Raw genomic sequence first — 72,089 nt, 5'->3', positions numbered from 1 at the left:
AAAAGTTTACAGAAAATAGTGTACCCAATTAGCACGAGTTGTTACGAAAAGTTAATCGCTGTCAGTTTTGTAACGACGATTAAGCATATAAATTCTTTATGTAAATGATCTTTTTGCCTTTTTTACGTTGTAATATTGCTAAACGTTTAAGATTTGAATACCAAAACCAAGTTTTTTATTGAAATGTAATGCTTAATTATACTTACAAAACTGACAGCAATTAACTTTTCTTAACAACTCACACTAATTGGGTATTCTGAAGACTCCCTACTACAGTTTTTGAGATTAATGCAACATTCAGTAATGACCTAAGTAGCAATTATGATTAGTTACCTATTCTGTGCACAGTGCACACTAGTTGTTAAAAACGGTTCTGGTTTAGATTCTTAATGTGTAATGTCTACAATCCACGCAATGACGTTGGCATTACGCCTACCTTTATGTCCAAGAGTATTGTAAAACCATGATTAAGAAACTTGTTTTGTAGAATCAATTTTCTTCTTTGACTACGACAAGCTAAATATTATATTTTTAAAATAGCTGTTTTCTTTGTATTTTTATCCATCGACGGGTATCTACTTTGAAAAACGAGGTTTTGTTTTACGAAAAACCGAAGTTAGGTTTAAGTTTTTCAAAAGTTTTGCTTGTTGACACTAAAATAAGAAACATTTTACTTATAAAATCTCCAGCTTTTCAACAAACCGCTTTAATTAAGGCCCTAAGATCTCATTATTTGAAGTTAGCCCGCCTGAAATAATACCGGAACTGAACAAGCATGCCGAGGATTTTTATTAAATTTAATTAAAGCGCTCTTGTCCTTTACATATGAATTTTATTAAAAAAATCTACTTATGTGTATATAATTAATAATGAATTACGTAACATTATAATAACATTTTACTTAGTAACAATTAAATAAAGTCAAAATAAAGGACAGAAAATCTTATTTATAAAGGAGGTATACTGCGCTTGATTTAAGAATATTCTTAAACACGTCTTGTTTAATAATACTTCCCCATTATTGCCACAAAACGTAGCTGGGAACTATCTCACCATCTTTGAGTCCAGTTCGCCATTACATGTGCGAATAAGTACGAGCAAAATGCAAACACGAATGTGTGATGTGTGAAGTTGGCTACATTCTAAAAACCGCAATCAAATCGATTAATCTGTTTGGGAGCTACGCAGCCACAGACAAACACTCACATAAGACTTAAACTTAAACTCTGGCTCTGAATCTGCGGCAAGCATCTTATCCACCTTAGGTTTGCAGATGACATTGTTCTCTTCACCGAATCAGCCAAGAAGCTCGAAGAAATGATGCAAACCCTGGCCAATACGAGCAAACAAGTGGGTTTATACATGAACATAAGTAAAACTAAAATCATGACTAATGCCCACACTCATCCAATAATAATAGATGGGAAGCAAGTTGAATATGTAGCAAACTATGTCTAATGTCTATCTTGAAAAACAAGTGTCCTTCAGTTTAAAAAAACAACGAAGAAGAAGTAGACCGAAGAATTAACTGCACATGGGAAAAATACTGGACACAAAAAGAGATAGGTACTTAAAGGAAATTACCACCCAAAACTAAAAAAAGTTATCATGGACACCTGCATCTTACCTAGCTTAACTTACATATGCCAAACATGGAACTTCACGACTAAAAAAAAATAAAAAACAAAATTTCCTCATGTCAACATGCTATGGAACGGAGCACGCTGCTGAAGTTAAGAAAGATCCAGAAAGTAAGAAATGAGAAAATTAGGAAGAAAACCATGATTGTCGACGCCCTGCAACAAGCCATGCGCCTAAAATGGCAGTGGTCTGGCCACATATCTAGATATAATGACAAAAGATGGACCATGCAAACAACAAAATGGAAGGGACCAGAAGGGAAAAGAACAAGGAGAAGACCTTATAAAAGGTGGGCTGATAATGTCACCAAAATAGCTGGAAAAGATTGGATGGAGAAAGCTAAAGATAGAAAGAAGTGGAAGGGAATCGAGGAGGCTTTTAACCTAACGGAATCAGTGTAATAAAAAAATACCTAACTAATACCTATATATGTACATAAATAAATATTAAGAATTATAATAATCACTAACAAACTAACACCACATTTGCAATGTAAAATTACTTAAACCACTGAATAAATTAGCTTTAATAAATAAATAGAGACTACTTTTTGCGTACTAAATCGTAAGTACTACTTTTTGCGTACAAAATCGTTAAAAAAAGGCTATTGCCTAAATCGCAGCATCAATTTTAAATGTGGAATAGAGCCCCTGACGCCCCCGCTCCCCGCCTAATGTGACGCGCGGAGTTTAGATAACAAAACATATTTCCTGAAAGAATCACAGCCTCCCAAGTCCGCTCATGGTGATCACATCTCCAGAGTATACGGTTGAGTCACTTTACGAAAAATAATATTAGGGCAGATTCGAGCTAGACCAGGGGGGCAAGGACAACACGTCGAACAAGATGAATCGTACTCGCCAATATACATGTATGGCCTCTACAAGGTCTCAAAAGTATCTACCATTCTGTAATAGTTTAACAAAAAGTGATTAAGACGGTAAAAAATATACTTTTGAACGTAAATTTTTGAGATTTATCTATATTTGGAAAGTTATCCGGAATATCAGATATTTTTGGCGCGTTGTTTCATCCGCCACTATTGATGCTGACTGTACTTACCTACGAGTACTAGTTATTATTAAGAGATTTCTCTAAATAATAACTAGTTAAAATCCTAATAAGCTATTTGTTCTTGGATCGTGGCACCTAGTGAATAATCTAAAGTAGCTCATGTGTTGCAATTTGGATTTGAGACCATGTCACGCGTAAGCACACCCGGCCGCAAAATTGCAAGGCTCCTTTATGAATTCATTCAATCATAACGCAATTTCGGAGATAGCTGTACAGCTAGCATCAAAAATTTAGTTGTAAAGATCACTTAAGTTGTTAAAACTTATTTGACGCGGACCGTGTTTTTAGAGCCAGCTGAAGCAGCTGCACTACAGTAGCTGTGTAAGGGCCGATCTGGTCATTTACGTGCGATCGGAATCTCGTGGCCGGGCCATTACCGCCAGACTGAATAGCCACGAATCTCCCCGAATGTCCTCGAATGTTCCCGAACATATCCAAATCGGCCCGATCTTCACGTTTAGCCTTTGACTATACTTATATTTCCCGTTTTGTGGCGCCACCCGAGCAGCTATAGGACACATTAGTTATCTGGCAAATGACAGTTTTCAAATAATATGAATATGTCGTCAAATAAAAATTCACATTTTAGGAATAACACAACATAATAGAAATATCTAAACCAAACGAGATGGATGTATGCAATTTTTAATAAGAGTGACAGAGAGTAAGTTGTTTTTGTCATAGACACAATTTCCTACGGCTTATACGGCTAACGTAAATCAAAGTCAGAAAAAGCGGCCAAGTGCGAGTCGGACTCGCCCATGAAGGGTTCCGTACCATTTATGACGTATTAAAAAAAACTACTTACTAGATCTCGTTCAAACCAAGTTCAGTGGAAGTTTGCATGGTAATGTATACCATCTATTTTTTTTAGTTTTATCATTCTGTTATTTCAGAAGTTACAGGGGGGGGGGGGGGGGGGGCCACACATTTTACCACTTTGGAAGTGTCTCTCGCGCAAACTATTCAGTCTAGAAAAAAAATATATTAGAAACCTCAATATCATTTTTAAAGACCTATCCATAGATACCCCACATGTATGCATGGGTTTGATGAGAAAATTTTTTTTGAGTTTCAGTTCTAAGTATGGGGAACCCCTAAAATTTATTGTTATTTTTCTATTTTTGTATAAAAATTTTACCCAAAGAACCCAAAGAATGCAGCATTCGAATACTCGAATGCTGCCCCTTGTTTTCAGCGATATTTTCAAACAACGTTCGGGAATCGGTCATTTTGTATACATAAATTAATAACGCTATCAATACCTTGAATTTTCATTGTCAAACGCCAAATTCCACTCATGTTCATGACAGTCTAAACTAATAATTATGTACTAGTATTACGTTAGGTACATGAAGAGCTGCAACATTGACCCGTTTCTGTAGGAGAAGCAGGCGGCCGACCACCCTGTATGGAGATCTTTCGTAGCTAAGCAAACAAATGATTTTGAATCCCGTCGACTTGTGGAACTCGATATTAGACGGGATGAGCTGAAGGCCCGCCCACCAGCGGCTATTACGTACAATTACGTGAATGGTGTGCTTTCTTGCCCGTCGTGTGCAAATAAAATCGGCCACGCGAGCCACTTGCGAGCACACGAACGTATTCAACAACGGAGCTGAAACAGTCGCCGTGGTCGAAACCGACCGGGAGTGTACTACTGTACAGTCAGCATCAAAAGTAGCGGATCAAATAACGTTTCATAAGTATCCACATAGTACCATTTTGTAATAGCTTGACAAACAGTGATGTATTTAATATACAATACAACAACTAAGACTGTAAAAGTTATACTTTTGAGCGCGAATTTTAGAAATTTTTCTATATTTGGAAAAGTTATCCAGAATATCAGATACTTTCGGCGCGTTGTTTCATCCGCTACTTTTGATGCTGACTGTACGTAAGTTAAGCAATATACAAAACTATTTCAAATGGAAAAATAAGAAAATAAAAGTATATAAATAAGATAATTCTGGAGCAGAGACTATATTATTAGTAAAAATAACATTACTTTTAACTCTTAAAATATGAACTATAGGGTAGTGATCGGGATGAAATGCAATAATATGAAAAATGGAAATTAGAATGGCACCTTTTATACACTTCAACAAAAGGAATCACTTACGCCTGGCTGGCCCGCCTCGCCGTAGCACGAGCTCGCGAACGGCAAGTCGGAGGTTAGCCTACCGTGACCGAGATCACCGTGGGTCGGCGCTGGCGGCGGCACGGACCCTGGGATATCATTCCAATTGCTTATAAAATAGAAACTTATTTAATTACGTATATTCGTCCGACCAGTCGTTATCTGCCGAAAAATTAGATAATGGCGGAAATCAAACAGTGGAAAAGCATCAATGAAGATCGAAATATGAAAAAATGGTGCCAATTACTACGGATACATACAATTTTGGTTCTCCCACATAAAACATCGACATGACTGTAATCATTAATCAACCAAAGCAAAATCGCAACACAAACTGTATTAAACAGCTGGGTTTTGCGAATTTGGTGTTGTTCTTGTAGTAAATTTGCTCGGTACCTTCACGTTCAAAAATGGCTGAGGGTTGAATAAACATCCTGTTTAAAAAATCGAACGTTGATTTTGTATTCACGCTATTGAGGATGCTTGTTGCATCAAGTAATCCATCTATGATCCGTTGATATGTCTCTAGGTCATGTTATACTAGTGCGTTGAGTCGACCCGTCCAAAATCCCGTGGTTGATAGGAATGCCCTGCCTGATTTACTGCTCACACCTCCGGCTTCGGGCTATACGTTGTCTTGACAATTTATTGTACTCGTATTTCACAGATAGCTTTAACACATAGAAATGGGTGCTATAGATTTAACAGTATTGATGTGTACACTAAAAAATCAAATGCTGATTATTTTATCATACACATCACGTTTAATAATCTTTAAAATGTATTTATTTACTTCAACTTTATTGCACAAAACAAGAACATAACGTAAAAAAGGCGAACTTAATGCCATAAGGCTTCTCTACCAGTCAACCTTAAGGCAAAGCTTCGTACGTATACGTATTTACGTCGATCAAAATGAAAATTATATTTGTATTGTTACTACTTGCTGTTAATTAGTTTCAAAAACAAGTCGAGTGTAAGTCAGTCTCGCAGAAAAATTATTTTGTACCATCCTACGAAATATATTACATCTTTTATGTAAAACGTACTACAATCCGGCGTCTGGACTGCAGAGCCTGCGAAAAAATAGACAAACTTATTCACTCAGATGTTGGATTACCTATTGTCATTTTTATGTCAATCCCTATGGGTCGAAGTGTATCTGCAAGGGCCCCCGAAAACTATAAGATGTCAATCAGCGGTGACAGCATGGGACCATTTTTATCACTTGTCATTATGCTCGTCACGTTCGCGCTTACATACTTGTTAGAACGTGACAGGTATGGGGACAAATGATAAAGAACCGACCATCTTAGCCCTACAGGTAAAACAGTCGTCAACCAGATAATATTTTTACCGAACAAATTGACTAAGGGAGCAAATAACATCAATGTTTGTGTTCCATAATCGAAAATTGATTATGATTATGAGATTGTATTGAAAAAAAAATTACCTAATTGAATTGTTGTGCTCGACAATTTTTCATTCCGTTTTGTTTACGTTAGAATGAAATTCACTGCCTTGTCATCAACTCGCATCAGTTAACGTAAACACGAACGTAACATAAAAACGTCAACAAACTCGTCACCCTGTCCGTGTTCGCGACACGCGCGAACCTAACGACCAACTTATCCGCAACCAACTTCTCATAGTATGTTCTAGAAATGAGAGCTCTGGTTATGATGGCCACTTAGAAGCCAATTTACTGAGACCTCAAATTTCATGTTAACTCTAAGTGTTTGAGGCCAGGATAAAATTTAAACATGAATGAGCCATCATAATTTATATAACGTGTTTACTGTGTAATGGCGTAAATTGTTAAACGGGCAGTCGGGCAGAAAAAATATATTGCCCTCAACAACACGATTACCTATCTAATTTCATTTAATTTAGAACAAATTTACTAATGTTATTGCTCTGATAGTTCAGTCTAAATGCCGGAATGTGGCCCTAGCCAGCCGTATGTTCCAATTTGAATGTAAGAATTTCGTTTCGCTTCTCTTCACTTCGCTCGCTCGTTCAACTACAAAAACTACAAGTGCATCTCGTATTTATTTCCCGTGCGAATGGCTAATATGTGCATTTTTTTGCCAACATCCATTAAAAAACTGTACTGTTAAGCAAACCCAGCGAACTGCGAATAAAAACTGAGCTGAAATCAGGTTTGTATCTCTTTAGCATTTTAATTCCAAAATTCATCCAATGCCTCAGTGGTTCTGTGTACCCGAAAATATACACAGCGCCGACATGACCTTTTTGTAAAAAAAGGCGCGTGGTGAAGCGCGCAAATCTAGAAAAAATGTATGTTCACGCCGAAAAGTTACGAGCTCTGTTGAAATCCTTTTAAAATTTACACGTACTAAGTTTTGTTAGCGTTTTGTGTTACTAGAATACTAATGAGACAACGATTTTAGTAAAACAATTTAATTTTGGTTCGTTTTAAACCCACGTGTAAAGAAAAGTTTGTTCTAGTACATGTTGTTAAAATAGCATGTGGTCTAATAAACTGCCTCTAACTAACATGCCATTAAAAGTCAAAATTCAAACATGGTTACCACATATATTCGTTTTATACTAATAGACAAGGAACATTTGTCATTTGTAAGTTTTAGGTCCCACATAATAGTAATCGCCGTTATCGATGCGTCGCGAATACCATTTTCCTTCCATATCCTGTTTTTCCGCTCAGCTGCCCAAATGCCCATCGGCTCATGTTTAAACTGTTAAATTTTATTCAGTTGTAATACTTACGTCTGAACGTATAGGTTTTGAGAATGCTCTGGAGCTTCCTCAATATTATTGATAAGTATAGATATAGGATAAAGGAGATGTTTGGATGGCCTGCATTACTGTTTTTTTTTTTTATTTCAAAAAATACATATCTGATATACTTATGTGATAACGTAATCATGCTACGGTCTAAACGCGAGCGCTGTACACGTATCAGTGATATTAATAACAAAACTTCCGTGAGACGCGGACATATGGAATATGTTTAAACGGGTCTCTCACGTATTTTAAGTCGAAAACGCTCGACATGTTTCACTCCTTACCGAGGAGTGTCGTCAGGGGCTTCCGTAGACGAGTCGAATGTTTTCGATGAAAACCATAACAAATTGTTAAAACAGAATCGGCCTAAATGACTCAATAACTACCTATATAATTAGCTAAGAAACCAGTTGAGCGCGGCCTACCGATTCGCAATAAACTCGGAAACTTGAAAAATGTATTCAATAAAAAAACATGGCCACCATAAAACACGATGACCGACAAAGCCGGCGAAGTTCCCCAACTCCGTTTGTTTTCTGTATGGATTACCTCCCACTAGATTTTGTATATTCACGCTAAACACTTATTTACCTGCTCTATTTTTTGTCTATTTGGTGCATCAATATGAATAAGTACCAAAATTAGTACAAATCTTTACATTTTATAGAATGTATCCACAAAAATACACGATTCCATTAATACTTAGTGAAAATAAAAATATGAAAAAAGAATAACTGATATTAAGAAGTAAGCGTGCCTTATCTGTCGGTATGTATGTTTTAAGGAATGCGAAATTGCCTTTGTTGTTGTTGAATGTTGAATTTTTAAAGTAAGATAGAATATATCAGTGAGTCATTTAATCTTATCATGTTCCTCCCTTGTTCTGACAAGATTTAATAATCTCTTATGGCAGCCTTTATGTTACGTTAGTGCTAGCAATAGGTGCGTATTACATTTAATAACATACCATCTGTGGACCTTTTTCTTGTTGCATGCTACAATATCGTTTTATCGGTTACTTGTGTTGACTATATGTACAGTCAGCGTCAAATACTTTGTAGCAGTCAAAGTGGCCAAAATAGTTCGGTACACCATACTAAATATATGGTGTACCGAACTATTTGGCTACTTTGGTTGCTATAAAGTATTTGACGCTGACTGTACCTACTTCTAAGATCGTACTAAAAATCCATATCTAAATTATTCCCATGAAAAATAACGAAAGCTCACTTTCAGAAGGAACAATACAATTAAACTTTTTTTTTACTATGGTTAGCTAGTTACGCTGGGTATTTTTCACAAATCTATTGTAGTGTCTATTTTGCGTTTATTATGCTAATACAAATGGTAAGAGAGATTGTACATTAGTTGTCGTCCATGCTACATCTAGTGTTTAATAGTGATCTGTATTTGGCCGTAATGATATACAAGACATCTGTTGATCTACAAATTGCCCTCGTTACGAGAACAAAGAAACTCAGTAAAGGTTTATTGGATTGGGCCAACATTAGGCCCAGTACCTGCTACTAACTCCAATAGATTAGCTTAACCATTGGCTTCGTTCATGGGCCGTACATGATATACGTACAGCTTATACCAATTCAAATTATGATTAAATATATGTATAATGCATATAATGCATGTAGGAAATATAATTTGACTTTTATCTCTTTGTTGTTTTTCGGTATAGGTACGGGAGGGTACGAGTAAACCTTCTCACGAAGGTATGTGAAGAAATTCAATAGTGTGTGCCAAGGTTATGGTTAGTATATCGGGATTAAGCTTTTGAAGAAACTAACCTAAATCTTTTTGCACAGTTAGAGACAAGTATCCAGCTCTTACTGTGGGGCATACAATGACATCGGGATAAATTAACCATGTTCTGTAGGGCTAAGATGGTCGGCTCTTTATCATTTCTCACCATGCCTGTCGCGTTCTAATAAGTATGTAATCGTGAACGTGACGGGCGTAGTGACAAGTGATAAATATGAAACCGTGCTGCCACCGCTGATTTTGCTAGTTGTTAAAGTTTTGATACACCGTGCATCTCACGCGCACCGATACGAGTAAATGCGAGAAATCGTATCAAAACAAGAGCTATGTATGATTTTAAAATCTGAATATGAACCGCTTATTGATGATGTACGTAGTATAAACAACAAAGCGACAGCTGCTTAAGCGCTTTGCTTTGTCACTGTCGCGTCAGTTAAGATAATTGATTGCCTTTTTTAACCACTAAATTGTTCATTAATGGCTCTTTGTTCCAGTGCCTGTCAACGGCCTGAAAATTGTTTCATATTATTTTGCATTTAAGTTAACAGTGAAAAACTACAGATAAAACAATTGGAGTTTACCTACGCCGGTTTTCCGGTTTCGGAGAATGTTTTATTTTGTCATACAAAACTAGTTTAATATTGATCGTTTCTTCCAGTAAAATCTTTTAAAGGATAAGATAAACGACCAAACTTATAAACTTTGACAGCAATATTTTAATCTACATGCAGGTAAAAGAGACCGTCTAAAGGGCGCGGTTGTTTTATGCGATAGGCGCATCGTTGCATGCATGCGATCACGGAATGTAGTGAAACTAACAATACGCTTACCGCATCGCGTTTGACGCTACGTTTATCGCATAATACAACCGCGCATTTAAACTATGTTTGCACCCATTTGAAGAAATAAAAAGTTAAGGAGTGTCATTATAGACATCATATTTTCATAGAAATTTGACACTAAAGATAACTTTGTCATACTTTATCATTGAAAATGCCATGCAGAGTTAGCTTGGTCCAGTTCCACGTTTGTGTATAGTACGAAAAGCTCCACTATTGTTTTTTTTTTTTGTATTGGTGCTCTTTGTGACGTCGGCGTGAAATAGAATGGACAACATGATGAAATACTATAGTATACATATACCTATGATGCCTGCATTCGGTCACAGGGGCATGCAATATAAAGTGGCTGATAGACGGGCGAGAAAGTTCGCGAACTTATGGCTCGATGACTTTTTTCGCTTGTAAAGTACGCGTACTTAGGCTGACACACGAGCGAAAAAGGTCGTTGAGCGGTAAGTTCGCGAACTTACTCGCACGTCTATCCGGGACTTTAGAGTGATTTACCATTGTAGGTATAACTCGGCCAATCAGACTGGCTCCAGAAAAAAGATTTAAGTAATATGGGTTTTTGCAAACTAACGCCTGATTCTATTAATTATTTAAATAAGCTAGTCTGATTTTAAAGTGAAAAGCTTAATATACTGGGTGCCACTGAAATTTAAATTACACGCTTTTGTTGAAAATCCTTTGTATATGTCGTTATTTAGGAGTTGTTTGAAATATAAAATACTCCATGCTACCCGTACGTGCGTGTCGCACTTGTTTAATGTAGAAAGTCGGTACAAATGCACGAAAATTTCAGTTTGTCTAAAAGTTAATAATTGCTGACTGAAATGGTTCGGATGGTGACATTATAAAAAGGCCGTTCTAAAAATAAACCAGAAATAAGCTTGATAAGCTATGCTTCACCGTGTCGTGATGGCTTAAAATTTGATCAGCAGCTGCGTAATACTTTGGTATAATAATATGTATATATTACGTTTGTATTTAATCACTAGTGCACATGGTATTGCAGCGTTTCTCAAACATTATAGTTCTGTGTATGTTAGTATTTAAATTTATTCTGTTCTGGTATGTATGGTATATTCATTCCACTGACTTGTCCAACAAAAGAGATGACGAAATGTACCAAAGAGCTTCGTAAGATAAGATCGAGTCGACCCTTCCGTTTGCAGGCACTGATTATCTTTAGCGCTTCTCTGGCCAGCCAATACGGCCAATACGACGCGTAGGTAGTAAATCAGAGCTAGCTCTACCCCAAGGTCAGTTTTTGCCGACAAGTCGATAAATCTGCCAAACGTCAAATACAGCGACCAGAAGTTACTATGCCTATAACTTCACTAAACTCAGACGTCAAGGAAAGGTCACGATAATTTAAAGTGAACTTAAAAGAAATTAATGATTTTAGGGCAAAATATCTAATAATGATAGTTAAAAATAGATGAAGGATTAAACATTTCTTCTATGAATCGTTATATCTGATAAAGCTGTAAGCGGGTAGCTAGACAGATAAAGTGCGCCCACAGTCGTTACATCAAAACTTTGAGTATCATAATAACATCAAACAGCCACCTGACCTCTTCAGGCAACATGAAATCACCCTATTTCTTTTCATACCCGGCTACCAGCACGCTTTGCTGTACAAGTTACAAAGTTATGACATATTCACATCAATTGCCGAGCTGAGGTGAATCGGAGTATGCTATCAAGCTTAGCTTATGCTATTCGCTTTTTTTATGCCACGACGGTGGCAAGCGTACGGCCGATCAGTCAGTGGACAGTTTGGACACCGCTTGCAACTCCAGCAGTGGTATGAGTGCATTAAAAATAATATGTGGCTTTCCATCAGAGAATAGTCCTTATGCTCCATGTGCAAACGGAACCTTTCCATCGGAGAAGGGTCATCAGGGATAGGTTCCTACTAATCGTTTCATGGATTAGAGTAGATTCGGGAGCTTTTGGAACCTACCGCACTATAAAGAAAATAACACAAAACAACATACAAACTAACAGTGTCAGTAAAACTGTGTTTTATGTTAGGTTACTACTTCCCCAATTTGGGCTGCTCCGGTTCCGAATAAGAGGCCAGTTTGCTATTACTATGGATCTGATTATATGGAAGAGGGAAGAATAGCTTTTCGAATGTAACGAAATAACGGTAATTTTTTCTATGAAATTCCATTTCGGGAGAAAACGTTTTCCACCAACTAAATATTAACAAATCACTTTTTGTCTTTTTTTGCAAATTTTGAAAAAAAGGAAAACCTCTAGTTTTTCGTTGCGTCAATGGAGAATGGAAAATATTTAGAAGTGGAAAAACGTTTTCTCTTTTTGTATGGACTGGATGGTATACTTCCCTCTTAAGGCGCAGGGTAGGGCAAGGCATTCTCCATACAAACCTTGTGCAAGTTTTATTCGTTAGTTTTGGCACTATAGCATTTAATTTCATTTTTTGCTTGTATATATTGGATATACGCAGAACTTGATGTAGACATTTTTCTTTATTTAAAAAAAATAAAAATACAAAAAAAAATACTACATCAAGCCCTAGCTAACAGAAAAATAAGCATATTTACCAAAAATAATAACTGTAGCGCAAACACAAACGAAGAAAAACGCGCACAAAGTTTGTATGGAAAGAGCTTGCCCTACCCTTCGCCTTAAGGTCACGATACACTGGCGCACCTGAAAATGACGCGCCGAACTCGCACAACCAATAGCAGCGCACGTTAAGGGCTTCATCGCTACTTTAGCCGCTAAATTGAATCCCGCGGCTTTATTTAGCTATTTAAACGCACGGCGAGTTAGGCAGTTGTTATAACCGCCGGTGCCGTTCTTAGTGATGTATCGGTATGAATATTTCCACTTTAGGAATCCCCGACAAATTATTTCGCTGCAATGTACTTAAATAAGTATGTAAAGTCATTGGCAAGTGGTTTAACTATAAACATATGCTACATTGATTGCCATCCATTCATAATCATGCCAAGTTGCACTTAAGTCATAATTGCAGGTTCGTAGAAGCATGCGATGCTATTCAACTGTTTTAAGCATGCGTATGAAAAAGACGCAGAATGGGCATAGAAGAGCACAGGTATCTACTCTATTCTACTATATTATATTTTATCGTAAACGTCTGTCTAGTATGTTGATTGGTATATACCTACCTCTCCGCCATAATAACGCTTGTTTAAATATAGTATACACATTGTATGAACGGATTGTTTTTTAGGGTTCCGTAGCCAAATGGCAAAAAACGGAACCCTTATAGATTCGTCATGTCCGTCTGTCTGTCCGATTATGTCACAGCCACTTTTTTCCGAAACTATAAGAGCTATACTGTTAAAACTTGGTAAGTAGATGTATTCTATGAACCGCATTAAGATGTTTACACAAAAATAGAAAAAAATCAAAAAAATTTGGGGGTTCCCCATACTTAGAACTGAAACTCAAAAAAAACTTTTTTCATCAAACCCATACGTGTGGGGTAGGTCTTTAAAAATGATATTGAGGTTTCTAATATCATTAATTGCGCGAGAGACACTTCCAAAGTGGAAAAATGTGTGTCCCCCCCCCCCGTAACTTCTAAAATAACAGAATGAAAAATCTAAAAAAAATATATGATATACATTGCCATGCAAACTTCCACCGAAAATTGGTTTGAACGAGATCTAGTAAGTAGTTTTTTTTTAATACGTCACAAAATTAAAAAAAAAAAATTTTTCATCAGACCCATACGTGTGGGGTATCTACGGATAGGTCTTCAAAAATGATATTTAGGTTTCTAATATCATTTTTTTCTAAACTGGATAGTTTGCGCGAGAGACACTTCCAAAGTGAAAAAAAGTGTGTCCCCCCTGTAACTTCTTTTAGAAGAATGAAAAATCTAAAAAAAAAATATGATATACATTACCATGCAAACTTCCACCGAAAATTGGTTTGAACCAGATCTAGTAAGTAGTTTTTTTAATACGTCATAAATGGTACGGAACCCTTCATGGGCGAGTCCGACTCGCACTTGGCCGCTCTTGTTTTAAATTTTGCATATCATTCATAATTTTGCAGTTGCAACAAAAACCTTAACATCTAACGTACAATTTATTCGGGAATGGACATTTGGCAAGACATACATCATCTTCCTTGCGTTATATCGGCTTTTTGCTAAGACTCATTAGAGCCTGGGGTCGGCTTGGCAACTAATCCCAAGAATTAGCGTAGGCACTAGGCTAGGCTAAATTTTACGAACAGATGGGTTCGACAATACCTAGTTAATACCCAGTCACAGATCTACAATGACACTAACTTTTAAAGATAATAGATGTGTGCAAAAGGGAAGCCATCACGTGTTTGAAGATTTCTTGAGTGCGTAAAAGCAAACTGCAAATGAAAAACACGGCTTGAAAGTACAAAACGTAAGGTTAGCGGACTGAAAAATACGAAAAGCTGTATGCAAGAGATTATTATCTTTAAATATATCGTTAGAAAAGCAAATAATCTACGCAATCAAATATTCATCCTGATTTTAATACTTCGAATGACACTTGTCATCATTCCGATTTTGGCCGCGCTTTTATTTTTGACTGGCAATCTTGTGAAGGCTAGACCTTTGTATCCAGCAGGTATTCCCAGTGATGGAACGTCACTAGTCATTACACTTTTTCCACGGACGATTAAGAATGAGCGAGAAGCCTGTAGTCGCATCCGAATCGTCGGATTACGAAACCGCAGATGCTTATAGCTATGATACGAGTATCATATCACTAACCAATTCGGTATCACAAAATATGAAAGTATTTCAAATTATTTTTGTATCTTAGTTACTTATACTTAACCGGTTAAACCTGGAACTACCATGGTTACCTGTACAATTTGACAATGGGTTAACGGTTTAACCGGTTAACCCCGGGTTAATGAGATGGTGCAAAAAGTGGCCTCTTAAGTTCAGTCCTCTATATTTAACAGTTATACTTCAAATTGCCAAATGTTATCCATGACCTATGTACCAAGAATAGTGCTTAAGATCGAAATGGAAAATAATATCGTTTTCATATTTTTTGAAATAACTTAAACGTTGCTGTCTTAGAAAAAATCCGAACAGCAAGCATTAGTACAAAAACTTGATTGATCATTGGCCTGTTATTGCTGTGAAGTTTAAATGTCAGGTCTCCCTCCATTAATTTGTACAATTTTACAAAGATCCTCTTGAATTAGGCCCTACCCTATTCTCTAATGAACAAGATGTTTTTCTCTCACAAAATTTCTATGAATAACTAAAATATACATCTACTTGAGTGTTTTAAATCATGGCAAACGACTCTAATATTATTCAGGCTAGGGTCGTTTACTTATATTACTTAAGTTAAAGTCTATATGACAGATCCTATGAGTTTTGTAACTAAACTAATAATCACAGTCTGCCCTTTAACCGCCCTAACGACTCCTGAGTTTTTGTCCCAACCACTTATAGAATGAAACTGAGTCGAGCATCCAAAACATTCAGAATACAACCTGATATTCACGATCCAGCTAACAGTCCTAATAGGAATATCTGCTAGATATGGGAATAGCTATCTGCTAGATTATAAAAGTAAGTTTAATGTTAAGGTTATTCTCACTCACATTTCATTCATCTCACTCTAGCAGAGCCGCATTTCTTGCAAGTCTTCAAGCAGGACCATGAGTTGGTTCTAGGTTTAAGTGCTCTCTTCAATTTTATTGTTATCACCATGACTGTTAGTACCGATTGTCATCAACAACTGGCGCCTATTTCAGCAACCTGACACTGACAATATACTTTAAATTACCTAGCGCTTATATTTACTTCTGACCTTCTGAAAATGTGCGATGAATTGTCCACGTCAGGTGGCACTTGTCAAACAGGCAAAGATTTCAAGAGTAAAGATAGGTTCATAATTATAATTTCGAGCGATCATCTGCAATCGCCATTTGTGCACTACCGAACTGACCTGACCCACTTCGTAGCGCTCGTAAGTCCCGTTTTTACGAAGTAAAGTCAATGAAAACAAGGACCTTCAAACCGTTTTACCTACAGCTGCTTTGCTCGTTACGGATTTCAAGGTATGTGTATTATGAATAAATGGTTTGTCTGAACGTTTGACTCGTCTGTTCAGTTGTCAATGGGAACACACGACTAGGTCGCTTATACTGTCGTTTTGAGGGTCGGCCACATGTGCCTACAGTCCTAACTCACAATGAGATATGGCCCCAAAAAAGGGGCAGGCTTTTTAAGTGGACTAGAATAGTTACTACTCACAAAATATTTAAAAGTGAGTCATTGATTTAAATTTTCATACGAATAATAAATACCTACTGTCCCTATATATTGTCTCACTTTGACTTAATGTCCCCTAGATGGGGCAGAGGGCATCCACAGTGCGCCACCAGGCAGTCCCCTTATAGTGACCCGATTTTTTGTGTGTGTGACTGCTGCAAGCTCGGCACATTTTTACCGGGTGGTCAACAGTTACACTCACGTCATATATCAATGTATCAATGAACATAATGTACTTATTGATAATTAAGTGTACCGTAAAATCCAGTATCAATACGTAATGAAATATCAAAACCAATGTACTTTTTTTGTTTTGCCTAAGTTATTTTTCTCCTTTATAAAAATATCTTGCCTCAGAACTTCGTACTTAAAATAATAATTACGACTATGCGAAGATAATCGAGTTACCTAATTTTGGACCATAGTTAGGAGCATTTGACGTATATCTAAGGACGGGCTTTACGGGCAATAAGAATAGGCCTAGTCCGGCGGTGTCACGCATACGAATTCGAGACAATAGTGCAGTCTAACGCCACGACGCGATTAGTTGATGAGTTCGCATTACGCACGCGATTGGTCGCAGCTAGTTGCGTGAGACTGCACGATTGGCTCAAATTCGTGATTAACACCACTGAACTAGCACCATTCTTAGTGCTCATAAGGCCAGTCCTTAGATATATGTCAATGGTTAGGAGACTTTGGATTTTGGTTTACTGGTTTTACGGTGACTAAGTATTTAAAGTACTACAAGTACAGTCAGCACTTATAGTAGCGGATGAAACAACGCACCAAAAGTATTTGATATTCTGGATAACTTTTCCAAGTTTGACCGCGGCTAGCAAAACGTCCCACTTTATCACTTGCCATAAGGACGAGCTTTGCTTGAATCTTTATTTGAATAACCTGACAAGGTGTCCTTATGGCATGCGACAAAGTGGGACGTTTTGCCGGCCGCGCTCACAAATGTAGATAAATCTCTAAAATTCTAAAGTAAATATTTTACAGTCATCACATCACATCACATCACTTTTTGTTAAGCTGTTACAGAGTGGAAGATAATTTTGAAGAGTTGTTTGATCCGCTACTTTTTATGCTGACTGTACGTGCTGTAAGGTTGTCTACGTGAGAGCATGATAATGACCAGTGTCGGGCAAAACGTTAATGCAATTGCCCATTAAAATAATAATAATAAATCAGCCTATATACGTCCCACTGCTGGGCACAGGCCTCCTCTCATGTGCGAGAGGGCTCGGGCTATAGTCCCCACGCTAGCCCAATGCGGATTGGGGACTTCACATACACCTTTGAATTTCTTCGCAGATGTATGCAGGTTTCCTCACGATGTTTTCCTTCACCGAAAAGCTAACCCAAAACCCATTAACCATTAAAAATTGAACCGTACACTGGAACCATCCGGTCCGATTTACGGTTCAATTTATAATGGTTAGTGGACAATTAACGTTCGGCCAACGCTGATAATGACAGTGACGTCTTGTTTAATTACTCGGTGTTAAAAAATAACTTAAATAACACATTTTATCACGATAACGCCATCCATCATACGCCTACAGATGCACTGTGAACTGTGAGAAGCTAGCCAAGGTAAAAAAAGAAATCGTCAATAAAAACTTTCTTTGTTTATTCAGAAAAAACTTAAATAATATGTGGAAATAGTCACGTGATTTTTCGTAGCATCTGTCATCCCGATAAATTTTTACTTTTCTTTTAACGTTTGTATCGATAATAATAGTGACAATCGTATATCGTTACGACTATCACCTTGGCTAGGCCCCCTAATAGCAAATTGTAATTATAAATTTCGAATGACGGGAAAAAATCTTCCGTCATTAGGATAAACCTTTAAACGAGTATTTAAAGCCTTCCACCTGTAGCCCTATTCGGATGCAAATGAACCTTTCGGAATTGCTTTATTAAATCAAAGCGTGTCCCCAATACCGTGCACACGTCCGCGTAAACATCCCGATAAATATCAAATGTTTTTATGAGGGGTTTAATTCGCCTCGTCGGCTGATCCGCTTAATTTGGAGCATCGCTGGGTATTCACAATGCTTAGCAGCCACGTAAAGCAAACCAGTATAAATGATGGCTCACGCTAGATCGGACCGAGGCCATGGACCATGTGATAACCGATCAGCCGTCATAGAAAATGACGTCGGACGCTTCGGCCTGGGGACGGGCCGGTCTATATAGCGCGAGTCATCCTTAAGGCTGCCTTCCCACAGAGGCAGAGTTGAGCGGAGATGAGAGATGTGAGGGAATCAACCAATAGCATTGGTTGTCTTCTCCGCTCCGCTGGATTACCATGAATGCTGTTGCTTGATTCTCGGACGTCTCCTTTCATCTCCGCCTTAGTGGAAAGACAGCCTTAAAGTTTTATTAGGATGGCAACTTCAACAGTGTAAAGATACCGTTCGAATTCAGACTTCACCAACGTTTCTGCTGCAGTTTTGCAGCGCGGCATTCCTGACGTCAAAAATCCAAAAATATCAACATTAATTTTGACATTTGCAGCAGCAATGCAGTCAACAGTAATGTCGCACTGCAGCAGTATTACTTCCGACTAAATTACTGCAGGAAACGTCAAATTTATTATAAATGTATCGATAACATTTTGAAGTTGTGCTATATCTTTACAGATAGTTGCTCAACGTTGAGGAGAATGGTCCCAATTCATTGATAAATTGCATTGCTGACGTTGCCGCATTACTATCACGAATTACAGAATTCAATCAGTCACTCGTGTTATCAAAGAGATTGAAATTGACATCGCCCTCGTCTACGCTATACTCAATAATGCTTCTGTTGTCGCCATCCGAATGAAACCTTATATTAAGGTAGCTGTATGGAAAACGTAAGTCCCCCATACCATATAGTTTCTGCATCATCAGCAACAACCGATTTCATTGGAACGCAAACTTAGAGTAGTGAACAATGTAGTGAAATCATGCTTCGCGGAACGGTCCTTGATTTTCACCAGTGTACCATCCCACTGTACATTGCCTATCGTTATACCGTTCCATAAAACATTGAGCCCAAGTGAAGTCCAAAAAAAGGAAGCGGTTGTAATAATACCCGTGGATGCTGAATCAGGCGCACACGGACCGTGACGGACCTGACGGAGGGTTTAGCCTTCTCATTGATGTATATATGTGCGAAAGCATTTTGTTTTGTAAAATAGATTACATGGAATTTGATCGCGGGAAATTCGCCCAAAATAAATTACGGAAAACTCGTGCAAAAACATTTTTATAATAGGACAAAACGTGGTACTTTACTGAAGCATTTATAATCATATAAATTTACCAAAACCTTATATCGTTTTGTGTGCCCTAATGTTTCACTTGACCTATGGAGTCATTCAACCTACTTACCTATTTATCTCTCAAGCTTTTTTTATATAGTCATCATAATAATTATTATGTTGAAGTATGTCAGGATCGTAGATAGCGGAAATCCGTGGTATCTGACTACCTATGTTATAATTATTTCAAAATGTATTTTTAATAAAAAAAAAAAAAAATAAAGCCGAAATTAAGTAGCAGTAACCCGTAACTTTGCTTGACCTACTCCTTACACTTGTTCCCTTGTGTAGTGAATCCCTGGCATAAAACACCCACTTAGTGCACGCTCCATTTTCCATCATGTGCAGCTCTATTCTTAATACACTTATTTTCCTTCCCAATCTCCCTGGTATATCTTGAGCTCAAGAGCTGTAAAAAAGTACTCGAATCGAAGATCAGATTTAGTTGGCGTCACTCGGTAAGCTCTGAGAATAAATTTGCAGTTTTCTCGAGTCGTTTGTAATAACCTCATTGAGGAGATTGCCCTCGCGGGGCCTGCATTCAGCGATATTAAATTTAATCTTTCGAAGGTCCATTGATGTCTGTGGGCAATTTTCCCTTAATGTATCTAGAGGTATGTCAGCAGAGTCGACGTCAACGCGCATGCACGTTCACAATGGCCCATGTTAAACCTTCCCCTTTTGGAGTCTCAAATAGGTTGCATCATGCGTGTAACGTATGTTCACAAGATATTTTTATTGTGATCAAATGTCTTTATGGAGACAATATTAAAGCAATACAAATGTTAGAAATGAGAGTTTTATCGCCTACTATTCGCACATAATGTACATTATTTAGTTATTGAATGGAAATGTTGAATTTATAGCGTGAAATTTGCGCATGAATGTGTAGGTTTAGTGATTGGATAATTAATTTTCTTTTTCACCACGTCAACTCGTAAAGGCTCTCTTTATTCATCAAAAGCTGATCAAAATGTTGCATTTTATCCACAAGAGTGGCAAAGTACTTAATTATAATAGATGCAAACTTTGAATTTCTCCTAGTCTTGGCTGTTGGAATAAACTTTTACTTTTAGTGATTTTGAATGATGATTTAGATTTGCTTTGTAATGTTTTACAGTTAGTATTTTTGTCGTCATTTTGTGTTCCACTCGGCAAAAGTTTTTTAACCCTTATGTCTTATAATATAACTCCTTGAAACTCTCGCGACCGCTACGCTCATGTTTTAATTTTGAAATCTTTCTCTTGCTCAGGCTACAATATTAGCACGAGGATAGAACCATAACTTTACTCCCTTATAAAACGAACAACTATTTCATCAATTTCATTTTACTGTTGTCTGATTTAAGTAAAACTGAAATCTAGGAATTTTGGTGTTGTTTTATCATCTCGATCTTTTTTATTGCAACTGAATGATATTCAACATGTGTGCATGTTGTGACATCCCTACTCGAATATGATTTTGGCGTACCATAAAGCATTTCGTACACTTTCTTGCCACCAGCGTCGTATCATAAAACGTTTCTGATACAATTATGAGCGCGTCATCTCACTAATACGCATTTGAATACACCTTGCGTCAAAGAGAGCGTACAAAACCTACAATACGTTCAAGTATTTCACTTATTGTACTTGTGTACTAAACATGAGGTCAATTCTAATATAATAATTATAATTCAGCCAATATCCGTCCCACTGCTGGGCACAGGCCTCCTCTCATGCGCGAGAGGGCTCGGGCTATAGTTGACGACCAGTTTGGCCTAGTGGGTAATGACCCTGCCTACGAAGCCGATGGTCCCGGGTTCAAATCCTGGTAAGGGCATTTATTCGTGTGATGAGCATAGATATTTGTTCCTGAGTCATGGGTGTTTTCTATGTATTTAAGTATTTATAAATATTTATATATTGTATATATCATTGTCTAAGTACCCTCAACACAAGCCTTATTGAGCTTACTGTGGGACTTAGTCAATTTGTGTAATAATGTCCTATAATAATATTTAATATATAGTCCTCACGCTAGCCCAATGCGGATTGTGGACTTCACATATCCCTTTGAATTTCTTCGCAGATGTATGCAGGATTCCTCGCGATGTTTTCCTTAACCGAAAAGCTGGTGGTAAATATCAAATGACATTTCGTACATAAGTTCCGAAAAACTCATTGGTACGAGCCAGGATTTGAACCCGCGACCTCCGAATTGAAAGTCGAACGTCATATCCACTCGGCCACCACCGCTTCAATCAATAAATTAAAGGTGAATTCTAATTTAATAAATTTGTTATGGTATTGAGCTGGTTTTGTACGACCTTGATTATCATCTTAGTTTTTGGCGCACATCTCAAGTACAACTTATACTCCATTTTGCATGCACCAATCAGCGTGAGCGATCTTCAAGGTCGTACAAAGATCAAAACCGAAATAAGTTACCCTTTACTGCATATATGGCGGATATGATATTCAACTTTATTGATAGCTATTAAAGTTCAAATTTAAACCTAAATCGGGCTCAATTTCAATAAAATCAAAAGTCTGTCGTAGGTACACTATCGTTTCCCCTAGTTCATAGATAAATGAATCAAAGCGCGATGCATTCTGTCGTTGGATGCAACCGTTGAGCGAAAATATGTTTGATGCAAAACGTCTTGAATTTCCTATAAGTGTGAGATTCTTCAAGATATCTTGAGTTCGCTCGTAAGTCGGGATCGCTCGTCTGTCCTCCCTACCCTTAATGCTTTCCCCCTTGGCACAGATTATACAGGTATTGCAAAATACACCACTAAACATACAGACATACAGCAGTGTACCTAGCTCAGTACGGTAGTCCCTAGGTGAGTTGAATACTTGATGCCTAGGGACACCCCAAATCAACAAAAAATTGCTTTGACTGTCGAAAGTACAAGTCAATCTTTGAAATTCTTTCACGTACTTTTGTGCCTCAAGTAACTTGTTCTAATTTTACATTATTGCTTTTAGTAAACAATGAGTAAGTAATAAGAATCTTTAAATTAATTTCTGTTAAGCAGACATTGGTTTTACGCAGATTTGCAAGTTAATATTGTTTTTTTTGTTTCATTTCATGTCTTGATTTTCTTACTTAATCATTGGTCATTTGCCGTTCAGGTAGTTGTTTATAGATCAAGAGTGGTTTATCTGCATTGTATTATGCATTCAATCTGTATCTAGAGCCGTTAAGAGAAATACGGCCGGTAGGGCACTGCACAAGTTTCACTTGTAATATGAACCCTTTCGTGTGGGATGGCCAAAGGTACGTACAAGTGAAGTGTGTGGTTCGGCCTGGTTCGGTTTATGTCCAGTAAAATAAATTTTTTTCATTAGTGCAACACCATTTTGAGCCATTATTCCCTTGCCTTGAACCCGTCATAATCTTATAGAAGTTTGACGTTTAAAATAACACTTGCACTGTCTGGGCTATCAAAATCGCTGCCAACTTAGCTTGGTCTAACTCTAGTATTTTTTAGTAAAATCTTCTAATAACTGTGAATCTTCTGACACCATGCATAATATATCCTACCATGTTATCTTATAAATTATGCAATATTTTATACTTACCGATAGCGAAATATAAATAATAAATTTTCTGTCCTCTGCAAAACTGAATAAGATATACCAGCTATCTACCACAGAACAAAAATATTGTAAAAGCTAGAAAAATAAAAGGAGCGAAAAAAAACAGTCGAAGTACGTACCTAAAGCTCAGGAATCACTTTGCATTTTTTACAAGTCAACATTTTCACTGAGCTGAATTGCAGACAAACTTAATTGTCGGATGCAAAGCGTCTGAAACTTTTGCCATAACTTCATATCATTACTAAATTTGCACATTCTGAGCTTTATTTACCTAAGCTCAACTTTGCTACAACAAACATTGGCAAGGATCTAATTAAGTTGAAACAAGTATTCAACGTTTGAATAGCTTTAAACTTATATCTTTTTTTCTTTCTTACAGAACCTCATCCTTTCTTACAGAACTTCTACGAGTATATCATAAATCCTTTAAAAATCACAATCATTAAAATTAGTAAGAAGAATATTAGACAACCTCAACTTTACTGGGAAGAACCTCCTCCCTCCGAGTCTTAAGACTGGTAAGAAGTATTCGTATGCACGATCTTGGTATGTTACCGTTTCTCTAAAATTTTGATGCGGTCTCGCATAGCTCACCTAAGTGGAGAGGATATACGCAAAGAGAGAGCGAAATAACGGCACTTTTTCTACGAAATTCCATTTCGGGAGAAATCGTTTTCCGCTAACTAAATCTTAACAAATCACTTTGATTTTGATGCCGATCGCTTCAGCATAATATATTCTAAGTTTCGCTTAAAAAAATATATAAATATAAATATTTTTTTGAATTGCAAATGAAAAAAGGAAAACCTATAAACCTAGTTTTTAAAAAATCAATCAAATATAAATTTAATTTCACTTTCTTGCACAACATGGATAAAGAGCATTTTCTAAGTTCTTTTACCTAGAAACCTTCGTGGCATTATACCTTCAGTTAACGTAGAAATTATGAATACCTACGATAGGTTAACAAAATCAACTAAATATTACATTGCGCGGTTTTTCCTTTAACTGCTCCGATCAGTTTCCGGGTCTGTAAACTGAAGAGAGTCTTAAAAACATTCAAGTAGGTCTCTTACACACCAGTGTAGCTAACCATAGTTACATGAAGAACCGATTTTTGAGGTACAGGTCCTTGGAAGCACACTACTACTACTACTTGCTATGTTTCTCCATATTTAATCTACAATTTAAAAATATCCTCAAATTTTCTTTTATATGAACTTTTTGAGATAAGAATCGTAAGTCGATGTTGAAGTACTGTTGACAGTACTCTGTTATTTAAAAATTTAACATACTGGCTTTAATTCCCGGAAACGGTCTCACGTATCTTGTTTAACTATTTATGTATCTTAAGTAGTAGTAGTAAAATACTTTATTGTACAAAAAGAAACATAAAACAGGAAAGAACACACATAATTTGTACAACAGCGAACTTATCCCTTTCAGGGATCTCTTCCAGTTAACCTTTGAGCAATTGATGAAGACTTGGAGAACGGTAGACATCAAAACTTCAAAACTGTAAATCTGTAAATGTCCTAAAAGATAGGTAAACCTATACGTAAGTCCTAATACCTCTGTAGTATCTTCTATAATGCTTTATTAAAATGCTGCCGCGTGTAGTCCCAGCACAGCACTCGTATTTGTTCCTTACAGTCGTTTGATTTCCACTTGCCACGGTATATTTCCTTAAATTTATTGTATGCCGCTGCCGGAGCAATTTAAATTTCCCCCTTTAAGAACTTGTTTTCATTGCATCCGACGGAAAATAAATTAGAGAGAGAACTCCCTTTTTAGTTTTCTTTGACGCCTTGAGCTTTGTTTGTCTAATACGGATTAGGGGTAGGCGTTGCATTCCGTAACAAATTCAACATTGTTAATTGTCAATTTGTAATCCTTATTGCAAAGAAATAAAGTCCACCGATTATCAGTTGTACTCGTACGTTTACGAAGTCCTCACTCACTCTTTTTGAAGGTGGTGTAAATATAACACTAAATATAATGATACGGCTGACATGGTAGTGACAATGTCAAAATTTCTAGGAGCCAAGATTAATAAGTCTTAGTGAAATTCAATGTTTCTTGGAACTAATGTTTTGGACAGTAGAACGGGGTAGGACTCGAGATGCTGATACCTACTCTCTCTACCGTTGTAATGTTTTTTTTTAAATAATTTACTCACGAAAGATAATTTAATAGACTTACTACGTTTCTGCCTTTTATATTTCAGTGAAAGAAAACAGTATGTGGACGTATCCAAGACGGCTTAATTTCATATTATGTTAAGTCTTTGCCTTCTTTCGTTTATGCTTCGATGCGAGTGGTACCTAAAATCTACTAGAGGCGTATTGTGAAAGTAATACCAGGTTAATCATGTTACTGGTTGAAGAAATTACACTTTTGATACTAACAGATCATGTTCACAACAAATCCAGATCATAACTTGTTATTACAATCAGATTTCGCCTCTTATTTACTTTGTTGAAGAGATGTTTTAAAATGCAATAATCTTTTTGTTCTATTATCCTGTGCTGTCTTACTTCATCAATATATTAGAATCCCTACTAAAACTTATTTTTTTACGAAAATAGCTCACACTTTAACCTCTTGACACTTCAACCGCTCAACCGATATAGACGACAAATTTTGTAGGTATGGAAATAGTTTGAATTAATTCTTCGCTGGCGAAATCGCAGGCAGAAGTTAGTCTGTCATAGATTTATAAAATATTTAAAAATTTACTTAAAGGTCTTTTAAACTTGAATGTAGTCTGTAGTAGGTACTAACATAAACACAGAATTTAATATTAATTTATATAAAATACAGCGAACACAGAACCTCCCCGCAGTGAGTTTAAAATGATACGAAATGAAAACACCCGCCGCGCACGTCGTCCTAGTTAATATGAAAAGTTGCTCAACTCCGCTCATTAGCTGAAATTACCGTTGCACTGGATCACGTATTAAGGATGTGACTCACGGCGCTCCGTGCCAGGCTCGAGCCGTGCCCGATTTGTGACTGTAGAATTTAATAATCCGAATATAATTTGACACCCTCCTAGCCTGGTACGAAGCAGGATCGTGGTATCACATGTAGTTCCTGAGTTATGGATGTTTTCTATGTATATAAGTATTTATATACCGTCGATATATGAAACGTAGATTGTACTCTTCAAACGGTGATACTTTTATTCAATAGCTTTAAGAAAAATTAAAGCTAACAAACTTTACAAATAAGTATTATACTTCGTATCCAAATCCAAGACAACAAATATAATTTATTAGCAGTACACGTTATCGTGCAGTCCAAGTCACACATTTTAGAGATTATAGTATTTAAAAAACAAGTTCGCGCTGTCCCTCTCACTCGCTACGCTGCGTTCCTGCTTCGACATCGCTCCTCCAGTACTCATTACATGTTTTTGTGTTAGTCCGAGTCACACGTATTTTCGCCAAAATAGTGTTCCTCTAAATATGTGTACCTAATTGTGTTTCGATTAATGTTTATTGTGCGCTGAATAAGAAGTATAGAATCAAAACATTATTTGAACTGCCGACCGCCGTACCCTCGAACGAAAAATTGATGTTTATTCAGCTCGGCAAGTCTAGTCTCGTTTGCCATACGTACATGGCAGTTAAACTTTCAATTTGAAATTGTAGGTATATTCGTTTAGCGTAATAAACTTATTACCTAAGAAATCAAGTAAGTAATTTTTACGTTCATACGAAATCACTTACTACAACTACCTTCTTTTTTGAATAAATAAATTACGGCTACAAATAGATTACAATTTGAACTTTAAATAATTGTAATACGTACTATTATAGTATTATTTACTAATATAATATTATTTAGATTTCATTTTATGATTGCATAAAATGCAATGTTCACTCACAATTTTTTTTTTTACGAGATGCTTTCGCGTACAGATTTAATCATACAAACCATATCTGAATAAAGTTAATATATACTAGGTAATCGTTTCACGAAAGCGGCTTTTACCATGTCCGATCTACCCTACCATATAATAAAACAGATAACAATGGTAATCCTTGCCGATTGGTAATAAGTGCCTATGAATGATAACAAAACGCATCTTTATGCAAATGTACATACACAGTACCAACAAGTTTAATGAGCGTCTTATGAGGATACCTATAGGTATAAATATACAGGAGTAATGTCAATCAATACACAATCTATAAGACATTGGAAGACTATTTAGTCTGACTGACAGTTTAAAGTGTTTAATGCCATTAATCGACGTATACAAACGGGACGTGCTATGCGTGCTCCGATACTGTGCGCCCCATGCCCCATATGAGGGCCATAGTGAATCTATCGTATGGATCATGACAGATTAGGTAGTAGGCTTTAATCGGACATTGCGGTATCGTCGAGTCTTGGGTCCAATCGATGTGGTCGCCTCCTAAATTTGATCATCAGTTAGTTACCCGCTTTGTTATTATTAGACAGCTTTGATTAACATAATATAATATAATTTTAAAATGAAATATATTATAGAAAGATATACTTGATTTGTGTAATATTGTGGACTCCGTCTAATAATAATTCTCCTTTCCGTGAGTACTTAGAAGCTTAGGTTTACTGTGCAACAAGATATTCATCAAACAGAAAATCGGTATTAACTGTGTTGATTAAAGTTTTAATGTAATTTTATAATGCACATTAATTAATAGTTCAAAATTAAAACACATATTAAATAAATATTTTCTTATAAATGAGATGTCGACATGGTACTATATTTGCCCCACTTTAATAGTGAAGAGGCTATCATTACTCCACAATCATTGTGTCGAGGGCTCCGCTTTCACAGCGTCGAGGTTATATTTGCCCCACTTTAAGAGTGAAGAGGCTATCATTACTCCACAACCATTGTGTCGAGGGCTCCGCTTTCACAGCGTCGAAGCTATATTTGCCCCACTTTAATAGTGATGAGGCTATCATTACTCCACAATCATTGTGTCGAGGGCTCCGCTTTAACAGCGTTGAATCTATATTTGCCCCACTTTAATAGTGATGAGGCTATCATTACTCCACAATCATTGTGTCGAGGGCTCCGCTTTAACAGCGTCGAAACTATATTTGCCCCACTTTAATAGTGATGAGGCTATCATTACTCCACAACCATTGTGTCGAGGGCTCCGCTTTAACAGCGTCGAAGCTATATTTGCCCCACTTTAATAGTGAAGAGGCTATCATTTCTCCACAATCATTGTGTCGAGGGCTCCGCTTTAACAGCGTTGAAGCTATATTTGCCCCACTTTAATAGTGATGAGGCTATCATTACTCCACAACCATTGTGTCGAGGGCTCCGCTTTAACAGCGTCGAAGCTATATTTGCCCCACTTTAATAGTGATGAGGCTATCATTACTCCACAATCATTGTGTCGAGGGCTCCGCTTTAACAGCGTTGAAGCTATATTTGCCCCACTTTAATAGTGATGAGGCTATCATTACTCCACAACCATTGTGTCGAGGGCTCCGCTTTAACAGCGTCGAAGCTATATTTGCCCCACTTTAATAGTGATGAGGCTATCATTACTCCACAATCACTGTGTCGAGGGCTCCGCTTTAACAGCGTTGAAGCTATATTTGCCCCACTTTAATAGTGATGAGGCTATCATTACTCCACAACCATTGTGTCGAGTGCTCCGCTTTCACAGCGTCGAAGCTATATTTGCCCCACTTTAATAGTGAAGAGGCTATCATTACTCCACAGTCATTGTGTCGAGGGCTCCGCTTTCACAGCGTTGAAGCCATATTTGCCCCACTTTAATAGTGAAGAGGCTATCATTACTCCACAATATTGTGTCGAGGGCTCCGCTTTCACAGCGTCGAGGCTATATGTACCCCACTTTAATAGTGAGGAGGCTATCATTACTCCACAATCATTGTGTCGAGGGCTCTGCTGTCGTAGTGTTGAGGCTAAGTTTGCCCCACGTCATAGTGAGGATGCTATCATTACTCCACAATAATTGTGTCAAGGGGTCCGCTGTCGCAGCTGTCGCAGTGACGAAGATATATGCCGCACTTTAGGTTATATGTACTCTACAATTCCACAATAATCGTATCGAGGCCTCCATTTCCGCAGCGTCGAGGCTATATGTGCTTCATTTTAAGTGTCGAGGTTATAATGCTTCGGTCATTTGGTTCTTCGGTTGCTTTGCTCCTTTTGGTCACTTCGCTCTTCGGTCGCTTCGCACTTCGGTCGCTACGCTCTTCGGTCACTTCGCTCTTCGGTCTACAGTCGGTCATTATACATATCTCAAAATGATATCGTCAAAGATATATAACGTTGCTCTACTATAACAGTGTTGATGCCAATGTAATGATTGAAGACTTTAATAGTATTGGAAGTAGCTTTACGCATGTAAATATAAGGGACTAAAGAGCAAAAATATTTAAGGTTGAGCTAAAGTTTACAGGACTTGTAAAAATAATGAAATATAAAGGAGGTTCTTGTTACGCTGAGGTAATTTAATAGGTGTTAATGCGGCCTAAAATACCTTAAACAAAATGTACGCAATGTCATTGCCCTTACAGACAAAGAAATGCCGTATGTAAACAACATATAGGAAAAAATATATCTGTAAACCCTTTAACCCAAATTTATGATTCGTACTCATATCACGCTGTTATATACTCCTAATAACTTCAAACGTCAGCTTTGATATGCTGTCAAGAATATACCATATCAACGAGCCTAATGTAATAAATCCGGTACAATTTACTTACGGATTCTCAGCTCCAAACTTCTGGGGAACATCGCCGCATCAAACAAGAGCTGAACCGCCGTTGATGCACTATCCCGCGACGCGAAATAAGTGCTGTAAATTGTGCAACCATGCAACTAGAGTTATGCTGCCACGTGTTGCAGTCGCTTGCGCTAAGTAGCTAGATTAATAATCGCAATAAAGGATTGAAATCCTTTAACAATAACATTATTATTGTCTGAAATGTAAATGCTCGGGTTGTCATATTGTCTTGCTGTAAAAGAAAGCTTAAATAGTTTTCATTTTTCGTCGCAATGCACACTGTACAGTTTTATTGTAGGTAACGTTAAAAAATGTTACTCCTTAAAATGAATTACAAGTTACAAGTCATGCCAGATATTTTGTTCACAAATATATCATAACTCAACACATAATCTACCTAAGTTCCTTGCCACTTGTTAGCGTAGTAGCCATCATCGTTCAGATACGCATAAGCAGATGAGATTAGCTATTTAGTTATAAATAATATCATATTACTATTTCTTGATCTGTGGTAATAACTAAAATTAGCCCATCTATATTTTCAAAGTGATAAGTTTCAAATACTTAATACCTACAGGATACTCTACTAGTAATTGTCCAGACTTAGTTTTAAAGTACTTACATATAGCCTTGATATTTATGGTAGCTTTACAATGAAGAAAATTCTCCTTTATCTACCTCACTCAAAGGCTATTTACCGAGGAAAGTATTGATTGCTGTATTCAAAATTAACTTTAAAGTGTCGTAACATAAAATTAGATTATATTTTAGGGTCAGTAACGCGCATGTAATATACCTCTGCAGTAGCGGGCATTCATAGGCTACGGTGATTGTTTACCATCAGGCGGGCCGTATGCTTGTTTGTCTCCGTTGTAATTACATCCAGAGAATGGTTGGTAAATTCTAAATTATACAAAATGGTTTGTTTATATGGTTACAGACAGAAAATGCCCATCTAAAACTTATTTAGAGCCAACTAAAGCTTGAAAACACATTTACACTTAATGGCGTCCTGGCTTGTAAATGACATAAAAATAGTTGTACCTTGTGAATATTTAGATATATACAACTTTATCAATATACTACAGTGAAATCAAAGAAAGTTTTATACTTTTTTAATATTAACGAAATGAAATACCAAGAGCAATTTCACTCCTTAATGCATGACGCTTATCATTATAATATTTTATTATGCTATACATACATTTTACATTTATACTATGTAGATACATAAATAATTATTTAAATTGGATATAAATTAATAACTTCTAGGTGGTACGTTGTTCTCTTTAGTCAAAATCAATAATATCAGTATGTTCGTAACATACTGATTGGATATCGATATTTTATTTTATTTTCGCATTCAGGATTTGAATTTAAATACAAAGCTCTGAACATCTGCTAATAAATTATATTTGTTGTCTTGGATTTGGATACGAAGTATAATTAATAATCAAACGAACTTACCTGTGAAGTTTGATTACAATTATGCGAGTATCCAAATCCAAGACAACAAAGACCCGCCCCCCATCCCCAAAAATGAAAATAAAATAGTCTCTGTTAATAACACAAAAATAACTCTGAAATAATGAGTACTGGAGGAGCGATGTCGAAGCAGGAACGCAGCGTAGCGAGTGAGAGGGACAGCGCGAACTTGTTTTTTAAATACTATAATCTCTAAAATGTGTGACTTGGACTGCACGATAACGTGTACTGCTAATAAATTATATTTGTTGTCTTGGATTTGGATACTCGCATAATTGTAATCAAACTTCACAGGTAAGTTCGTTTGATTATTAATTATATTCAATGTACGATATTATCATTGTAATTGACGTTGCTCGTCACGCAATTGCGTTTTAGAATAAATTTTAAAGTGTAAGTACTTATAACCAAAGCACAAGTAATTTTTAAAAGACGCTGAACAAATGTTGATCGAATTGAAGAGTACAGCCTACAGTTAATTTTTTTGCTCATATTACAGGCTACACACAACTATAACCTATTATATAAATTATTGTAGTCAATACGCGGTAGTCACTAGTGCCCACAACACAAGCGAGGATTCCGACATTTCGTTTTCTATGGCGGATGATCAGTGATCACATGATTCTTTCTATAGAAAACTGAAGTGTCGGACGCCTCGGCCCGGACTCGGACCGTTCTAACGTGAGTAATCCTTCATTGAACTTACTGTGGGACTAAGTCAATCCGTGTTAAATTGTCCTAAAATGTCTTTCCCATCACGGTACAATATTGTTCCGGAAATGCGCGCGTGGAGCTAAAACCAACATGTACTGGCCCTTTTGACACGTTAATGAAATGTAAGGGGTATACCGAGCGGATGCTGCCCCTGCCTGTGATTTTTAGCCTAGCTACACCCACGTTATCAAAATACTGAACAAGTGCGAGTCGGACTCGTCCACTGAGGGTTCCGTACAAATTAACCTTATTTTTTTCTTTTTTTTTAATTTATAGTCTTATGCATAAGACTGTACAGTAGTACAGAGAGTCATGACTCTCTGTACTTGTGGTGTAAGACGATATTACTTCCCAAAGTTCATAGCCCTAGGTCAACGGGAAGGACACTATAAATTATGATTCCCTTGAAAGTGTCGAAATATACGTTTTACGAAACATAAACGGCCGCATCTTTTTTAAATAAGAAGTTTGATTTTTACAGCTTCAAGGGTCTATTTCAACTTGATACCTCCACGCGTTCCCGAGATAAACGGTTTTGACAGACAGACAGACGAACGGACGGATGGATGGACAACAAAGTGATCATATATGGGTTCAGTTTTTCCTTTTCAGGGTTACGTATCTCAAAAAAAAATATCTCGCTTCTCCTAAAATAAACACAAATATAACTTTTGCAAAATCAATAATTTCGTGAATGTTCTATTTAGTCAATACAGCGTTATTGGCTTCTCTAGCTCACAATAATTATAGATTTACCCTTTTGAAGGGTACGCGAGTCACATCTATAAAGATCATTGTCAAAGCACAGAAGCCTGCCAAGATTACTATCAACCATCTTTTCATTTATCATCTTTATAAATGAATTATTAGATTTTTCCAACAATAGTACCTATAAATAGCTATTCTTTATGATAGTTCAATGTGATTTGTGTGAATTTTCCTTAGAGCATTTAATCAACTGGAGGCGCCTTGTTCGTTGCGAAACGCAACGGTCACAATTGACCCGCCAACTGTGATTTTAGCATGACATTCTTATATGTCCAAAACGTTCTAGTTTATTATACTGCTTCCGAAAGTTAAGGATATTACTAAAGGTGACATTTGGATCACAACTGTAGCTGCATTACTGTTCAGCATTACTGCTGCAACCTCTACGTGGGCGCTGTCATCATCGATCTCCTTGATAAAAATAAGCAGTAATGCGGCTAAAAACGTCATTAATTTTATAGGTGATGTTCAGATACAACTGGAGTCACCTTTAAGAGCTTACCCCTCTGTCGAAAACCTCGGCCAATGGTCATATGTATTGTATGGACTGACGTTTATCTGACATGGCATTTATACGTTGCGTACAAATAGCTATGCATTTGACGTGCCCCTCCCCCGCAAAAATCGGCAGACTGTTTTGTGCAGAAAATTACAGACAAGGCGTCTCCCGTTTTTAAATCCTCCAAGCTTCATTACTGTTGCGATATTACTTCTGCGACTTGACGCAGGCGCTGCATCTATCAATTTCCTTGATGATTGAAAGTCATTTGTCATCATCATCAATAATTGTAACAATGGAATTGACAGATACAGCGCCCGTGTCAAAGCCGCAGTAAAATATCGCAACAGTAATGCAGTTGACATCCGAATGTCACCTTAACTCTCAAGCAGAGAACAGGCAATTTTTCTTTTCTCTGTGTTTATAAGCCAGACTGGTAATCAATATTTTAGGCTTTGGCTACGATTGCATCCAGATTAGCTCCTCTGGCGTGGCTACGGCGCATGAATATCGGCAGCTTTCATTTCATTGTTCGAGCTATCTAGCAACGCCTCTATGCGCGGTGGTGACCATGTATTTAAGGATATTACTAGGAATTAGATTATGAACGTTTTATTTTGATTTTAATATTTCAAACGTTAAGTTGGCAAGGTTATTGAGTAACAAAATGACACCGAAAAATGTGTTGGATAGAGGTGATTTTGGTAAAACAGCATGAAACCGTTGAAAGAGACAATATAATATGACTAGACGTGGTAGAGATCCTTGAGGTACTGCTAGCGTCAAATAGTATTTTTTTAAATGCATTTATTTTATTAAATTTGTGTATACTTACAGCGAATGTACTTTTAAATGGATCGGCAAGTATCTACAAGCTACGTTGACCATAACTTAATATAAGGAAAAGTGCCATACATTGTGACAAAAAATATATGTTTTAAATTGCTATGACGAATAATGTCAAAGCTAGTATTCAGGCGGGTACCTTCACGTACGATCATTTACTTCAAGGTGGGCTTTGCCCTGCTTTGCCGCGGTTGTGAACTTTTTTGAGACGATTAAAAATTATGTCCGAATATATTTTTTCTTCTGCAATTCAAACATCGAACATTTATTCAGCAGATAGGCCACAGGGGCACTTTTACATGTCATTTTTTTACAAGAAATATAAATAACCAAAGATTACAAAATTCAAATATGGAATCAATGAAAAATTTTATACTATATTAGAGATGTATACAGTCTCTAAATGACGAATTAATAAAAAAAATATGATAAAAAATAATAACAACAAATAATAATTAAAAGTTAAATAAATAATTAAAAGGAAAGAAATTAAACAGACACGAAATGTATCCTGTAACGATCTTTTACAGGATACATTTCGGAGAGTGTGCCGAGGAACTGCACAACCTTATTCCTCCGTCCCCATTTCACCATCGGACTACCAGACAATCGGCACTCCGGCATCGCTTTATGGTAGGTATTCCACAAATACGCACGAAGCGTTTTGCTTCAACATTCCTTATGCGAACTGCCAAGAAGTGGAATGCCCTGCCCGAGTCTGTGTTTCCGCATGAGTACAATCTGGGTCTCTTCAAGGCTTGGGTAAATAGGTATCTTATAGGTAAGCGTGCTCCACCGTAGACCGCATCATCACATCAGGTGAGATCGTGGTCAAACGCCTGCCTATCTTACACAACATAACATGTAGCCCTCGTTAGCTTAAAAAGATCGGTCTCCACAAACAGCACCCGTTCACTAGTATGACGCGTATCTCAGCCATCGCCTCCCTCGACCTTAATTCGGTTCTTCAATTATTTCTTAAGTTGCAAACACAGCGTAAACTATGAACAGATCGCCAAAAGACTGCAAAATTAAAATATTGGTAACATTATAAAAATTATGCACTACTTTACCTCCATCATTGTTACAAAAAATGATAATTAATTTTGTACCTCCAGTAGTGTCTGAGAATCCAGGCACGTCATCACCTCAGATGAATGGACGCATACTTCAATAGATATAGATTTCAATTTGGATATTCATTCTTATACTATAAAATTACACTATAAATTATGCGAAATTAATGACATTAATTTATATTATGATCATTATTAATATGTGCTTAATATTATTTAATAAATTAATGGTTAAGAGTCAAAAAATGTCTTAAAAATAATCAATCTTAATGTCAACAATTTTATCATTCATGTCAAAATAAAGTACGAAAATGACTAAGGTACGAGTGTCTCCTAATGATCGCTTCATGCTCTAAAATAACAGCTAGGTACAAATTTCATTCAAAATCAATTAATGATAACATATCATATTTACTTACACAATTCAATTTACAATTTCAAATGACGAGGAACATTAAACCAGGAAGAGTATTGACTCTCACATCGATGTTTATGTAGATCGTTTAGCTTTAAGGTGGGCATTTCGCTACTTTGTCATCATTGTGACTATAGATATTTTTGTAAATTCAATTAGTAAGTGTCCGAGTATTCAGGTGACGCATGGTCACCTTGGACGAAAGTGATTCGCTTTCGTTCCGGCCCAGGGCGCGGGAATGATTCCGCGTTAGTCCGGTGATTGCTTTTTGACACAGCCATCCGTGGCGCAGGCCCATTTCATTCCGGGTTATCGGAACTGAACATAATAGGTCATTTCAATGCGGCTAGTTCTAGTGTTTTTTGGTTTGTCAGCAGTTGTAACAATCAAAACTTTTAAAACTAAAGATTCATATTCAAACTTTAACAGAAAGCCAAATATAACAAATTATTGTTTTTATGATGCATCCTTATGTTGCCAACTGTGGGATGAGATGCTACTAATGAACTCAAACTCCATGTTTTTTTCTAGTTTTCGTCGAAAAGTTCCTTTAACTACCTTCCAAGTTGGAAGGTTCCAACTTCCAACTGACCATGAGATAATTGGCATTCATCAAAATTACTACAATGCACCAAATTTTACCTAAAAAACACTGGGAATTGGTTCAAATTTAAACCATAAGTTTTGAACCATATATAATGTACCTGTCGGCGGCAGGTCGTAAAACCCGCCAGTTCGTGAAATTCCTAGGCGTATCATGAAACGCCGCCATAGGCAAAGGCATATAAAATAACTAGCGTGTTCAAAGATTCAGCAAAATTAAATAAAATAAAGATATTTATTCATCAAGTAGGCATATTACAATGCCTTATAAACGTCAAATACCTAAAGCTACCTAAACTAACCCTCCAAGTATGACCCGAGAAGATTCTAAATTGTAGGACGGTATCCCATACGGAACCGGCAAGAAACATTTTGGTAGCCGAATAAATTTATTTCGCTACCGAAAAATAACGATGCCGTTATTTTTTCGGGTACCTTAACCGCTTTCATAAAGGTATCCTATCAGCTTAGGCTTCGTTGTCATGCCGTCCGCACCTTGCGCCAACTTGGTTCCTATTGGATGAAGCTGTCTATGCGACTGTAAGCCCGTAAGCCCGTTTATTTGATATTTGATATTATCAGTTTAGCTATAATAACGATTCAGGTATATACCGGAAAACATACCGGTACCGTTATTTTAGACCGGTAGCGATACCTTTATATCGGAGCCGCGCGGCCTTACCGGTATAATGTATCGGTATCGTAATTGTATACAGCTACCATACCGTTATACCGTAACTGAAATCAGCCCCTGGTAGATACCTCTAGTGAGAGGCACCTTCAAACAAATATGTAAAATAATTCCTAGTAAAGGCTCTAAAAACATTTTTGTTCGCTGTTCAACTATTGATTCCATATCAAATATAGATAGACGTTCTTTGGAACATGTAGCCAATATTTAAATATACGAAATAAAATCGAATAACAACTGACTAACATTGCTTTTAGTTATTTGCATTGCTAGTTTGTTATACCTGCACAGTTGACTGCTTCTAAAAAACAAAAATAGTGGTTTGTCTGTTAAATAAAAAATCAATTGTCAAAAAAAAAAAAGAACAGTTTATTTGGTATCTAGTGGGATTTAAACAATATTGGTAATGGATACCTCCTGGTAAGTGTAGTACAATAATTGTGGATTCGAAAACATCCCAAGTAGCATTTTACTCCATTTAAGAGTACACATTTAGTTCCCAGGTGTACTTGAAGCATTATTACAGTTCACTCGTGATGTATAAGCTGCATTATTGCGATTAATAACACCTATACCTGTCTAAGGGACTTATAGGAGGGTAGAGTTATACTTTTATACGACTGTTGGTGTTATAATACTCTAACAACTATCCTTTAGTCAGCCGTCTGACTAAGAGCATTATAGGAGGGTAGAGATACGGCAACCGCTGTTTAACAGCCTACTTGTACGATGTTGTAGAGCTAGCATTTTAATAGAACACACATGGTCATTTATAAAGCCAAAAGCTGTTATGTTTACTTGTTTGAGACTGTTATACAGCTAGTAGCTGTAGTAGGACTTGTTTGTGATCATTAAAATAACCTTTTTTTACTAGCTGTACAGAAGTGTTTAAATGGTTCGCATGTGCACTGTAGGCTGTTAAAAGGATTATATGTGTTGTCCATTAACATCAATAGCAGTTTATTTGTCCACAAGTACTACTCTAATTTGCTGTAAGCTGAAAATGAATGTGAATGTGATATTCTATTACACTTATCCCACAAGCTGTGTGTTTTATATTACGTCGCGTGCAAAAATTTCTGAAAATGAATAACAAATCTCACTCAAACTGTGTGTCTCACACATAAACAAAAAGTGATTTTTGTTAGTTTGTAACAAAATTTGTACTTTAAGTATTCATACTTGACTTAGTACCTGGGCTAGGCGATTTAACGGACAATAATTATTATTGCGGATCTCTAAAATTTCAGTATATTGAAAGAATTATACGATGATACACAATTGACCTAAACTACATCTTAAAGCTGTACATTAGTTCACATTAGAATAAATTTATAGACATTGGCTCTGTAGTGGTACAAATGTGGGACTTTATATAGGTAACAGCATTCTAACAGAACACATGTGAACCTATTATACGCTCACCGCATTAAATTGGAGTTATATCAGTTCACATAGCCGTATTTCATTTCCACCATTTTGTTCTGCGTAACCTAAAATATTTACCAAATAAATCTCCAAAATTATCATGCAGATTTATCACAAAATACGCAGATAGAGCGATTGAGTTTTGGTTTCATGCTATAATTAATTACCGTAGTATAATTATAATGCCAATATAATGTCAAAAACTGAAAATTGTTGATTTCCTCTCAGCCAGTTTTAAATATTTTAAAATGAATATCGCGTTTTTACAGAGGCGCGTGAATATTTTAGCTGTAAATATGTATACATTTCACGATAAACTTGCATTCCCATAGCATTTAACATTATTAAGAATTTAAAACAGGTACTTACCGCGTGTTATCATAAAATGTATCCAAAGGATATCCGCCGGTGTTTCTGATGGCACAAAAAAAACCAAACTAATGAGGAATAAATAAAATAAAGAAATATTAATGGACCCACGTGAATTTTAGGTAGCAAAAGTACTCCAGACTTTTGTCGGATTTTATAACTGTGATAGCTGTGTATTTAGCCACTTGTTACTCTTTATTACACTCATGTACGTTGTATGGTTCACACTGCGTCCCATATAGTGCCATTAGTCAGCCTTAAGTCCGATGTTACTACTTAAACTGCTATTATAATGCTATTATACTGCTAATGTACAGCCATAGTGAACTTAAGGCTGTCTAATTTGTGCCCAAACTGGTTCTATAAGAGCATTATAGCAAGCTATACAGCTCTTATACAGCTGACTTACACAGCTTGTGGAGTACATGTGAACGACTAGACATCTCATATAGAACCCCGAATGCCACTTGGGATCTTATAATAACAGAATCAAATAGCTAAACATGTATTCCGGGGCCATAATTTTATATCCACAACGCAGGCTTCGCCAGGTGAACACAAACTCATAATCAGCTACGGACTTCGTCACAATACAATACAACGGTAAAATCTGCAACAGACTTCGTCAACTTACTCTAAAATAAATAAATAAATAGTTATATAATTGTAATGTAGTGCTTCTTTCTTGTTTGTATGGGCACAATTGAATTTAGAATTCTTCGATCTAGGCTTGTAATAATTTAAGTCAATTCAAATCAAGCCTAGATTGTGGCGGGTCATGCTAGTGCAGAGTTATGTAGCCATTATTACATACATATAGGTATCGGCAGGAGAGTTGAGGTGAATGATTACACATGATTAAAGACAGTATTGAATGTAAGTATGAATGAGTGAATGTGGCTTAAGCACACGATGTTAAGCTAACAAGAACATTGAAGAAATCTTTTGGTCCGTCTTGCAGTTGGCAGTTCAACTTAATATCGGTGCGAAAAAGAATACTAAATACACAGTATCGCTGACATTATATACATTTGTTGATTTGTGCATAAAGTCACAGAAATAAACTAATCAATCTAAAGTTTGTGTGAACACCTTAAAAAAAACCTATTCCTATCTAGGCTGGCAACGCAATTGTAACCCCCTCTAGTGTTACAGGTGTTCATGAGCGACAATGATTGCCTACCATCAGGCTATTCGTCTGCTCATTTGCCTCCTATTTCAGATATACCTATACCCTGAACCATAAATATAACCCCCAAGCCATAAGTATACACCGAGTAAAGCGCTGTACGTATCGCACTTGCATTACAACACCACGGCTGCTGAACTGGAGGAGTATGTACACCAGAAGACCGGCTACACGCTGAGGGTGTTCCAGCTTCGATCGCGCCACTACGTGCATTTCAACTCTTTTGTTGTGCGCGTGCCGCGACCGCTGCAGGGGACCATCGAATGCGCCGACTTCTGGCCGAAGGGTGTCGTGTTTCGGATGTTCCGGGGCAAACTGCCGAATCCGACACAAGGGCAGCCGATTCAACGGAGCCACGCCGTTTTGTCACCTAAATAGTGTTTAGTAGTAATTTTATAAAATGTATATGTATGTTAGTCTGTAAGGTATTTGTAATATGGGCCTTGTTGCCTGAATCAAATTTTAAATAAATAAAATAAGCATCCCATGATACTAAACATACATACTTTTCAAGTCATGATCGCAGTTCCAAGGCTCCACTAAGCATGAAAACAGAACATTGTTCAAAATCAAAAGTATTATAACAATCAGCGACTTAATAATTATGGTCACGGCCAACTCTTTCAGTGGTCATGACTGAAGAAAAAATCACTAATCACGAATTCTGTCCCACCACTCATATACATTCATTCGGTTGTTTACGTATTCACGCGCAAATATTTCCAAGTTCAAACTGGTTTCCCCGCGTCTCTTACGGTTGTTATGGCTGGTAGTGCAGAATGTCAAAGCTTTCATGCCTCTTCAGCCCATATTCACCATCTTTCCTTCTGACCAAGTTTCCTACACCTAAACTTTAACTGTTTGATTTTAAACACTTCAATAGTGATATAATTTAAGAGTATGATGAAATAGTGTGAATAATAACAAAACAAAATAAGTAGTAACAAGGCGGATACCGTCCCGCGTGCTGATCTGTGTGATCAAGCTGGGCTCACGCTCGCTGTTGACTATTGAATAGGAAATTGTAAACAAAGCATTCAACAAAGAGTATAAAGGATTCAGAGCGCCGGGTGGTGAGCCGCCCGCACGCTTTAGGAATGTTCCAATAGACAGAGAATGCTCGTAGAGCAAGCTAGTCGATCACTCAGTCGACAACGAACAACAAAGGTCGAAAGAAAACTGGCCTAAATTCCGAAAATGCCTAGTTTTTTTGTGTTGTCCTGGAAGTCTGGCTGGCGATCGCATTCGTAACTAATTTTAGACACTGGGCTGCCAAACGGATGTAACCAAAATAGCGACAATTTTGGGGAGGGTAGTGTTGCGGATTTAAAGGTTTGTTTTCTCTGAGTTGATCTCAAGTAGTTACACAACATTCGCGCAACTTTTAAACTTCCAGCTATTAACTATTTATTCTTGAACTATCGACTCGCCTAAACTCGATGAGGATTTGGAACACACGGCAGGATTGCACTGTTTACTGAAAAATTCAACGCCGACTCGAGAGTAACTCCAAGAAGCCAGCAGAATCCGTTCCACGCCAATGCCGCTTCTTAAAATGCAAAGCATGTCTTGTCAAATTTGTGTGCTACCTCCGCATATAGCCCGATTATTTTGTTCGATTGCGTTCCTCCCGGCGTTCTTGCTACATTGTTAGGCTTTTAGGGTGCGAATCAGTTTGTTTCCCGTCTATATTACACGCATTTAAATAATGCGCCTAACAGATGTTGAGGTACTATGTCAGTTAATCCGTGATGCGCTATGTCGACATAGAACTCGCTTGATCTGATCTCATAATCCGAAGGACGGTCCAAGCCAAAACTTTGATTTGGGTATAATGGCATTCGGTGGCAAGATTATTGTAGTGATATCAAGATTGACGTCGACCCTCGCCGGTAAAGATAGAAAATACCCCACTGATGTACCTAATCATGTATTTATAAGCGGAAACTATCGGAGACGCGAAATGCTTAAAGCTTTTTAATAATTAATGTTTTTCTCTAGAGTTAAAAGCTATTTACATAGTACGAATTTCTCCCAACGAACACGTACTAATACATTATATTTAAAAAATATTACATTATTTTAAGAAGGAGCTAACGTAAATCTGTAGTTTTTTTATTGAATTATTTCCGGTTTCAATCAAGGGCAAATGCCATTTAAAAAAAATACACATTTCTGTGTATTACACTATACTATACTATATTATATTTTCAAAAGCAGACTCCAATCAAAACCTAAAAAGGTTCAAGTTAGATAGAATAAAATCACAAAAAGATGTCTAATTTTCACTTATTTTCAGACGTAGGTATATCTTTGCCCTGCAGACCATAGCAGTATTTTTAGTAGCTAGAGTTATATAGCCGTAAGACCTGACGGGCAAAATTAAAAAAATATATTACAAAATATACATTCAGAGTACCTAATTGAAATAAAAGGTAAAAACTCGCGCGAAGGCCGTTTCTTCTGTCGCAAGTTTCGCGTGGCGCGTCATATCTTTCGTTACTTATAATTTTCTGATTTGACACCCCCTCTAAAATAGATTTACGTACATACGATATCGCAGCGATCCACGAAGTGTGATAGATCACGTTTCTTGGTTGTATATCTCAGTGTAAAAAATGGACGTACGAGTAAGCCATTGACGTATATACGTCAATGACGTAAGCGACAATTGTATTAAATTTTGCCCTTACAAATAATTATCAAATAACAATGTTGACACACGGTCCGATTCGAACTTTAAAATACGTCAAATATTAGGTCTAGATACGATATGGATTCTCCAAACAACAAAGTCACTTCTGACACTGAACTTTCATCGCTTACGATTAGTTGCCCAAAATCATATGGAATGCTCTTACTATTTATGTAAATGAGCCTTTAAAGTGTTAGTGATGGAGGATTCTCCTTGATTGTGGAAAAGTGTAATTTGTGGTGAATGCGGGCTTTTACGTAATTTACAATGACAAGGGTGACTTGGCTTAGAGTACTCGTACTTATTGGGTATCTGGAGGTCATCTATCAAGACCCAAGCAACAATGTATCAAGCAGATCTCTAGAAATGTAACACATTTTTTTGGGTTTTGCATATTAAACATACACGTATAATTTATTTTCCATGAAGATTATACGGAAATATTTAGTTATCTATTTAACATATTCACCACTGAGCTGCGGTCGTAGCGTTACGTTGTAGCCGATAACATAGGGTTCGCGGTATGTAGCGAAAATGCTTCGAAGAGGCAAAACGACAACTTGTGATTAGCGCTGCGCTGTAAGGTAAGGTTAAGGTTAATTTAAGGCGTTCCCCGCGGTTTTAATTGATTTTTGACAAGTTTTGAGCCGTTACTCTTACCTTTGCGCTACAGATAGAATTATAAGGTAAACGACTATCGGTTATTCAATCTATAATCTCCATTCTTGTCTGCCGGATTTTGATATATTTTTTTTTAAACATTGTCTATAAAATACTTTTTTCATAACTCGATTGCTGTGAAAGATCTCACATTACGAAATCTACATATTTGGGTTCGTCTTAAACGTCTCTAAAAACTAGTCAGAGATTTTAATTAATTAACACAAAAGTTATGGCCAGAAAACCAGTTTTTTGGCCTAAAATTGTTTAACTTTGCCAAATATCTCGAAGACAATGAACTTTTAAGTAAATATGGGATACTATATTGCTTGAAGCCGTTGCTGTTAATATGATAATAAGCTATAAAAACCATTAGAAAACTATGGGATTCAGTACCCCTAGTGTAAATAAATTCGATTTCGAAACGTGACGTACGCGTTTGCGTTTAGTCTCATTTTGTATTTGATTTAGAAAGAGCGCGCCAAGCGGGACGTTTTGGAAACTCAAAATCCTATACAAAATGAGACTTAACGCAAACGCGTTCGTCACGTTATGATGTCGATTACTGTACCCCTAGTGTAAATAAATTCGATTTCCAAACGTGACGTACGCGTTTGCGTTTAGTCTCATTTTGTATTGGATTTCGAAAGAGCGCGCCAAGCGGGACGTTTTGGAACCTCAAAATCCTATACAAAATGAGACTTAACGCAAACGCGTTCGTCACGTTATGATGTCGATCAAAGTTACACTAGGGGTACAGATCGAAAGTCATTGGCGCCAGGGAGCCCGTTAATGCGTTTTTGTAAACTGTACACATAACAAGCGAGTTGCATAGATGAAATGTATTGAGATCAAATTTCAGTAATGAGTATATTGGAATTGGCCTCCTCGGCTACTTATCTTAGCATACCTCCAGGCAGCGTACGTTTGTCTCACGCCTCACGCCGCACATTTAGCGCCGATGAATATTCAAATGGCTTTCACGTCTCCGCCATTTTGTTCAGAGTGCGTACTCCGGATCAATTAGTGACATTACGCTGCGCGAGAGCCTAATGAATATTTGCAGTTTAGCTGCCACATTAAATGGCAATTGAGTGCTGTGAGTAATACAATGCTTGCTATTATTATAATCGGGTCCCAATGGTATCTATTTTAAGGCTAATTTCAGAATATAATTTAATACATATATATGAACATACTACATGAACGAGCGATCTCTTAGAAGCCTCAGGTTGGCCTAGCCAATGAAGTCTCAGATATTCTTAATTGTTATCTGTGGGACTGAAACAAGAACTCTGAGATGTGAGACGAAGAGTTTTAATGTGTTGGATAGATCAGATCCGTGACAACACCGCCAGAAATAAATTTTATGGCTTTATACCGAAACACACACTGCCACAGAACGAAATAAGCGGAAAACGGTCACTCAGATAGTAATTCGTGGAAGTCTCGACCCTCAATAAAGGAGAATGGGCAATTTGTCCCATGGATGTATACTGTTGAGACATATCTCGTTTGAAAGGGTTTACTCTTAGCATTATTTTATTGTATGACACCAACTTTGGATAACGTGCAGGGACTGAGCAATTTAAAAAAAAGAGTGGCGAATATAAACTGTTGTTTTACAAAGTACTTGTTACGTAGCCGGTTGTTAGGTGTTTTGTATGAAAGAATATGAGAAATTCTAGATTTCTGTTTACCACTACTTACGTTTAAGTACGTACAGGGCTGGAATTAGTTGATATAACATATGCTTGAATTAAAAATACTGCTATTAAACACTGAAACTTGCTTGTATACTCAAGCCATATATATCATTTAAAAAACATTTTTATAAGGTATTTTAATATATATATACTTGCACTCAAATGCTTGCAGGGGCGGTAATAAAACGAGTTTTTTCGTTAATTAATTGTGGTAAATGCCGCTTTGTTTGTTCTACCTGGCACTAGATGGAGCCTTGGTAGCAGTTTGGGTAATTTTTACTATTGGTATATACAATTGAGTCATATCCTATTTGGAAGGTCTTCAATTAAGCATTAATTACTTATATGACACCAAAGACCGAAAGTGTCCAGGGAAGATGATATTAATAATTTTGATCATGCGCTGCGGCGTAAACTGGAACTAAAAAATGTCATTCATATAGAGTTACTTTTGTAACCATTTACATCACTTTGCATGCCTGAAATATAATGAAAAAGTAATTTATATATTTTTTTAAATTATTACTGCTCAATAAATGGCACTAAACTACTTAATTATGATTTTTCAAATCCTCTCTAGTACTGACATCTTGCGTGCAATAGAAGAACCGAATGAGCGGCAAATGCTGGATCCGTATAGTCGCTTATAAACGCTAAAAATGTCACCGAAGAATAAGTTTGTTTAATTCGGAACTTTGACAATAAAACGAGTGGTTACCTTGAACTAGTAAGTTTCGTCTATTTATCTCTCTTGCTCTTACATATTCGAGTGATAAAGCTAGCAAAAGCATTACATTTTTTAAAGTTCGCGTTATGTCCCGCTAGAAACGTTATATAAACTTATTATTAAACATGAAATAAGATTCCTAAGCAATAAGTAGGTAAGTAAATGTATTTATGGAGTAGTTGGAGTACCATAATTAGCAGCAAGAAAATAAATCTAAGTTTATGTTACGATAAAATAAATCGTAAAAAGGTACTATGTACATACTTGTTTTGTCTCTCTGCAGGAAAATTGTGTAAAAGTGAAACATTTGAGATTGCGTCACGGTTCAAAGCAACGTTTCCTTCGTTTGCCATATGAAGCAGGATTAAATTGTGTAGTTTTAAGTTCTCATGTAAGTGAATTGTCAAATTCTTAGTGAGAATAAAGAATCTTAAACCTAAAATTAACGCAGTGAATACAATAAAAGCATCAGCGACTCTTAACTGCTTGCCAAGCTAAGATAGTAGCTGTATTTCGTTCCATTATATATACATATGAAATAAAAACTTTTGAATACATTTAACACCTTTATTTCATATAAATTGAAAAATAACTGACGGCATACATTTTCTTCACGGTCGCACAAATATTAGCAGGATGAGTCGACAAGTTAATTTAAAGCAAGCATTGGTGAATAGGTGCATCCAGATCCAGATAAGAGAATGCATGGTTATTGCGCCAATCTCGGACCATTTGCGATTGGTTTGCTAAGGGCACCGCTAGCTGGTGCGGATGCACAGAGCACTTATACATACCTTATTAAATAAAAACTTTTGAATACATTTAACACCTTTATTTCATATAAATTGAAAAATAACTGACGGCATAGATTTTCTTCACGGTCGCACAAATATTATCAGGACGAGTCGACAAGTTACTTTAAAGCAAGCATTGGTGAATAGGTGCATCCAGATCCAGATAAGGGAATGCATGGTTATTGCGCCAATCTCGGACCATTTGCGCTTAGTTTGCTAGCTGAAGCGAGTTAACGAAAAACAGTAACTGGCGACGCTAGCTGGCGCGGACGCGTGCGACGAATTTTACCTACAAAAGCACCCGCGCACGTGCACCCGCTCCGTGCACTCGCGCCAGCTAGCAAACGCCCTTAACCTTTTGAACGCCAAGAATACCTTAAGGCGTCGTAACTAGTTATGCTCAAAGCGTCATAAATACATTATAGCTGATATAGCCGCTGTCAGAGTAACCTTCACACTTTCAAGTAAGGTTTAGGGCATAGGGCGTCCGCAACGTCGCGCGTGTGCATGGAGCGGGCGTGCGGCTTAGAGCTCGTTCCCACTATGTCGGATGTCGTGGCGATTTTTAATCGTGTGTCGTTGCCGCTGTTCTCACTATGTCGGATGTCGGATCCGGATTTCAATCGGGTGTCGGCGGTACTGTTCCCACTAGTCGTCTGTCGTGCACGATCGCAGCTGGCGTGTATTTTTCGAGTGGGTAGCGAGGCTTAGTACAAGATGAACGTCGACGAAATGTTTGTGGTTTTGTATTATTTGCGAAAGAAACGATTAGAGGCAGTTAAAAAAAGGAGATATTGGGTACACCCAATTCTCAGGGAAAGATTTACCTTATGAATATTTCAGAATTTGATAGCTGAATTAAGAAGCGATCGCAACGACGCGGCAGCGACGCGCGGGTGTGTGAGGGGGTGCCGCGCGGGCGGCGCGGGCGAAATCGTTCCGACATTCGACAAAATGTGAACAGCGCTATATTCACTCGTACGCGAGCGAGACACGACACGATTTTTTTCCGGGCAGGGAGGGCTGGCAAAACGCACGACATTTTATGTCGTATCCGACACAAAATCGTTGTCGGACGAGTGTGAACAGCTTCATTTTATATTCTGCCAGTGGAACGTACGATTAAAAATCGCCACGACATCCGACATAGTGGGAACGAGCTCTTACAGTATGAGCAACGCTACTAACTGGCGCGGACGCGTGCGACTGATTTTACTTACAAAGGCACCTGCGCGTGTTTGCCCGCTCCGTGCACTAGCGCCAGCTAGCAAACGCCCTTAACCTTTTGAACGTCAAGAACACCTAAAGGCGCCGTCACTAGACATGATTTAAGGGCCATGAACACATTAATGATTATAGCTGTTATAATCGCTGTCAAAGTCCCTCATGCACTTTCAAGCTCACTTGCGCCCGTGACCTTGGCATGTGAGTAACGTTTTTATTATGGCGTTCAAAGGGTATGTCAATGTTGTAATGCGTCGCTAGCGCGTTATTTTCGAATCGCACCCGTGCTCCCGTGTTGGACTGCACACGCGGTGTACACTTCTTGTTATTGTAACCGTTTGTGCGCCTAGATAACACAAGTACACATACACAACTCGCAAAATGCTCGCGTGCTCTTGTTTATATGTAAAGTACGTCTTCTAGGGCCGTGGATTGGACCCACGCGACCGGCGGGGCGGTGAGCGGCATACATTGGTCGCAATGCAAGCTGTAAAGCTAGTGCAGTGCATGAGGGACGCGCGGCTTTCTCTCACCACATCTTTAGGTGTTCTTGCCGTTCAAAAGGCTAAAAGCACCTAATGAGGTGGCTTTACATTAGCTAGATGCCGGCCCACACGCCGATCCGGTGTGCAGGCTAAGGAAATCGCTATGTAGGCCAATTCGAAAGTGCAACTGACATTAAACCAATTTTAGAATAATATTGGAATGATACCAGTTAGCTGTCATTCGTGTGTTCATTTCGCACTTATACGCATGTATTTGTGCGAGCGAGACGCCCGCAACTAACTGATATGATTCCAATATTACTCTAATATCGGTGTGCACGCCCCTTATTATTCATAAGCAAGGTAAGATTGAACCACTATAGAAGGCAGCGAAGAGGCCGGCAATGGAACTGGTAGCGTTTGATGGAGTCAGTTTTCTGTCAAATGCAAGTTCAAATTGGCCTGACTGTCTCACTCGCACACCGGAGTAGCGTTTCATATAAGCGTACTTTGTTATATCCAATCGACCCGCTCTATTCAGTAGGTTTCATTATCTCGATCCATCAGTTAAGTAACAATCTCTTCAATCTGGTGGATCGAGATGGTGGATCCTACTGGACAGATGGAACCTATGGATAGGAAAACGTTATGCTCAACAATTTGGTAGCAGAAGCGATGTGATTTTTTAAAATCGCGACTGTGTCGTTGACATAATATATCTGAGGACGGGCCTTACGGGCAATAAGAATGGGGCCAGTACAGCGGTGTTACGCACACGAGTTTGAGCCAATCGTGCAGTCTAACGCCACAAGTACCACAACGTGATTGGTTGATGAGTTCGCATTATGCACGCGATTGATCGCATCTAGTTGTGTTAGACAGCACGATTGGCTCGAATTTGTGAATGACACAACTGAACTAGCACTATCGTTATTGCCCCTAAGGTCTTAGATATATGGTAAGCGTCAGGATGGCGGTGGACCTCAGCGAATTTCAAAGAAATATTTATAAACATATTGTACCTTCTGTGTACCTCAGTGTACCTTTAATATAAACCAGTGTACCTTTCCCCAAAACGAGATATTTTACAAAACGGTCCACCCGCCAACCTGACGTCAGGATGGCGGGTGGACCTATGAAATCTTGCATTATACCGCACTAAAAGTATGCAGTTATATTGTGCATGAGCTTAGCCTAGCTTGTTTTGGGGAGAGGTACACCGGTTTCTATTTCTATTTACAGAGGTACACTAAAGGTACAGTCACCATCTTATATATCGGAGCGGCCAAGGTACCCACGAATATCTGAACATGCCTCTACTGTCAAGAGGTTAGAGTGCGTGTTTAGAGATCTTTGAGCACCTCGGCCACTCCGATATATCTGATGGCGACTGTACCATATAACTGCATACTTTTAGTGCGGTATAATGCAAGATTTCATAGGTCCAACCGCAAACCTGACGTCAGAATGGCGGGTGGACTTTTTCTTAAATATCTCGTTTTGGGTTAGGTACACAGAAGGTACAGTATGTTTATAAATACTTACTTACTGCTATGGCGCAGCGACCCGAAGTGGATCTTGGCCTCCGACACCAAAGACCGCCATGCTTCTCTGTCCAAAACCGTTTCCATCTAGTCGACGGCGCCGAGTTCGCTAAGGTCTTTTTGCATTTCATCTCTCCAGCGGGACCTACCTAGGACGTCTAGACGGTCTTCGGCCATTTGGAACTTCAGAGTACGCCCTCCAGGCTGCACGATCCTCACCCATCTGGACTACGTGCCTGAGTCATCGGAGTCTGGCAGCGCGAAAAATCCTAGGACTCACACGTGGAGAGGATGGAACCTGGAGACTCCACAGGAATCAGGAGATTGAAGATCTGGTGTCCGAGCCGGACGTCATTGGATGTTTATGAATATTTCTTTGAAATTCGCTGAGGTCCACCCGCCATCTAGACGCCAGATGTCAATGCCGAGTGCGACCGCCCTTAAAGCGGTGTATTATCTCTAGTCTCTCCAATATGTTCTCCTGGTGGGTCCACGGGGTTTATTTAGCGGGTCTACGTGTACCTAATTATTTTTACCATGGGCCGACCATGAACACGATTCTATTTTGAAAACGTTGCCCGCGTAGCTACTTCAGTCTTAGGCGGTATATACTCTACACCACGTTCACAAAAGATTGATATTTTAGGTAAAAACTCACATTTCGCTATATTTGTCCATAGTAAATACTAATTCAAAAACTACTGTAGGGCCTAAAATCTTCTGTGATAGTAATGTAGAAATAAATACTGTTGACAGGCGGTCAACGGTATTTAGTACAATAATTACACTGAAACAATTCGTATAGAATACAGAACCTATGAATAATATATATCTAGAGAATCTAACTTTAATGCAATAATATAATTGAACAAAAGAAATACATTAGTACGAGTAGTACGATCAACCTATATGTCTATTTTTAATAGTCTTAATGTTCGTGTATCGGTTCTGTATTCTATGGCCATTAATTATGCTTTATTTTTCAACTTTCTTTGACTACACACAAGTACACATTATATTTGCTTTTTTCTTGAACTTTATCTTGCCCATGTTCGATTCTTCTTATGTCGATGCATCCTCATTATTTCCTTATGGTTTCTGAAAATACAATAACAGTTTTTGTATTGTTTTCTAATACCTATGTTTGAAGTCGGTTTCCTATTTTTAAGAGAAGTTTTTTTTTCATGTAAGTACCGTCAAGTGGGGTAAATTAGAGCAGATGGGATACCTATCGACAATTATGTCAATAAACAGTTTTACGTTCCATCAAGAATTGAGAGGTTGCCTCAATTCCTCATGGAACCCATGATGTAAGCTAGACCTTTACACAAATATTCCTTAAACCTCGTTAAGCAAGTAGCTTCTTTACAAACATAACAAAGAAGACAAATCGTCTAGCGTGAAATACGCATCGTTAAAGAGTTATTTTCTGGTCCTGATCAGAAGTTCCACTTCTTCAAATAGCACTTTTTTGAATGGCAATGCCTGGTCTGTTGATGAAACTAAAAAACGCCTATAAGATTTGGGGAGTTCCCTTAATTCCTCGTGGTTTTGTCAAAAATAGGACCATCTTGGAACTATATACCCACTTTCAAACGATAACTAATTTTCAACATTGGTTCAGAAAGTTTTTGAAGTCGGTTAAAAAGTAGTATCTTTACAATACTTTCCTTTTACTAAGAAGGGATGACTACTACAATTTGCTTACTAAGTAAGTACTTACTTACTATTAGTATCAGATTGGAGTCGACTCGAGAGTCGATAAAATGGGCGTCGCTACCCTTTCCGGCTGGGGGGGATTTCACCGCATGAAAAAGAGACACATATAGTGAGTTCTTACTGTTCTACCAAACTACATATATAAAGTAGTCGTACTTTTTGAGTCAAATTAGTTTAATTCTAAAGGTGCGACGTAATTGCCTGAAGCCCGCTCTTAGCATACCTAGTTATACTATTTGATGGATATTGGTGTCAATTTATAATACGTTTAATTATTCATTGTCTTTACCTAATTATCTTTACCTTTTGCCGACCGGTTTGGCCTAGTGGGTAGTGACCCTGCCTATGAAGTATGAAGCCGATGGTCCCGAGTTTGAATCGCGTAAGGGCATTTCTTTGTGTGATGAATACAGATATTTGTTCCTAAGGCATGCGTGTTTTCTATGTATATACGTAAATATATATTTATCTAAATAAGTATGTTTAACGTCGCCTAGTACCCATAGTACAAGCTTTGATTAGTTTGGGGCCAATCTGTGTAAGATTGTCCCTACCTATTTATTTATTTATTACCTAACGTAACCTACATTAGGTAATGAAAGCATTTTATTTTTGTAAGGGTAACAGTTTTGTTGGGATATAAAATGGTTAATGATAAAAACTAATACTTTTACCAGCATTTTAACTTTATATTCATGCATTCGAAACCTATACATTTATGACAATAACTTTTGCAAGACGATAAGATTTTTTATTCACAATAACTTGTCCGTATTCGAACTGTCTGGCTACCCGGCTGGCCGTGGCTGTGTACCCGGATTTTATACTCTGAAACTGGAACTAGTGACAGATAAGAGTCGATTGATGTTTTTTTTAAAGACACTTATACTTAAATAGAATTACTTACCTATGTTTAATTAAAAGAAAGACTACTTATACATAATAATCCTTACAGTTTTAACCTATTTAACCTACCTACCTACCTACCTACTTTTAATAGTAGCAGTTCGGTTCACTTAGTAGAAATACCTGTTCTAAGAATAATGAAAAAGAAAGAAGAGTAATAAAAATAAAGAATCTGGAAGTCGTTGAGGTGTTCCGTTCTTCATCAGCAATTCTACTTCAACAAATGTCACTTTATTGAGTAAAAATGCTTGTAATATTGATGAAAATCCTAAAATGACTATATGTATCAGTGGCGGATCGTTCAAAGAACTCGATTCCCACCGGCTTGTCTAACTTCAGCCCGTTGAGTACTTTCACGATCGATTCATGGAGAAAAGGAAAGCAAAATTAGCTCCGGGTTCCCTACGAATATTTGTGACGCACCGCCACTGATATGTATGCCTATATTGCCTATCCTATACAATATGAGAAGCTCCTTCGGTTTCTCGTAGAACCTATCATCAGAACTGGACCTTGACACAAATGTTCCTTAAAAGCCTTACATGCTATAAACGAAATAAAATAAAAAACACGCCTAAGGTAAAATACTTGTCGTTGAAGAGTTCCATTTTGCTCAATATCAGCAGTTTCACTTCATCAAATGTCACTTGTTCAAATAAAAAAAACTTGATATGTTGACGAAAATCCTCAATTCCTACCAATTGTGAATTCAAATCGATTTAAAATCCTCAATTCCTCATTGAATCCATCATCATAACTGGACCTTGACACAAATGTTTCCTAAAAACCTAGCTTGCTACAAACTTAACAAAGAATAAGAATCGCGCGCGTTGAAGAGTTCCGTTCTGGTCAATATCACTAACTTGTTTAAATAAAAATGCTTGATATGTTGACGAGAATCCAAACATTACTGTATGTATTGTATGCCTATAAGATTTGAGGAATTTCTTCGATTTCTCATGGAACCCATCCTCAGAACTAGACCTTATGACACAAATGTCTTCAAGAACTTTACTTGCTACAAAATAAACAAATAAAACATATCGCGCGCGAATTGGCGAGTTCCATTTTGGCCAGCATCAGCTGTTGCATTTCGTCAAATGTCACTTTTTAATAAAAATGCTTGATATGTAAATAAAAATCCAGAAATTATAACATGTCAGGAATTCCCTCGACTATTTATGAAACCCATCATCAGAACTGAACATTGATATAAATACACCTTAAGAACGTTACTCGCTACAAGCTTAATAAAGAATACAAAACGCGTGCGTTAAAAAGTTCCGTGGAACCACTTGATCAAATATAACTTTTTTTAAATAAAACACCTAGAGATATTGATGAAAAAAAAAACTATATGTATTTCTATAAGGTTTGAGGTGTCCATCATCAGACCTAGACACTAGACACTGGTGTCTAGCACAGATATTTCTTAAGAACCTTACTTTCTACAAACTTAAAAGTTCCGAGGAATTGTTCGGATTAATCTCTGCCGCCTCTTTCCGTCACCGCTTTACGCTACATCATTTATATCTTCACCACTTAGATGGTTGGCAGTCCTCAACTGTGCATTTCTCTAGAAACTTCCTGCCTCATACAGCTAAACTATGAAATGATCTGTCGCATGCGGTATTTCCGGCCCAATACGATCTTTCAAACTTTAAGGAAAGAGCGTGTTCCTATCTTAAATGCCGGCACCGCACTTACAATCCCTATGGTGTAACAGATGTCCATGGCCAGCGGTAATTGCTTACCATCAGTTGATTCGTCTGCTAGTTTGCCTCTTATATCACAAACAAAAAACAAAAAATCTCACGCGTTGAAGAGTTCCGTTTTAGTCAACATCACTAGTTCCACTTCATCAAATGCCACTAATGTGAATAAAAAAAGCTAAAGATATTGATGAAAATCCAAAATGACTATATGCCTATAAGAATTGAGGAGAATGAGGAGATCCCTCGCTTTCTCATGAAACACATCATCAGAACTGTACTTCGACAAAAATGTTTCTTGAGAACCTTACTCGCTACAAACTTAACAACGAAGAAAAATTGCGCGCGTTGGAGTTCCGTTTTGGTCAACATCAGTAGTTCCACATCATCAAATGTCACTTTTGTGAATAAGACTTGATAATATGTTGATGAAAATCCAATAAGTACTATATATATACCTATAACATTTAAGAAATTCCCTCGATTCTTCATGGGACCCATCATCAGACCTTTACCTTGACACGAATGTTACTAAAAACCTTAGTACTTAAAACTTACTTGCTACAAACTTAACTAATAAAACAAATCGCGCGCGAGTTGGCGAGTTCCATTCTGGTCAACATCAGCTGTTACACTTAGTCAAATGACAATTTTTTAATAAAAATGCTTGATATGTAAATAAAATCCCAGAAATTATTACATGTATGCCTATAAGATTTTAGGAATTCCCTCGATTCTTCATGAAACCCATCATCAGAACTGTACTTTGACAAAAATGTTTCTTAAGAACCTTACTTGCTACAAACTTAACGAAGAAAAATTGCACGCGTTGGAGTTCCGTTCTGGTCAACATCAGTAGTTCCACATCATCATATGTCACTTTTGTGAATAAAAGTTGATAATATGTTGATGAAAATCCAATAAGTACTACATATATGCCTATAGCATTTAAGAAATTCCCTCGATTCTTCATGGGACCCATCATCAGACCTTTACCTTCACACAAATGTTCCTAGAAACCTTAATACTTAAAACTTACTTGCTACAAACTTAACTAATAAAACAAATCGCGCGCGAGTTGGTGAGTTCCATTCTGGTCAACATCAGCTGTTACTTTTAGTCAAATGACACTTTTTTAATAATAATGCTTGATATGTAAATAAAATCCCAGAAATTATTACATGTATGCCTAAAAGATTTTAGGAATTCCCTCGATTCTTCATGAAACCCATCATCAGAACTGGACATTGATGTATTAAGTACACCTTAAGAACCTTACTCACTACAAGCTTAATAAAGAATACAAAACGTGTGCGTTGAAAAGTTCCGTTCTGGAACGTATCAGCAGTTCCACTTGATTAAATGTAGCTTTTTTTTTAATAAAACGCCCAAAGATATTGATGTAAATCCAAAAAAAACTATATGTATTTCTATAAGGTTTGAGGTATCTATCAGACCTGGATCTAGACACAGATGTTTTTTAACAACCTTACTTTCTACAAACTTATCAGGACAAATCTATTACGGCGAGTGTTCCATCGAATTGCTCGGATTAATCCTTGCCGCCTCTTTTCTTCATCGCTCTACGCTACAACATTTTTATTTTCACCACTTAGATGGTTGGCAGTCCTCAACTGTGCATTTCTCTAGAAACTTCCTGCCTCATACAGCTAAACTATGAAATGATCTGTCGCCTGCGGTATTTCCGGACCAATACGACATTTAAAACTTTAAGAAAACAGCGTATTCCAATCTTAAAGGCCAGCACCGAACTTACAACCCCTATGGTTTAGCAGGTGTCCATGGGCGGCGGTAATCGCTTACCATCAGGTGTGACGTCTGCTCGTTTGCCTCTTATATCATAAATAAAAACAAAGAAGAAAAATCTCGCGCGTTCAAGAGTTCCGTTTTGGTCAACGTCAGTAGTTCCACTTCATTAAATGCCACTAGTGGGAATGAAAAAGCTTAAGGTATTGATGAAAATCCAAAATGACTTTATGCCTATAAGATTTGAGGTGTTCCCTCGCTTCCTCATGGAACCCATCGTCAGACCTTTACCTTGACACAAAGATTCCTAAAAACCTTGGTACTTGAAACTTACTCGCTACAAACTTAACAAAGAAGACAAATCACGCGCGTGGAAGAGTTCCGTTTCTGATCAACATCAGCAGTTCCACTTCACCAAATGTACTTACTTACCACCCATTTATTTGAAACAGTACCTAGGTACTCCATTTTGATGCCGCCAGCTTGAAACTTCAATGGCCTCAGTGTCCGATGAACAACTTAAAAATGCTGAAAGTAATAACAATTATAATAAGTTGGGGAGTAGCGACCTTACACACCCGAGTGCTCCTGGGGAGTTCTAAGTAATAATAACAATAAATAAATATTATAGGGACATTCTTACACAAATTAACTGAGTCCCACGGCAAGCCGAGAAGGCTTGTTTTGTGGGTACTCATACAACGACATAATAATATATAATATACAAATACTTAACTACATAGAAAACATCCATGACTCAGGAACAAATATCTGTGCTCATCACACAAATAAATGCCCTTACCGGGATTCAAACCCAGGATCATCGACTTACTAGGCCAAACCGGTCGTGAAAAAAGAGCAAAAAAAAAGAAAAATATGTCAAAAGAAAATGCGATTTGGAAACGTTATTCGCCACTTAATATATATCTGGTTCACAGCATTTATTTGGTGCTGATATAATGCCTGCAATATTACCCGAGTACATTAAAATATGAATAAATTATCATAAATTCAAAAGACGGTCCCTATAACAGTTCATTTTTACATGGAAAAATGGCTTTCATATAAAATGTTTGTCAGACATATTTTTGGAAGTATAGTACAATCATTAACTTAGAAATATAGGTAACATTTCACGAATAAAAATACGGTAACACATATTTTTAATTATTTTTTTAACTTATCCTACGCAAAAAACTGACATAGGGACTATCATTCGACACGACACGTATAGTAAAGTATGAATCCGCTCTAAGTCCCCTTACATAGACAGTGGGAAGTAAAATAATTCTTGTTCTGAAAACAATAAAATGTAAAATGATTAGGTAGGACAATCCAAACTTCTAAGGTCGCGTAGATCAGAAGTAGATATGAATTTGTTCGACAATACGATAGGAAACTTTTCAGCATTTACATAGGCGCATTTTTTTCTGGAATACTATCTAAATTGCACTTTGTATATATGCTACATTTTTTATATAATTTGGAGCCTTTATTTTCCATGGAGTCGAACGCTATATAGCAGCTATACGAGAAAAAATAATACTTTGATCTTACCTACCCCATGAATAGTGAAGATCATCAAGGAGCATACTCTCTGAGATCAATGGAATGGAGTGCCTTTCGATTGGAGAAAATTATAGCGTATTAGAAATATACTATTTTGTAATTACAATGTTGAATATTTTAAATTGCGTGTTTTGACAATTATTGTTGACAATATTACATTCAGAGTCATCTTGACATAACTTTAGAAATCCATAAACTAGTCTATACTTTTTATAATGATGGAGTAAGACTGACGAGATTACCGCGATGTATAAATGTTTTACGTCAAGTAGAATTTTGCTTTAGAGCGACATCTGGCGTTGAGTAGAAAAGTTAAGGCGTAATTAACTACAATTAATTAACTCATTAAATGGTTTTATTTTGGTCCCTGCAACGATTTGACCCCAGTTATATTATACGAAAAATAGCTTATAAAAATACTTTTCACATGATATACATGGCATTTGTATACACTCTTATTTCGCTGTGTATCAAGTAATTTTTAGAATGACGATTTTTTAAAACTGTTCATTGTGTCCCTTTAAATACTTTATCATTGGTGTTGATACAAAAAACATAAAGCATTTTTTATATTCTTTCGAATAAAATACGCTAAAACTTTTTATATCCCGCGTATAAGGAAATATAACTGCTTATATGCGCAACTTCTTTTTTTATATAGCTCGGTCCCTGCAAGTGGTCCAAGGTTGGTGCCATACAATAAAATAATACTACGATTAAGAGCTTTAAAACGACATATGTCTCAACAGTATACATCCATGGGACACTCCCCATACAAAAGTGCCCATTGTCCTTTGGAATACGACGCAAGGACGGATCCAATACAGGGTTAAGGTACTGTTCAAATTCAGACTACACCAGCATTACTGCAGCAGTATTGCGGTGCGACAATACTGCCGCAAATATCATAATCAATTTTGCTGCCCGGATTTGTGACATTAGCGGCAATAATGTTATGCTACAATACTGCAGCAGTAATGCTTGTGCAGTCTGAATCCGAACGTTACCTTAAAAAACTTAAATAACAGCGAAGTATTTCTGTCTCTACAAAGATTCAAATATCTTTCTCGAGTCTGTACAAAAATAGTCTCTAAAGCAATAAATTACTAATTTCATTTAAACTGGGTCGCCGAGTCATCGAACTTGGTCTTTGCACCTACAAAAGATAAAACTCAAACAGCGCTGCAAATAGGAAAAGCGAAGTTGCAATGAAAAAGGAATAACTCACCGCGCAACTTAGTACTATAGCCACGGAGGTTTTAAATGATCAATTTTCCAACCGTTCGGGTTAGTTATTAGTTCTAGTTCTTGGAGATCAAGTAGGTAAATCAATTGCAAAAATATATAAAGTCATTAAGGATTTAACCCGTAGATACTTAACCTTCTAAAGAAAAAACACAAATCTTCAATTTTAATCGGAAATCTTTAAATGCACGATCATCTTTTCTTTCAAACCGACATTATTGTTTCTTCAAATTAACTATGTTGTATAGTTTCGATTGCCATACTGACTCATATATTTTGCTCATAATGTTACAGGTGAAGGGCTCATTTAGACAGCACACGAACTCGCAAACGATTTTAGTTACTTTGCGGACTATTACGATATTAAGAACATTATCATGGGCATGGGTATTGATGTTACATCCAATTCGTCGACCGATCAAATACCGCAATGTAATAAAACTCGCATGCGAGTTCTCGCACCGTCTTAATAAGCCATTAAAGGCTTAAGATTCTTCAACTTAAATGGCGTGTAGGTACCTAAAGCAAACGGTTAAAAATTTGCAATTAAGAACCCTCGTGGCTCCACTGCTAAGTTAGGCGGGCGTTCGCAAGAACAAGCCGGAACGCCGCGACAGACGGACGTGCATAAATTTCAAATATTCTGTCACGCTGCATTATTTTAGAGAAAATTTTAAGAAATGATATTGTTTTAGTGTGCGTACAAAATGATTTATTTTATTTTTATTATAGTTTTAGTGAATAATTTATATTTTTCAACGCTTCTTAAAAATATTTTTTAAAACACGTAACTCATTCAGCTTATACAGGTGAAATAAGATGTGAGTTCAGAAATATCAAAATATTATGAAACTTTAATGGGAAAAAAATGTACACATGTATAATTAATTATACGGCAATGTATTCATTTATAAAGTGGCCGTGCAATTTTGCAGCTGGTACGATTATAATAAATCATCGAGGTCTTTACATTTCAAAAATAAGATCTTAAGGGAAATCACCATTGCGATTAAGAAAATAAAAACGGATTATATCTAAACCTGTTAAAGTAGTCTTTCCATCACGGTAAGCATTAAATCGGCCTTGAAGTAGGCTTATTTGCGTAGCTAAGCTAGCGCTTAGCTAGCCCTAGCGGGCCTTATTATTTGCGAGCGAGTTGAAAGCGAGGCAAGCGCGCAACGTATTTTCAAAAAATCTCAGTATCATCAGACATCGTTGCGCACTCGCGATCGCGGCGAGATGTTACGCGCTCGCGGTAAACTCGTTGCACGCTCTCAACGAACTCACTGCACGCTCGCTTCGCTTTCAATTCGCTCGCAGAGCGCTAATGTGATAGGGCACGGCACGCTTACATCAGGTTTCATGCGTATCAAATTTATTGTTAGTATACCCTTTTATGGCAGCTGCTGTCCAACCGATGGCCAGCAGTAAGAAACAAGTAATGATGTCGGATCTTTTTTCGAAGGCAAGAAATTAAATATTATAACACCTCTGGAGTTGCAGGCGTCCATAGGCTACAGTGACTGCTTAGCATCAGGCGGGCCGTATGCTTGTTTGCCACCGACGTGGTATTAAAAAAATAGTTGTTCTTGCCAGCAGTGTAAACAATCCACGATCAGCAATTAGTGTAGGTATGCTGATTTTCATAAAGGTTTTTTTTGACATCAACATCATTCGATATCATTTTCCTTACCAAATAAGGCTGCAATATTTTTGTCAGGAGCTATAGTCCTTAGGCCAAATCTGTGATAGTAGTCTGCCGTTATCTCTATCCCAAAACACGTATACTATCCCACCCGTCGGTTCACCTGCGCCGCGTAATGTACGGGAAATGTGCTCAATGGATCGAGTTTTATGTCCGATTGCCGGCTCTGTACCTACGTGTGTTTTTATCTTCTTTGAGTGCGAACGAGTCGAGCTTTCAGAAACACCGATGTAACGTGACCTAGCGCTATTGAGAGAAACCGAACTATTAGCACGTACGTTCGTTCTGAGAGGCTGATTCAAAATTTAAAATTCACACGTATTTTGTTGTTGTTATGATACCTATGACGTTCATACGATTTGCAATGGCACAATTTATAAATCTATATGTCACTGCTGACCATCAAAAGTTGTTCACTAATCGACCAATAAATTTACTGGTCTCGCCACGGGACTTTAAAAGTCATTACTTTAAATAGGAAAGACAGCTTAATTTATTAAAAAGAAACATTCTCTTATTTATTTTACGAAAAATAATTACATTTACCGGTTATAAATAAAAATCACACTTTTAAACTTTTATGGAATTTTTATTCGTGGTTTTACCTGTAACATAAAATTGATTGATAGCTATTTCAAAAATATTCAATCATCCTTTATACAAATAAGATAGATGGAATTAAAAGAATATTGTAAATAAGTAAAAGAAAATCGGTATTTTTTGCTAAATGTACATTTTGCCAAAATTCGATTCTTCAGATATTCCTTTTTTACCTTCGACTAAGATAATGTCAGGAACAGATAGTTTCCTAAGAGGCAAGATATAAATTATTTCACTCTGCGTCACATAATTCATAGAAAATAACTGGTCCACCTGAGAATAAACTGCCCGTGCTCGGTAAACGTTTGGAATCACACTATATGCCGATTTTACTGGAGCTACCCATGAATTTCATTGACTTTTGATCCTCTTCTAATGGGGTGCTTACTGTAGTAATGAAATCAGAGCTGAATTATTTATGTAAGGTAATTGAGTATCGAATTTTCCAAGATTTGAGTCTACCACAGACGTTTAAATCTAAAATGTTTATTTATTTATTTGGGAAACAAACAGCTAACAATGTTACATAATATGAATTAATATTAATAGAACATAAGCCAAAATAGTTCCCACTAGTTAATTAAAACATAAAAGCTCAAAGGGAACTTAGTAAAATACATAAAGTATTATCCAAAGCAATCAAGTAGTAAATCGAAAGCTATTTAACAGGTATTTTATCAGACACCTAAGTTTGTTAATTTGGGAGAAAAAAGGTACAGTACAATTTCTACGTTAGTGTGTAAAGTAGCTTGTTGCTAAGTGTTAAGTTAGGTTTTTTTTCTTCATTGAGGTTACAAATTTACCCAGCTTCATATTGAACACATCAAAATTGGATATTTACAGTTATACGTTGAGCATGCTTTAACTAGATATGGGGTTTTGTTGCACTTTGTACGACAGAATGGAATGGCGAATAACGCTTTTGATCTAGTTCGGGAATTAGGACATCTATATGAAATATTGCTAATAAGATATTGCGACTGGATTAGATGGTTTAATAATTTAAACAGAAAAATTTGATCTTTTCGCTCCCTGCGCAGCTGGAGACTTACCATGTTATCACCATCAAACAATTCAAACCTATATTTCATCAATTTCATAAATTTATTTTGGATCTTTTCGATGGCATTAATATGCACCAAATATTGAGGACTCCAAACGACGGTGATGTTGATTTTTATTTCAAATACGTGGAGTTGTAAAACAAGACCGAATTCAATCGATATCAGCACCGCCATGGTAACAATTGCTTACTTTATTTATTTACATCACAAATTTACCTCCATCCAGCGACGGAATATTATATAGTCGTCTATATCAGGTTCGTACCTGTCAATATATTTTTGACTTGTAATAACGGTTCATATGATTGACACTTACCTGACACATGTCACTACAAGTTATCCCTTGCCCATAAATAAACACCGCTCGCAGCTTTGAACTTTGAACCCAATACACAATTTCCCGCTATTAAAAAAAATGTCATCTACTCAGAGGTTAACTGGAAGAAATCCCTTAAAGGCTACCCTGTGCTATATTTGTGTTTTGTACAATAACGATTTTATATACACATACATAAATGTGTATGTAAAATCGTTGTATATAAAATAGTTGCGCTGAGGGCGGCAATAAGAGGTTTACAACATAAAATAATATAGGTAAGAGGTAGATAATTGTGTACTGTAGTACTATATAAGGAAAAAATATATATTTGTGGTGTGTGTGTGTGTGTGTGTGTGTGTGTGCGTGCGTGCGTACGTGCGTGCGTGCGTGCGTGCGTGCATCACCTTCAGTAGTGCCCTTTGAGCCCTCTCTAGTTCGAGGAATTTCATACGATGGCCGTGTCATCAGCATAGACATAGATAGATCCTCTTTCGATTTTATAAATTAGAAATAGTGTAGGGCCCAGCACACTACCTTGTGGGACACCGTAACGTACAACACATTCATCACTGACATATTTTCCTATTTTTACATGTTGTTTTCTGTTTTCCATGTAGCTTCTTAACAATGAAAGAGCGACACCCCTGATACTTATTGCTTCCAAAGTATTTATTAGTGCGGGGTCAAAGACAGTGTCGAAGACTTTTCCAAGGTCAAGAAATACGGTAATACACTTTTTATTGTTGTCCATCTTTTCAACAATTTAGGTAGAAAGTGCAATTACCACATCCTCTGTAGAGATGCCAAGCCATATTGGTTTTTCGACAATATTTCATATTTATTTATTTATATTAATCTAACGTTGATAAGCTTTTCTATTACTTTCGAGATTGATGGTAGAACTGATATAGGGCTATAGTCAGATATACTGTCTCTATCTCCACCCTTAAACAGGAGTGATCATAGCCATCTTTGAAGAATTTGGGAAAACACAGTCTTCAAAACACAGGTTTGTGAGATGTGTCAAAAGAGGAACCATGAAACCACTTATTAATTTTAGAAAATTCGTAGGGATATTATCCCACCCAGGTGCACTAGTTACATAAACTTCATTAGGGTTTGTATTGTACAAAACAAATGAGTTTAAGCGCGGATTTGAATGTATGCCGAATTGACATGGACCGTGATAGTTTGACTGAATTACTTCTGCAATAGATTTAGTCCTGATCGGGTCCTGTGGTGAGGAACAACATTCCAGTAATTCTGCGTTTTCAATCCTTTTTGGTTTCCTATTGGTTATGTAATTTCCTATTGTCAGCTTTCCATAGAGCTTTAGGGTTCTTACTAGCCTTTGATAGTTGATCCATATCGTATTTACGCTTTACTTTTTTGATAAGCCCGTTACAATAATTTCTATACCTTTTGTATGTTATTTTTAAGACGATATTTTTTGGTTCGGACCGAACCTTTTTTTGCATATTGTTTCTATTTCATATGCAGCTGAGTAACGATATAATTATAATATGTAAATACCGAAATGCATAGAAAACATCCATGACTCAAGAACAAATATCTGTGCTCATCACACAAATAACTTACCGAGATTCGAACCCAGGATCATTGTCTTTCATAGGCACGGTCACTACCCACTAGGCTAGACTGGCCTTAGGCCAGGCCAGTACCTATATATGTCACAGCAAATTAAAATAAGAAATATTACTTTGCTAATCCGCGAGAAAATAACGTGCTAGTCAATCAGTGCTAACCCGTTATACTTACTTGCGTGTTTATACTCGTACATGCAAATAATGTTCCCACCCTCCGACCGCAAAAATAGATAAGTACGCAAATAAATATAACAACCCACCACCAAAAGTATATCGTATTATTGTTTATGAATTCAAGTTGTTTTTTATTAAGGTGCAGAAAGCTCATAGAGCGGTTTTTTAAAAGTAATAACGCTCTTTTATATCAGAATACGGTGGCCAAGAATTAAATTAGAAATCTTGAGACCTTTCTCTGGGAACTTCTAATTCGAATCCTGACTTTTGACTTTCGCTTAGTAAAAAAATCAACAACATAGGTCTAAAATGCACTTTAAAAATAATAATAAAATATTGCAAAAAAAACAAAAAAAAATGAAAATTATTTCTAAAAATTAACAATATTATGCTTTAGGGAACTCAGCAATTACTTTTTTATTTTTATTATTGAAACACAAAAAAAATGTATTTCCTAAAACATGATATTCGCGGTCGCGTCCACATCCACAGACATCTATCTCACTCACACTTACTTTCAGTGAGAGTGAGAGTGGAATACGTACCTACTGCCTTAAGCAGTTAATACCTATTATATGCCTATCAGTCATATTAAACTGCTGTCAGTTTAGGCATAGAGAAATAAGAAGTAATAGAGTGCTCACTTCATACATCAGTTTTGGTTCCAAAATGATTATTATACCTATTCGCAGTCGACATCTAGCATCAAGTAGCGGAACTCTCAGTACTGCTACTCGACAATAGATATCGCGGCAAACAAAAAGTCTAATTCTTAACGATTTTCAGCTAATATTATAACCAGAGTAAGTGTAGGAGTTGAAAATAAGAGTTCTGGTTACTCTGGTTATAATATTAGCGGAAAATCGTTGAGCATGAGACTTTTTGTTTGCCGCCACATCTATTGTCGAGTAGCAGTACTGAGAGTTCCGCTACTCGATGCTAGATGTCGACTGTGTATATAATAAGCATTTTGGTACCAAAACTGATGTATGGAGTGAGCACTCTATTACTTCTTATTTCTCTATAGTTTAGGTACTTATTTTAATTCTAGATATCAAAATATTATGAACCTTCTTCTGCAGACGCAATAAATATCTAATTATTTCTTGCTGACTGTAAAATTTGAATTCGCATTAAGGCAATTTATTCGCCCTAAAGGGCAAGAGGAGTGAAGTGCGCAGGGAGAGAACTCCTTTGCTGTTTTCTCCAATTATTTTGCTAATTAGTAATTTAGATTGCGTTAAATGCGAATGCGGCGTAACTCACCATTTCGTCATTAACTTTGACAGTTGAATTGAATTCACGTCATAATGTTTTTTAATTCACTTATATGTTTTAATTGTTTTAAAATACCTAATTTATGTAACTATAGTTAACTTACGCAACGTCAAAATACGAGCGAGCGGCGAGGAGGGTAATTTCCGAATGTCGAGCGCTCCGTTTAGTGTTGTGAATTTAAGCTGCGAGGCGTAAACTACAAGAGTCTAGAAGCCTTGAACCTTAAGTCTCGACCGTATAAGCCTCAAATTAATAAGTTCGCGTTGCTGCTTACGATCACAGAAGTCTTTAGGCCTATAAGGTTTGGAGCATTTAAGTCTTAAAAGCTTCTAACAAATTAGATCAATCTATGCCATATTTCATAGTTATACAAGGTGCCCGTGAGGAACCCGAGCTATTTTAACAGCGTAATCCTGAGGTCATTAGAATTTAAAAATATTATATAAATTTTTGTGAAATAGGGGAAAAAAGAAAAAAATTTGGACTTTATCGCATTTTTGTTTGTAAAATATCATTTAGAGTGGATAAACAATACCTTTAAGCGTAAAGTTAAAGATTTATTTCGACTGCAGATGAATTTTATGAGTGACTTTTTGTGATTTGTTAATCACTACACTCAGACATGACTACAAAGTAGCAACTTAGTTAAGTCCATAATATTCTATAAAAAAAACACAATAATACTTTCTGCCTAGAACGCTTATTGTTTGAGCTCTTAACGCTCGACTCAGGCCTTCGAGGTTCAGGGGGGCTTGAGCTTTCAATAGGCCCGAGTTTTTAAAGCTTGAGCTCCCTATGAGGCCCGAGTCTTAAAAACTTACTTAAGAGCTCGTAAAAAGCTTGAGTAGTTAAGGTTCTGAACCGTTTTTGAGCTCAAACGTTCAACGCTTAAGTCTTCAAAGCTTAAACCTTCAAGGTTTGCGAGTCTTTAAGGTTTCAAAGTCTTCAAGACTAGTCTTTTAACAACACTAGCTCCGTTTCGTCACTCGAATATCTGTTGAAAACGGCGAAATGCTATTGTTGAAAGATGAGCGATAGAAATTGGGAATCTAATAGTATTGACCACTCGTTTTCAATTCTGTTAGTAGATTTTAAATGCCTGGTAGTGGAGATATATATATATTATTAAACGAAAGCGACCAATGATGGTACCCAGGTCCGCGAATAACCTTGTTTCTTTTATTGAACGGAATACTGTGATAGTATAGTAATGTTAAAGAGAGAATATAAACTTACCAACAGTCTGTCGAGACATATTCAAAGAACCACATATAACGAAAAAAAAACTTCATTTTGAAACCCATACTTATAAGCTATAGGTAGATATACCTACAATGAATAACGTAAGCTACCGCTACCCTACCTTACTACAGTTTATGTACAATTTTTGTAGGACAAATCAAATGAATCGATTATACCACGGAAACAAATGGTTAGCATATTTATGATTTAAATGTAAAGTACAATTAAATATACTAAGTAGTAACTGCCGTGTTTTTACATATCCCCCCCTCACTAGCTCATAGGAGGTGAAGGACAGGGGACATTAATCTTGAATCTTCCAAAAACGGACACTTTAAACCTTAATGTTACACCAACGAATGCTACCTCCTCAAAATCTTAACGTTTTAGCCTCACACGATACTGTTACTATTATACCATATACCGTTCCAAGAATTATCCAAGATCAAAAGGTTGAAGCGCAAAAACATCTTCCCTATTTTACGTGTCGAGTTACGGTATCAAAATTTGATTCATTCAACACCTTATACGTTATAAATCCTTCAGTCGTTTGGGCTGAAATGGCATGCCGATGAAATATACTTATTCATGAATTTGAAAAACATTATCCTCTTTTCTTCTTTATTTCGAACACCAACTCTTGATGTCACGCATAAATCATTATCTCCTAACCCGACCCATAACAGCAAAAAACGGTAAAAAACCGAAAATCTGGGCATCGCAGCGACAGGTCCAATAAAATACGATATTAACCCTTGCGTTACATTAACACGCTCATAAGTTTCGGATTAAAAAAGGGGGTGCGCAATGAATGGGAAGAATCGCCTCGCATGAGGAGGGTCGCATTGTGTGGCCCTTACTTTACGTGTGCGTACAGATAGCGGTACTGCCCAATGGTCAAGTTATAATTCCGTATTTTTATTTAATAATCAATAAATATAATAAATAAACTAGGACCGCATCCTAGTCGTGTGATACAACGACTGGACCGAATGATGTAGACCGCTGTTTCAGCAATAGTTTTTTTTTTGCTACTAATACTGGTTATTCAAAAAACGCAGATAACTATACAAAAACAACCTGAGTCAAAAAATGGCTGGCTTTGAAAAATATTTTCACCTAGTTCTCGTTTTGATGGTTACGAATTTGAATCCATTAATTCGGGTACATTTTATCTTATTAGCAAAAATGTTTGCTTCTCAGCTAAGCTATTATTTGGATCTATGTCTATTCTGACACAATAAATATTTTCCTTAAGAATAAAATACAAATGACTGAATGTTTTTTTTACCAATTGCAACATTTAAGTTTCATGACAATTCAATTCGAAGTTACTTAAGTAATGCTGTTATTCCTAGTATGTACACACGGTCCTGCGGTAGGTGAGTAAGTATTGGTACTTACCTATCACCTCACTATCAGATAGGTACCTGCCTTCTACTACTGTAGGACTGTAATTGTTGTTGTGTTGTGTGTTCTGTTGAACCGTGAGTTCTAATTTTTAGGTATACTTAGTAATAACTGAAACCTCAGCTTGTCGAGCTTAGGCCATATTGGATAGAGTAAAGTTTCGATTTCAAAATAATTAAATATTAATTTTGCCATCGCTTGTCTGTACGCACATGATGCAATAATAATTTGACCCATGTTTCGCTGTCACACATCTCATCTAAATGTTATTGCGACCTGCCGGCCGGCGCCCGTCGCCGTAGGATTTTATGCGGCTGACAATAGTTGCAGATTACCTTTTTTAGGGCCCTTTCAGAAAGTAGCCTTCATTACGAACCCACGTTATCTTGGTAGCGGCATAGAGTACTAATATCTGTTGTCCGCTCGTCATTTAATTACATTTTGTCGAAATGTGTGGGATATGGTATTTTATTTAATGTAGTTTGAAAAAAAAAACTAAGCTAATATTTACAATCACCTGTAATAATATCTTACGCTAGGACGGCGCAAAAATATATGACATGATGCCACAAACACGGAACAAAAGCAAATTACAGCGCCATATGAGAATGAATAACTTTCAACGAGTCGTTCTACATTATTGCAAGTGATTGTACCCTGATATTCGGCAACTACTGTCCCAGAATAATTGTTAGTACTACCGTACAGAAATTACATTTCCTACAAAACCGCAGTTTGACAGCGATTCAGGGACGAATCATTATCTTATCTGTGGTTGTGCATGCAAAGGCACGTCAAGTTGTGCCAACTTTAATAATTGCTCGGAGCAATGCTGAGCCGATAGAAGCCGAGAATGACTGTAAGAGAAGGGCGGGGTTGACGTAGAAGAAAAAGCTAATTTCCAAAACTACTTATATTGGTCACAAAAAAGGGAAAACACATAAAACACTAATAACACAAAATAGAGGAAAAATCACTTAAAAGAAACTTAGATTATCGCGGGAATAACATTTTTGGCGCGCAAATCACGTGTGTGTCAAAGGTTGCGATGCGCCGCGAAGACTGGTTTGTACCGCGTCCGCTAGCCGGCCGGAGCGGGATAACCTTGGGTTGGGCTCTCCCTTCCACTCGCTCGCCTTGTCACAGCAAAGCAGAGTGCCGTGGAACGGAGTGTAATTATTGTTCCCTATATTTATATGGTCGGACAGTCGTGCTACTTAACATTACCACCCCCCAGTTGGAGACTTCATTCGACAAATGTACCGTCTGTAGGTAGCACGGCTATCCGAGCAACAGGACGACGCAGCGCCCCAGAGGCCGTTCTTATGTCTACCACACGCACATGACCATCACTTCCGGGTAACACTTTGGTTATCATGCCACGGGGCCACATATTACGCGGCTGTTTGCCGTCACACAACACCACTACATCACCCACTTTGACGGGATCCGTTACCGATGTCCACTTCTGTCGTTTCTGAAGGGTGGGCAAATATTCTCTGGTCCACCGCCGCCAGAACATCTCGGCCAGCGCGTTTGCCTTCTTCCATTGGCGGTGAGCATTGACGTCAGAGGGATCGAAGGTCGTCATGCGGGTTTCACCCGTCGCTGTTCCAAGCAGGAGATGGTTTGGCGTGAGTACGACCGGTTCGTTGTGATCAGTCGCTACATAAGCAAGTGGCCGACTATTCACGACCAGTTCCGCTTCCAGCATGGCGGTGTGCAGGACTTCTTCGGATGGCGCGCGTTCCTTCAGTGTGGCATGAAGCGCATTCTTCACGGAGCGAATGAGGCGCTCCCACGTACCACCCATGTGTGGAGCTGCTGGCGGGTTGAACCGCCATTCAATGCCTTTAGACAAGGCCTCTCCTTGAAGTCGCTCGGTGTTCAAGTTTCGTAGAGCGGTGCGCAGTTCCTTGTTCGCTCCTACGAAGTTTGTTCCGCAGTCACTCAAAATCATCGCTGGTTGCCCGCGGCGCGCTATCAAGCGGCGCAAGGCAAGTATGGCAGAATCACTACTAAGCGACGCAGCCAACTCGAGGTGAATGGCGCGTGTAGCCAAGCAGGTAAACAACACGCCCCACCGTTTCTCCCGGCGCCGTCCAATTGTGATCTCCATAGGACCGAAATAATCGATCCCGCAGTTGACGAATGCTCGTCGTGTCGTGGTAAGTCTTACGGGTGGTAAGTCTCCCATCTTCTGTGGTTTAGGCTGCGCGCGCTGCACGCGGCAATATTGGCAACGCGCAACGACTGCTTTTACAGTTGGGCGAAGGCAAGTCACCCAGAACCTCTCTCTCAAGTTGTTGACGACGGTTTCGTGGTTCGCGTGCAGCGTACGGCAATGATAGTGATGTACCAGCAGCCGCGTGCTACGACAGCTACCTTCGAGGATAATTGGGTGTCTTTCGTCGAACGACAACTCAGTTGACGCCCCAAGGCGGCCCCTAACGCGAAGAAGCTCATCCTCGCCGATTACAGGATCCAACTTTAGCAGGCGGCTGGACCTAGAAATCGAGCGTCCCGCCTGTAGCGCTCTCAGCTCCTCGGGGAAGGAACGAGCCTGCGCCTGTTTCAATAGAACCCGCTCAGCCTCCTGCAGGACGTCCATAGTTAGTTCGTCAGCTGTCCGCCGCTTACTTCGACATGCGCGTATAAATGCAAGCACGCGTGCAGTGACGCGCACAGCCCGCGTCCATGTGGAGTACCGTGTGACATCGATGAACTGACCTGGGGTGGCTTCAGCTACCACGTGCGCCCTCTCCAAGCGCTCAGGATCAGCGGGGGTCTCGTCATGGCTCCAGCTCGGCCATGGTACCTGTGGATTACACAGAAAGGGGGGACCCGAAAGCCACATGCCTTGGTCATTAGGCCAGTCCATCCTGGTTGCCTCATCAGCAGGATTGGATTCTGAAGGAACCCAGTGCCAGTCGCTTCGCTTACTTAAATTGTCAATCTCTGCTAATCTATGCGAAACGTATCTTTGATAGTCGCGTGCGTCGGAATTAATCCACATAAGAACTGTTTTTGAGTCAGACCAGAGGTACAAGTTTGTGATAGCGAAATCTACTTCAGATTTTATTGTCACTGCTAGTCTACATGCTAACACGGCGGCCTGTAGTTCCAAACGCGGAATGGAAACTACCTTCACAGGGGTCACGTGTGCCTTTCCTCCCACCATAGTACATACCCTATTGCCGCCACAGTCAGTACCAACCAGGAATCCCACAGCGGCGTACGCTTTTTCACTGGCATCACCGAAAACATGGAGGTCTACCGCTGCTGCCCGTTGCAGACCGTACCATCGTGGTACTGCAACGGCAGATAGAGCTTTCAACTTACTAAGCCATTCGAATCAGACAGCCGCCTCCGGGTCTTTGATGCATTCGTCCCACGAAATCCCCGACTGCCAGACACGCTGCATCAGGACTCGTGATTGTATCACGCATGGGTATACCAATCCGAGTGGGTCAAAAATGCTCATAATAAATTTGAGAAATTGACGTTTGGTAGGTTTGATCTGACCTTCAACCAACTCCGCCGGCAAGCGCTTAAACGACAAATCAAAATTCATACAGTCGCTCGACGGACACCAGATCATACCTAACGTGCGTTCATTTTCCGACTT

This window comes from Cydia pomonella, chromosome 17, assembly GCF_033807575.1.
Source record: "Cydia pomonella isolate Wapato2018A chromosome 17, ilCydPomo1, whole genome shotgun sequence".
Taxonomy (NCBI): Eukaryota; Metazoa; Arthropoda; class Insecta; order Lepidoptera; family Tortricidae; genus Cydia; species Cydia pomonella.
This window is presented reverse-complemented; position numbering follows the sequence as displayed.